General features: G+C 43.0%; 1 protein-coding gene and 1 pseudogene across 5 annotated transcripts; both read left to right on the forward strand.

The window, feature by feature from the left end:
* Positions 1 to 3,971: 3,971 nt before the first annotated feature.
* Positions 3,972 to 60,228, forward strand: LOC148012785 (DNA polymerase lambda-like). Of its 5 annotated transcripts, none has more exons than XM_087669027.1 (12): positions 3,972 to 4,295; positions 4,461 to 4,593; positions 21,042 to 21,191; positions 38,548 to 38,988; positions 39,078 to 39,233; positions 57,311 to 57,544; positions 57,646 to 57,734; positions 57,925 to 58,015; positions 58,102 to 58,179; positions 59,357 to 59,424; positions 59,557 to 59,669; positions 59,822 to 60,228. In XM_087669027.1, the coding sequence occupies exons 1-11, from the start codon at positions 4,108 to 4,110 to the stop codon at positions 59,657 to 59,659; spliced, it is 1,731 nt and encodes a 576-aa protein (XP_087525153.1). In that variant the 5' UTR covers positions 3,972 to 4,107; the 3' UTR covers positions 59,660 to 59,669; positions 59,822 to 60,228. The 5 variants fall into 5 exon arrangements, with proteins under 5 accessions (XP_087525153.1, XP_087525152.1, XP_087525155.1 ...); XM_087669026.1 differs by having other exon boundaries at positions 3,973 to 4,295; positions 4,494 to 4,593; positions 59,557 to 59,632; positions 59,822 to 60,225; XM_087669025.1 differs by having other exon boundaries at positions 3,974 to 4,295; positions 59,557 to 59,632; positions 59,822 to 60,225.
* Positions 60,229 to 70,875: 10,647 nt separating this feature from the next.
* Positions 70,876 to 72,089, forward strand: part of LOC148012786 (putative nucleoredoxin 2 pseudogene) — a 1,423-nt pseudogene continuing 209 nt past the window's right edge.

Below are 72,089 nucleotides of genomic sequence, written 5' to 3' on the forward strand. Positions count from 1 at the left end.
AGGGAAACGTTGGACTATAAACTATAAACGCATGAATTAAGCTTTAGGGCAGTTTGTTCCTTAGCATTAGATTGACGCTCCTGGTTCGCGAGGCCGTGAGGGTGTTTGTGTGTCATGAGCATGAGGTCCGGCTAGTGCTATAGTCAGTGCCGGCCCATTTCAGGTCCCATCACTCCAACTTGAGTGGATGGATTTTGTTTCCATAAATGTTTTGGAAGTGCATCTGTGACTTGATTTAAATTATGTTAAAGATCAATTTGTCGTTGTAAAGTAATGTTGGGAAGAGGCAATTCCATATTCACTTCATCTATATTGGAGGGTCTTGAGATCAAGCCTTTAGATAATCCTACAAGTTGAATCTTTTGTGTGAACATGTTTTTGGAAGTTTTAAATGCTGGTATAATATATTTTGCTTCTCTGCATGTGAATTGGAGGCTTGTGAATAAATTTCATGGCTTTTGCACAAGAACAAGTCTTGAAAATCCTCAAGTAGCCTTTGTAAGGATGGTTGTGCATGAATGAAGGTAAAGAATACCCCCCTTCTTAAATTTGAAAAATCGTCTACTTAAAGTTATAATAAAGCTTAGACTAACCTTTTAAGTTTAAAGCTTTAAAGCTTCATGTTTTTTAAATTGAAACATAGACAAATCGAAATGAAACAAATATGAATTGTTTGTCTGAAATTTGCATGATGGTAGGTGGATGGAAATTTTGGCCATCCATTTGATGGAAGTGGAGTTAGAGGAGAGAATGAAGTGGTTTTGAATGTGTTTGATCCCCTGGATTCAATTGATGGTTATTGATTATGCTCTCTCCCCTTATAAGGAAAAACCATTTTGCCCCGCATAGAGAGTGGTTTTCTCACAACCATGTGGTTTTTGGTTGGAATCGTGGTGGGAAAAGACATTTGTAAGGACCTTGGAATAAATAGCAATTGCAAACGGTACAACTTTAATGTAATTAAAGGATCTTTCATTCATAGGTGTCTTATGAGTTCCTAACAATATAATAATTCTATGCTATGAAGTGACAACCATAAAATTAATCCTATGCATAGAATGCCCTTCCTTAGAATATTTATTCCGCATAACTCCATCTAATCCTAATGAACTACTAATAACCACAAAACAAAATATATCAATATCCTTCCATCTATCCACTAGGCATAATGTGACTAGTATCACATGGAGTACTACACATAACAAGGCACAAATTATGTGACAAATAGATGAAATCCAAAAAAATAAAAAAAAACTTATTTTCATAGTAAATTCCTTTGTCCATATAAACAAAATATATAGAGAGAAAACACATCATTCCAAGTGCAATGCATACATGTTGCATGAAGTGCATGTGTTGAGCTTAGTATAAACTCCAAGAAGTGCTTTATCAAGATAGAAATGTGAAGAAGAACTCAAGCTCAATATCACATTTCCTTCCAAAGAAATCATATTTCCACTCAACATTCTAGTTCCACCTCCACATTGGGAAAGTGCACAATCTACCATTCATAACAATGTAATTTAACAATAGTGGAGTGATTCATAAGGGTGCATCAACCATGCAACTTTTCTATCTCTCTAAAAAATAACAAATATCAAATGAGTAGTTAGTTTGAAAACCACCCTTGTATTGCAAGGATTTCCACCATGAGAAGTAGCATTCCATGCGAGGAACACTCGGCCGTTTCTCAAAAGCTTTGCAAAAAGTTGCCATGAAGCAGTAAGTGAAGTTTTCGCTCAACAATCCATTTTTCCTCTTTTCCCTCTCTGTTTCTAATTTTTTTCTTCTCTCTCCCCCAATTCCCTATGCCTAATTTTCTCTCTCTATATATTTCTCTCTTTGCATTTTATTTTGGTTTATTTTCTCTCATCTCCTTGTTCTCTCTCTTGCTCTCTCTCTCTCTCTCTCTCTCTCTCTCTCTCTCCTTTTCCTCTCTTTCTCTCTCTCTCTCCCTCTCCCCGCCCCCCCTTTTTCTTCTCCCCTCCTCTCTCCTCTCTTTTCCTTCTCTCTCCCTCTCCTCTTTTTTCTTTCTTTCTTTCTTCTTCTTCTTCTTCTTCTTCTTCTTCTCTCTCTCTCTCTCTCTCTCAAATCTTATCTTTCCTCTCTCTATAATTCTCTCTCTATGTGTTCATATTCTCTCTTCTTCTTCTTCTCTCTATCTCTCTCTCTACTTTTCTTCTCTCCCCACTTTTCTTCTCTCTCTCTCTCTCTCTTCTTTTTTCTCCCCCTTCTCTCCTCTCTTTTCACTCTCTCTTTCTCTCCTCTTTTTTAATTTTCTTCTTCTATCTCTCTTTTAAATTTTATATTTTCTCTCTCTATAATTCTCTCTCTCTCTCTCTCAATTCCCCCTCTCTCTCCTCTCTCTTGTCTTCTTTATTTTCATATATATATATATATATATATCTCTATCTTTCTCTAGGTTTTTTGTTCTTTCTCTCTCTCTCTCTCTCTCCTCATTTTTCTTTTCCTCTCTCTTTTTCTCTCTCAATATTTTTTCTCTCGCTCTCTCTCTCTCTCTCTTTTCCCTTTATATTCTTTCCCCCTCTCTCCCTATTTCTTCTCTCTCTTAAATTATATATATATATATATATAAAGTAAAAAACTATATAAAAGGATTTAACTTAAAAAATAATTTTCTCTTTCGTTTTCTCTCTCTCTCTCTCTCTTAAATTTTATCTTTTCTCTCTATAATTTTCTTTCTATGTTCATATTCTCTCTTCTTCTTCTTCTTCTCACTTTTTTCCTTCTCTCGCTCTTTCTCTCTCTCTCTCTCTCTTAAATTTATATTTCCTCTCTCTATAATTCTCTCTCTCTCTCAAAATGCCAAAAACTATGTTTAAAAATTAAAATAGAAAGGGTTTTAAAAAATATTTAATTAAAAGAGGAAGAAAAAAAGGGAGAAAAGTTTAAATTAAAAAGTTCAATCTAATTGAGAGAGAGAGAGAGAGCGTATGTGTGTGTGTTTTGATTTAGAAAGGAGAAGAAAGAGACATTTGTGAAAAGTTCTATTTAATTAAAAAAGAAAGAGGGAAGAGAGAACCTAAACGTGAGAGAGAGGGGGGTTTAATTAAAAACGGGAGGGGAAAAAGAGAGGGAGAGATTACATGAGAGAGAGAGAGAGAGAGAGAGAGAGAGAGAGAGAGAGAGAGAGAGAGAGAGTGTGTGTGTGTGTGTGTGAATTTTAATTAAAAAGGGGAACCTGATTTGGGAAGCCTTGTGGAGGTTCGGGGCTTCTTGAACCTACAACCAAAATAATATAGTAGTATAGATATAGTAGTTTGGGAAGGGAAGTAGGTTCGGGAAGCCTTGTGGAGGTTCGGGGCTTCATGAACCTACAACCAAAATAATATAGTAGTATAGATATAGAATCCATATGCAATTAAACATATAATGGACTACTACATATGTTGGGGACTTCACTTGAATTATATACTTCTCATACATCAACACAAATAGCTTACTATCCATCATTTATCATGGTAAGCACCTTATTTTTTGTATCTTTAACGCATGTAATATAGGCTCTACCACTTACATGTCAATGGACACATGTGTATACATCCTCATTGCTTCACATGAGACCATGTTGTCCATGGAAAACTAAACATATAGGGGCAATAAAAGCTTGCAACATAAGAAACATTGAGATAAATACCTAAAATACTTGACAAATTAGGGATTGATAAAAGGGTAATGGCCTATTGCTAAGAGGAAATGGATGGGAGAAATAGTTTAACAAGCTATAATTATGTCATTTTCGGATGTGAAATGATTTGTGCCACTAGGAAAGTAGAACCTAGGGTTCAAACTCATGCAGCTGCAATACTCAACTCAGTCTCACGCCACTAGGTTAGGGTCCCATTGGCATAATCACGTCATTTTTGACCTAGCAATGCGGTCTAGGAACATTAGTGTTAATATCTTGTCCATTGGCATAGATCGAGGGCATTTTCTAAGGTGTAAGGGAAGGGCATTCCCTAATTTTGCACGATTATTTTTATTTTGATTTGATTATCATTTATTTTTGGGTAGAAGGAGTGTGGGAGAAGCTATCGACGAATATGGTAGTTGTAGGTTGGCTGGCGATGATTCTTCACTGCCGCCATGGATCCGAGCCCGCAGCTGGGGTGGCAGACGAATAACAATACCCATCAGTCCAGTGGCCTCAAGCGAAGCAGAAGCTGCACCGAACATGGATCCGTTCCGAATAATACTCCACAGTATCAACGCAGAAAGCCTTCTAAGAGTGACCTTTCAGCCCCGGATACATCGAAGGCTTCTGCTTCATCCAAGTAGGTCTCCTGCCTTTGCGATTCAGGCTTTTATCCTTTTGAATGCCGTGCTCAAGCTTGATAGCTTGATTCGACCTCAATTCTTTTGTATCAGTAGGTCAACTTGCATGTCTTAATTGTGAGATTTGTAGAGTGATGATCTCTTTTTGATGGTGGTCTGTGTAGTGGTAATCTCTCGAAACCCTTGAGTATTTACAGGGCCCGTCCATGTCCTGATGCAAACAAAAAAAACAGTGGTTTTTTTGAGGGAGTCACTGCGCTTTTCGTTCTTGGGGGTGTTAATCTGAAGCGGCTGCAGGTTTGTATTTTTGATATTCAGTAAATGAACATTACATAATTGACTTTAGTTCTCTAGAAATAACTTCAATTTTCCAGGATCTCAAGCTTATATGCTTTTATGGAAAGTTGTAATAGCTTTCATGTCTAAGATTGATCCTGCAATATTTTTCATGCCACCTGAAATTGGCTGTTCTGTCAAGTCGGACCCTGGGTCCACTTAAACAGTTTCTACTGATGTTTTCAAATGGCCATGGATTTACTTCTTGTCACAAAGCGGACAGACTCTGCAACAAAATTCAGGAGAGGGGCTTTTTTTTTGCAAGTAAAGTGTGGCTAATTATATTACTCAGAAGGTTGAATACAACGAAGTGCACATGCTCAACAGACCAGCTGGAGCTGATGCAAATCACAAATCCATCATGTATACAAGCCTCTCAAGGTAGTCTGGGGAGGATGGGGGCAAGAAGCCATGGCGGGGGGGGGGTTGGGGGGTTGTATCGCCATCTGTGGGGCTGCCCGCCTGCATCATGAAGAATAGATCATGGCCGCCTCGAGTGCGCAGAAAGTGAAAAAGAGAGTTCCTGATGGACTCAAGACTTGCCTTGCACCTAGTCCCATCAGCTGCGGAGGGAGTGGATGATGGAGGTCCAAAGCTCTGCCAAAGTTGCATATATTGAAAGGCACTCCCGGCCAAAAACCACTTGACAACGCGCCTTCCAAATGTGCCATCCTGTAAGATTGCCTTTGATCTCCCATACCTTTGAGCGCTTTGTTGTGGGCTCCATTACTTGGTAGATGGGTAAAGTCTCCAAGCCAACCATTGCACAAGACCCAGCCTCGATGAGAAAAATCGTATCCTGCATCCCGGCCTCTTACAAGAGGTGACAGCCCTGACTGACTGCTTGCTAGCAAAAAGCCCCCCATGAGATACATCCAAGGCTGGGTGCCACACGATGGAGAATACGGTAGGCTCCTCTCCACACGAGTTGTGCTACCTTGCAAGACCATAGGCAGTGCTTTGGAGTTTCCAAGTGCTGCTATGGGCAGTGCTTATAACCTCCATCCTACTGCATTTGGGCCAACCAACTCCCAACAGCCAGACCCCCATGTGCCAAAAGCCAAAGGAAATGTGACACCCTCCTCGGCCTCCAGCTGTCCCATAGGCGATGCCAGAAGGTCCAACGGAAGGCATTCGTGATGCTATGCTCTGTATCTTGGGGGTCTCTGAACTAGGGCCTTGCGAAGGCCCTGCTACACTCGAAGTAAACTGCGGAGAAAGGAAGATCTGGGTGGCGTGATCAGGGCAGTCGTGAAGATCTATCTCAAGGATGGCCTCCAACCCCTGCCAAGCCTCGGTCTACACTCTTGGAGACCCTCCTGCAAAAGAACCTTCCAGGTCTGCCCACTTGGTGTGAGACCATGGACCACTAGCTTGCCCAAAATGGCCAAGCTCTGGAACTCTGGGTCAATGATCCCAAGTCCTCCCTCAAACCGATGGTTGCCTACGCCACCTTGACCCGAGAGTCCTTGGAACCGTCTAAGCCAGCCCAAAGAAAATTCCGCACTAGGCGGCTAAGCTGAACTACATAAGATAAGGAGAAACACCAACAAGAGGTGATATACCAAGCTGTCGCTAGGAGAACCTGGTTGACTACCAGGGCTCGACCCGCTAAAGAAAGGTGGATAGTGCTCCAGTAGGTCAGCTTCTGCCTAATAGAGTCGAGAACTGGAAGAAACTATTGGGTAGGAGTGATGTCAAGCCCCATTTGGAACCCTTGATATTGGACGGTTTGTCCCTTGCTCACCCATCTGAACCCCAGGCGGACACCCCATCCGGATCTGTAAGAAAACCAACCACCTTTCGCCAATTGATTTTTGCTCTCCAACTGTAGTGCAAGATATCTCCAAAGCTAGTCTCACTCTCTCCAACATGAGCTCATCATCCTCTACATAAAGAGTGGTATCATTTGTATACTTTGAGTCTAGTAGCTCAGTAACTGTAGTGCAAGATATCTCCAAAGCTAGTCTCACTCTCTCCAACATGAGCTCATCATCCTCTACATAAAGAGTGGTATCATTTGTATACTTTGAGTCTAGTAGCTCAGTCTTTTCCCTCACTGGAAGTTGTAGGCCACATAGCCCGCTCACTCATGAGCGGAGGAAATAGGACATCGCCTCCGCAAAGAGTAGGAATAGATATGGGGCAAGAGGGCAACCTTGCCGGACAGATCTCTCTAGCCAAAACTCCTCTCCCCTCCTGCTACCAATGAGAACCTTGCTAGTGGCCGATTTGTAAAGTGCCGAAATCGCGCAGATCCATGCCTGGGGGAAACCCAGCCTTGCCATGGTGCCCTCTAAGAAGTCCCAGTCAACCTTGTCATAGGCCTTCTCGAAGTCCAGGACTATTGCCAATCCCTGACCACTGTGCTGATCCATGGCTGTAGGCGACAGCTCTCAGCTGCTGGCGATTGCTCCAAACTGTCCCAGACTACTGTTCAGCCTGTTGTCCATCATCTCCAGGGTCAGCCAGCCTGTGTTTTCAGCATTGCAGGCACACTCTCAGACACTGTTTCAGCTTGCTGTTTACAGCAGACTGTGCACAGTTTCCAGCCCCCGATCGGTGGTACAGTGTTGCGTTTACCAGTTTCCAGCCTCTAGACTGCTGCGTTTTGGTGACCAGCCTGCTGCCATTCACTATTCAGCACTCCTACACTCGGACTGGTGGTCACAGACTTGGGATCCATCTTCGGTGGATGTCACACTCCGACATTGCTCTGCCCTTGAGCACATTGTACACTCTTACATTCATTTACAGCATTCATTCACTTCAGAGTTGTGTTCTCTCTTTCCCTTCTTCTGTTTGTGTTTGAGTCTTTGTGTTTGAGTTTTGAGTTTTGCGTTTAAGGTTTGAGTTTTGCCCTTTGTGTTTGGGTCTGTGTCTTTGTGTTTTTGTCGTGGTTGTACACTTTGTGTGTCCTCAATGCAAACCCTAGCACTCTTCTTAACATGGTATCAGAGCCGGTGCTCTTGTAAAGAGTATCCTAGAGATATTGTTCAGAGCTAGTCTTTGTGGGAGGCATACAATATGACTCGTAACCGAATCACAATGTCCCAGACACCTTCTCCAGTTCCTATGATGTCTTATCAGGCTTCTCCATCATTGGAGGCCCTGAGACGGCATTATGGACTCGGTGAGGAGGGCGACACTCCACCTTCACTAGGCTTCACTAGCATGATAGAGGAGGACTTTGAGGAGTACTATCGCAACAAGTATGGTGATGTTTACACCCCTCCTACCAGTTTTGCTACCACATCCGGACCGGTTGGTGAGCCTGGCCACCTCTCTGATCATGGAGGACATACGGCATTCCGAACGTCTGGCGATCCATCTTCATCATCTCTGCCAGGTCCAATTTCAGGTTTCTACAATTCTTTTGTGTTGCATGAATCAAAATCCTCGCCTGTTTCTTCTTTTGAGGTATAGGATCCGGATGGCTTTGCGTATGTGAACTTCAATAGAGGGGGCTCATGAAGCATATGGAATTTAGGTACATCTACAGCTTCTGTTTCATTTGAGCATATCACACACACTTCTCACTTCCCTCCCATCCCACCCTCTTCTATATCACACCTTGATCATCTCTCATCATCTTTCCAAAATCTTGGATTACACTCCACATCTGCTTCACACACCGTAGGGGTTGGATCTTCCATCTCCACTCCTAGCACCTTTTTCTTCCCCACCCCATTCTCTATCTCTTTGCACCATGGTACTTCGTTAGGGGGAATGCCACCCTTTAACACACTGCCTCTCACCTTTCAGCAAATGAGCACACCCATAACTCCTGGGTCGACTGTGACGGGCATCCCCCTCACTATCCCCAGCTTCACATCTTCCATGACCACTCATACGTAGGGAACTCCATCCTCAGCTTATGGTGCGTCTTCACACTCTCCTTGGGTTACACCTATGCAGGGATTCCCATCTTTTGCTCCCCGTGTTTCCATCCCACCTCCTTGGGTTCCTCATGTGGCTACCATGCCCATGCCTAGTCAGCCCATCCCTACCTATGGATCCACCTTGCACACTACCCGCATGCCTGGTGGGCACTCTGGAGCCCATTCCCAAGTGTACTCCACTCTCCCATCCTACCCCCACTACACTTTTTCACACTATCCATCTCCGAGCACTACCACTCTTGTTGCAACGACCAAGAATGCCTTCACGGATAAGACACGTTTTAACGGGTCAAATTTCACTACTTGGTCGAATTTCATGCAACAAGTGCTTGAGTCTTAGGGTCTTTGGGACCTCGTCATTGGTGTAGAGCCTATGCCGGACTCTCGACTAGCTCACCCTGACTACATCCGTCAATGGAGAGTCCGCAATGCTACAGCCAATGTTGAGCTGATGCAGGGATTGCTTCTTGAGTTTCACTCTCAGTTGTAGCACTTCCCACTCACGTCAGAGCGTTGGAGTTACCTTCTTGACCGCTATGTGGCTCGTGATCGTACTCGGCACATCAATCTCGACTTTGAGCTTCAAGAGTTCTCTCTTAAGGAAGGAGATGATCTGAAAGTCAAGCTGGCTGACTATAGGCGGTTACTTGCCGAGTTCGCCACTACTGGCTCTCCAAAGTCAGATGACGATCAGGTTACATTCTTCTTGAATAAGTTGCCCGCAAAATACTTCAATTTCATTCAACACATCATCTCCCAATCTCGATTGCCAACCTTCTACTAGTTTGAGTGCCAGTTTTTGCGTTACACAAGGCTGCATGATCAAGTCCACAAGAAATCCTCATCACAGTCTTATTCAGAGCAAAGGGGGTTGGTTGCTTCTTCTTCAGGAGGGAAAACCACCAGTGGCAAGAACTCGCTAGTTGCAAAGGCAAGCCAATTAAAGGGTAACTCCTCTTCCTCTGATGGAACCAAAGAATCAAGACCTATCTGGCAACAACTCCCTAAGAAAAACTTGTTTTGCACACATTGCCAGAGAGCAGGCCATGTGGATGAGGAGTGTTGCTCCAAGGTCCAAGGTCTTCCACCTAAAAAGCCTTAGCAGACCGCTGCGACTTCACAATCAAGTGATGCTACACCTTCCACTGCTACCCCATCTACTCCTCCAGCCCCCACAGCGACTGTTGGACATGTGGCACCCGGACAGCCTCAGCGGCCATCCTTCTCTATTCCTGAAGGATTGGTTGATTGGTCTGCAGGTTCCAATCCCGTTGCACTTCATGCATCTATCTCACCTTCCTCCCCACCTCGTCAGGCGTTCCCTTGGCAGAGCCCTGCTATTGGACGTACGCGATGGTGGCCATCTTCTTAGACTAGCATGTCTCTAGGTCCTTTCGGATACCCTAGGTCAGTCTAGCATTCATTTTTCGCACTCTTAGAGTCGAGCCCATAGGATTTTTGTCTCTATATTTTAAGTCTTCCGCTGCATTTACTCACACACACATACACATTTGCATCTTTGCACTTGTTCCTTCAGTTAGCTTTTCATTTTAGTTTAGTTTTGTTTTTTGGAGCATCTCACTACTGATCTCTGTGATTGCAGACTTTGATCTCCTTTGCAGGTTTTGTTTTCTGTGTAGGGCTAACATGCAGGTTTGCCTAGTCCTACCTGGGCTGGAGACTTGGGATGTGCGCCGTTCCTTCATGGTTTCATCATCCTTGGAGTTTTGCTCTTCTACCAGCATGGAGGCTTCCCCTCTCGTGGTGGATCGTGCAGCATCTCTCTTGATGCTATCATGGCGGTGACTTCTACTAGCTCTTCCAGTTGGGATGCTTCCTCCTTCTCTTCATTCCTTATGGTTCTCGGCACCATACGAAGACCGACATCAAGCTCCTCTTCCTTCTTCGGCATCTACATTCAGGTTTAGAGGGGGTTCCTACCCTTCTTGGTATTCTACAGGCTTCAGCACTTTGTCTTCGACATCGGTTTCTTCCCCCCTGTTGTACCTTACTGTGCATTACATGATTTCATCATCTTTGTATTAGGGCGCTTGGGCAAGTGAATAATTTCCCCATGCGGGACACTGTCCAAGTGGCACCTACTGCATGAGCATTCTTCAGTATGCAGCATACTTTGCATCTCATTGTGCAGAGCACCACTTGAGCGGATTCTAAGCTATTTCCACCGGCGGCTGTTGTTACCACACCACCATCCTTCTTCATCACATGGATACCTCATCACCTACTTTTTCTCATCATCGATACCCTGAGTGGATGGGTTAGCTTGTACTGTTTTGTGATGTGTTGGGTGTATCCTCCCTACTCTCGTCTTCTGAATCACTATTCCTCAATCGGCCGCATCCCATAAAATTTACCACACTTATTCAAAAAAAAAAAACACATAAAATTTTCATGTAGTTCCATCCGTCTTTGTAGGGTTTGGTAGGCCACTGGGCAGCCGACGTGCACCCTTTGTCCAATGCCCTGTCCTCTCTGGGGTGACTACTTGGATTCCCTTGGTAAGATAACCATCGCCTCTATAGTCTTGGTAAGCCACTGGGCAGCCGACGTCGTGCACCCTTTGTCTGATGCCTTGGGTGCTTTGGGGTGGGATGCCTTGGGGTACATCAACATCACAATGGCTGGCCTAACCTTTCGGCTCAGTTTTGGGCCTGAGAGGGGGTGTTGAGCTAAAATATGCATTACTTGCTTATTAGCCTCTTAAACAGCCCTAAAACACACTAAAAATGCTCTTTTAGAGTAAAACCCTAAAACGGGGAGCGGTTCGAGAGAGTTCAATGGAAACCCTAAAACGGGGAGTGGTTTGAGAGAGTTTAGTGGAAACCGTAATTTTTGGGCTGCCCTTCCACATCTATAAATAGACAGGCTGCCCCCATTCAGCAATCATCCTTGTTTGCAGGTTACACCAGCCCACACACCCTCTGCTGCTATTGGCGCCCAGTTTCCAGCCTGCAGCCCACTTCCATTTGCTGTCCAGCCATCATCGACTGCAGCCACATCATCTTCAGCCTATCCATGGCTGTAGGCGACAGCTCTCAGCTGCTGGGCTCCAAATTGTCCCAGACTGCTGTTCAGCCTGCTATCCATCATCTCCAGGGTCAGCCAGCCTGCGTTTTCAGCATTGCAGGCCATGACACTCTCAGACACTGTTTCAGCCTGCTGTTTACAATAGACTATGCACAGTTTCCAGTCCCCCGATCAGTGGTACACTGCTGCATTTACCAGTTTCCAGCCTCCAGACTGCTGTGTTTTGGTGACTGACTTACCGCCATTCACTATTCAGCACTCCTACACTCGGACTGGTGGTCACAGACTTGGGATCCGTCTTCGGTGGACGTCACACTCTGACATTGCTCTGCCCTTGAGCACACTGTACACTCTTACATTCATTTACAGCATTCATTCACTTCAGAGTTGTGTTCTCTCTCTCCCTTCTTCTGTTTGTGTTTGAGTTTTTGTGTTTGAGTTTTGAGTTTTGCATTTAGGGTTTTGAGTTTTGCCCTCTGTGTCTGTGTCTGTCTTTGTGTTTCTGTCGCGGTCGTACACTGTGTCCCCTCAGTGCAAACCCTAGCACTCTTCTTAACAAGCATTGGGGAGTTGATCATGCACAGGGTGGCACAGGGGAGTTGGTCGTGCAAAGGGAAGTGCTGACAAGGGCGCTGGAGGCGGACATGGCTAGGCCGGCTGGCATATGTCTGGTAGGCGACTACTCAATAGGCGCTGCTAGAGGTAGCGCGGTTCTCCAAATACGGCTTGGATGACCAAAACCTCTTGCATGCATGAGAGGGGCGAGGGAAAGTCCGCAGTGGAAGAGCCGACATTCCAATAAGAAGAGATGACTAGAAATAGGTATAATGGTTATGTTCCTAAGATGTCTAATACATTCAAGGCGGTCATCCATGTGGCAGTAGACAAAAACGGGTCACCTATGCACCCAGGCTTCAACAAGCTCAAATGCTTGGGAAAGCCACAATTGTATTGTGATCGCTAAATAGTGGCCGATGCAATTTTGGAAATACCTCTTGTGCCCCCACACACCCCCTTTTTGGTGAAAAGACAGCTTTGATCAAAACTATCCTAGTGATTATCTTCAGCTGAGGCTGATTAAAACGAATGGAAAACCACCTCTAGTTGTTGTATGTCAATGTGGTCAAAGCATCAAATTTGCATGAAAGAGTGAACGATTTCAAGCTGTCCAAACATACCAAAGAGCTCAATATCTCGTCTATGTCAGAAATTGAGCAATTGGATGGTGAAAGAAAAAGAGCACCTCTCAAAATAGCTTTAGACATTTTTTGCCTCAAGATTTTGGATCTTAAACAACATGAAACAAGCTCAAACTCTTGAGAGAGAGATAGTGGGATCAAACTATGTGACACACCATATCACTTCAATGCATGCACCTGGGACATGAGGCATCTGCAAGGCTCCTACCAGGAGACTCCAGTTTTGGTAGCTGGCAATGGGTTTTTGTATCAATGGATTTGATTAAAGGAGAAGATCTGTGCCTTGTGTAGTGTATGATCTCATGTCTTCAAGGGCACAGATCTGCACTACAACTATCAGCCTTGCACACATAGTTGTGAACATGAAATGTTTATTCATCACTTTATAGATTTGTGGTAGTTTTGTTTTGGGAGTGTCACCATCAGCTGACCACTGGGCAAGTTGCTTAGTTTAAAGGCCTGCAATGTATCAATTGTACTGATTTTGTTAGAAATAAAAAAAGTATGTGCTTGAGTGGACACTTACCAGCTGCAAAACCAGTCAAACCGACTTAGTCACAAATCTAGGTTAATACACCATTTGTGATTGGATTTTTCTCTTGGCTGTCACCAAATGCTAAGCTTCTAGATACAAGAAAACCTCAATGTCTATATATCCAGGACAACATACCAAGAATTGAGGTCAAATGGCTCTCATATAAGTACGTGTGTACTTACACACAATGACAGAGTGCAGATGAGGATTTGACATATTCCATCAATTTTCAGTGAAATCTATTAATGTACGCCTCAGAAAGATCTTACTGAGGTAAGTACTCATCCAAAGCCCTATATAGACTTCAATGATACAACAAAGATATTTAAAAAGTGAGGGTAATACAAGGGCTGAGTGAACAGTCCATCAGGCGGTTTGCAATGCCAAAGTATATGTGACTCTGAATGGAAGAAGGTGCCAGAGTCCGAAGTGTGAAGAAAGGAAACTTTCATCCTCCTCTTCTTGCGCTCAGAGCTACCTTATAACCTCTCTTATTTGTGGTGGAGAGTGTGGACAATCTCTGTCCAAATCCTAAAGTCTTTAGAAGTATGTATGTCCTGTAAGTGTATGACATGACTGCATCTTGCAGTCTAGCGATACTACTAGCAATCAGTTGTCTCTTGTGACAATATTCACAGTCCACTCCTTTTTATGAAAAGTTTGCAGTGGGATAAATGTCAAGTACTAACTAGAAATGAGAAAGGAATGGCTCCCATGAAAATCCATGTGAACAAGCTTTGTAGGAAAAGTGGCTCTATGGATGGTCATTTGAGGCAATATCTCAAAATGTGCGTGTCTTGTGTCAGATCCTGGCCAAAGACATTAAATATGACCTTAGAAATGTCTTTTGGTGTCATGGGGGTAAGAGAATTCAGGCATGCTTGAATCCCTGCTATTGCAAAATGGTGAATTTGCAGCAGACCTGAAGCCATTTAGCCATCTATAGCAAACTTGACTTGCATGCAAAGGTTGAAGACTCAATTTGGAATAAAGGGGCAAATTGAGGACTCTTGTTGATGGTTTGGGGCAGACAATGGAAGCAACCTCAGATTTGATAGTACATTGGGCATCATAAAATGGGGTGCTCCTCTATCTCTGACTCTCGCTGACAGATCTGGTGTATATGTTCTTTTTGGGGTACGGATGTATATATGTTAGTCTTAATCTCTGACTTGTGTGAGGAGTTGCGTATCTGGCCAATAACACATGTAATCCCATGCAATATGTGAGTATCCATGTACCTTTGGTGTATAATAAAGCCATCCTCAATGGTGTGGAGAAAATGGTCTTGGTAGAAAGCCATCTTCGTCCCCATCTTATGTATTGGTGTCAGCAATGTCCTCTTGGTCTCTAGTTGAATTAGATCTTGTTTGATGATCCTGCCAATCTTTGAGTGGCTCAAAGTGACAGATGGTGCATCAAGGGAGTACTGAAAGGAAGGTAGCCTATCTGTGCTAAGACCATATAACTCAAACCATGATGTTATTTGGGCACACCAACATGATGTGTTGCCCTCTATAGCAAGCTGTCATGAGGACTCAAGGGCCAATCATGCATATTTGTGTTCGGGGAGCTCTCATAAGTTGTGTACGAATGAAACTGATCTAGTAAGAGCCTCTACCACAATCGGAGGAGCCCCCAATTCAGCTCTAATAATCTCATGTTGGACTGATGACTTACATTTGATCATCTTGGAGATCATGGATACCAATGGCCTTTCCATTGATCTCCATCCATCATATGTACAACTTGATCTCTTGCAGTGGTCAAGGCTCGGCCCCCAAATTTGTACTCCATACAACAGTGTGGATGTAACTATAGTATCAAATAGCCACAACTTAGTGCAAGGCTCTTGGAATTCTATGTGTGAGCACATCCTCTCTCGCCCTCCCAGTGTTGTTCAAGTCTCGTCTCTGCTGCCTCTCATGGAGAAAGTGGGCCCTATAACTAAGACCTCCAAATATGTATAAGAATCAACATACTCGACCAATTTCTGTCCATAGATAACACTTGGTGCTCATCTCTTGACCCACTGCAATGTAGTATTTAACACCATAACATTGGTCTTGTCAACATTAACTGAGAGTCCACTAGCTTGTGCATAGGAGTGTAGTGCATCTAGATGTCTCTGTAGTAGCCCTTGTGGGGAGTGAGTTATATTAGCACGATGTCAATTACACATAGTAAGAGGGCTTTCCAAGTATTGGCTAATAGGGCTCCTCTATTTCCTCCTCTGCAAATGTCAAAAATCTCATCGATGTATAATCCAAAAAGTGTTGGTGAGAGAGGTTATCCTTGCTTCACTCCAATGGTGTAATGAACATGGGCTAAGAGGCCCTCAGTTGTCTATACTAGGTCAACCACCTACTCCTATATTGCTAGAATACCCCAAGTGAGCTCCCTAGGTACTCCCATGTTGCATAATCTGTGCATCATCTTGGTGTTGGGTAATGTGCCAAAAGCTTTGCCAAAATCCATAAACCAATAGTAGATTTGTCTCCCATGAGCTCTACCCTCCTCAATAATGGCTTTAAGTGTGAGAATATAATCCAGTATCGAAAAAACCCCTCTTGAATTTAGACTATCCCTGTGCCCTAAGGCCTACTCTGCCTGCCCATTGATTCAATTCCTGCTCAAGGATGGAGACATATGACTTGGCCAATGTGTGGCCAGCCATGATGGTGTGATAGCTACTGGGTAAGGCAGGATCTCTTGACTTAAGGATGGGTACAATGGTATTAGTGTTCTAGCTCTCAAGAAAGCCTTCACACAAGGCTCTATTAAACATGTATGCCAAGAGTTTTGGCACATATCTCTAGCACATATCAGGCACTCAACTACCAGTCTATCATGATCTTGTGCCTTACTATGTGTAACTTGTCAATGGCCTCACATACCATGCTCTCTGTGGAGAAAGTAGCTAATTGTGGGCAAGATGTTAGTGGATCTAGGGGAGGGGGCTGATCTTGTATTATGTACAGGCTGGCTGCATATTCTCTCCTTGTGTCGGGGGATGTGAGAGGCATGGCCGGACAATGCTCTTTTAAAAGTCTCCACACCTCTTTAGAGTCATGGCTCAAGAATAGCTAGTATAAATCTCACTCCAATAACTAGGCAAGGAAAGTTCTCTTCTTCCACCATATGAGGCATCTAAAGAGTGTCCTTGTCTATTTGTGAGTAGTAGCTCCTAGTGCTATCTCCCACTATGTGCTCTAGTCTCCCAACAGCCCTCATACCAATTGTTCCAAGGTATCACCCCAAAAGGAGTTCGTTGTGTGGGCCATAAGGAAAAGTTGTGCTTGGTGCTATATGTAAAGCCTCACTGTCTCCCTAAAGTGTAGTATCTCGGATGTTTGAGAACTACATGAGAGGCATTATCCTATGTGTATCGAAGATCCACTTTGAATGAGAGGTAAGCATGGTCAACTGCAACTCCAATGGGATGCTACAATACTATGAGATCATGGATATGGGGTGAGGATTGGGTTTTTTTTGTTTGGGGGGGGGGGGGGGGTAGGCTAAAACATAGTCAACTATATTGGCCCCATGTTGGTGGGGGTAACATGTGAATGCTATTGATGAGGGAAATCTAGCTATGCCATTGGATATGGCTAATCTATGTGTCATACCCATCTCAATGAGGTAGTGCCTCTACTCTATGTATTTAGCCACGTCCTATGAGATATGCTTCATCCCCAAATTAGATAGGTCTAGCTCCTAGAAGATCCCATCTAATGTGTCAAAGAAGCATGCTTGGCAGCAAGTTGTTGGGCCATTAAAGCCCCCTAATAGAATGACATCATCCTCTCTAGAGAACGCTAGATCTCCTAATCCAAAACTGCATATCGTGATTGCCCCTTTGGAGTGGCATATCTAGATGTCAAGGGAGGGAAGTAGCATATGGCAATAATCAAGGAGCGTCCTCGCACATGTATATTTGACCTACTCATCTCAATGGACTACCTAGATTCATGAATAGAGCTCCTCCCTAAATAGCATTTTGGGGAGGGGGTGTAAAGAAATACCCTAACACAGAAACACAAATATAGGTGTATGACAAAGCTGAATAGAACATAGTGGGTTAGGGCAACACAGAGACAATGAACATAGTGAAGGTCATAAATGAATGAATCTATATAATATAATGCTCATGTAGCAAACATACTATGTAGTGAAGGAATATTGTACCCCGAACTCTCGTGTCTCGAGGAACAAGGTAGAGGTAATGAGCTGGAGAGTGTGTTGTACTCCTAATGGATCCCAAAATGTAGCAAGAAAACCTCCAAGATATTTCCAGCAGCAAACATAGTAGATGCTGTCAAACAAAGTAGTGAGGAGAGAGAGAACTGCAAAATGCAGCCTATAGAGGGTATAGGACTGCTTGGTGGCAATAGACAAGGCAAAACATAGTCTTCTGGTTGTCCAAAAAGGATAGGCAGCAGTAGTACACACCAAACGCACTAATAGCAGTCCATAGAGCAGTAGCTGCAGCAAACGTAGTCTATAGATAGGCCACCTAGTTGAAACACAGTCTTTGGGAGGATGACGACAGCTGGTAGTAGTAGCAACTAGGGGGTATAGGCAGTGTCAAAGGACTGGAAACAAGTGCTAGATGGATGGAGACAATGTAGGGCAGCCTCGGCTAAGATGTTCTCCGTGAAACAGGGTGTGGGCAGCAAAGCTAGAGCACCTAAAACGTGCAAAAACAAGATTATGCTGAATGGGAGGGCACGTTGTCTATTTTTAGAAAGTTTGGGGCCTCTCAAATTAGGATTTACATGTGGTACATTGAAGCCCTCTCGAACCGCTTCTGGTCTAAAAGAATTGTTAAAATTCATTAATTAGCTTAAGTTTTGGGGTTGTTTAATAAAAGTTGATGGGAATTTAGCTCAACACCCCTTCTCAAGCCCAAAACTAAAACTAGAAAGGGATTGTAAACAAGCCCAAGTCCTTTTCAATTTCTTTTTCACAAGGCGTCCCATCCCAAAGCAGCTAGGGCGTTGGGCAAAAGATGCATGTTGGCTACTAAGTGACCTACCAAGACTATAGAGGTGATGGTTATCTTACCAAGAGAAGCCAAGTGTTCACCCTGGAGAGGATAGAGCATTGGACAAAGGGTTCTCATCAGCTGTCTAGTGGCCTACTAAGTCTTGCAAAGGCGGATGGAAATTCAACATAATTTTTTTTTGGGGGCAAGGGGGGATTTTTTTTTTGTTTGTATATCGAAGGCCTTGACCCATAGGTGCCCAGGGAGCTCTATTGTGAATAGCATAGAGCATGCCATGTTCATGATGGTCCAGTTCCTACGATCTATGATGCCTTTCTAAGAGGGGGAGTCGGTAGAGGTAAGCTGGCGAGAGATGCCATGCTCTTGTAGAAAAAAACCTTGTGGGAGGTAAACTCGCCACCACTATCACTCCTCATGCATCCTTGATGACGACTCGTCATGTTATGAACCAGCCGCACGTAAGCAGAGAAGGTAAATGTGTCAGACTTATGCTAGAGAAAATACACCCACATGTATCTAGAATGATCATCCATTATAAAAAAGAAATACTGTGCACTGTTCAAGGTGGATATCGATCCACAAAGATGAATGTGAATCAATGTAAGAGGTGCCTTAGCTCTATGTGTGGATTGTTGAGGAAATGGGATACAATGCTGTTTCTTGAGTTGGCATGTTTTACAGATAACTCGAGATAGCTTTAGGCGAGGAAGGCCCTCAACTATTTGTTGATGTGACAACTCATAAAGAAAGTCATATGTGAGATGTCCTAAGTGAAAATGCCAGAGATGTTCAGTGTTTGTAGACTCTTGTGTAGTAGCTAAAGCTTGGAAGTGGTGAAACTCAAAGCCCTCAGTTGTCGGCTTGGAAAGAAATTGGGTCATGTGGTACAGGTCGCTAGGCTGTGCCTCACCCCTGCAATCACTAAATGAGTCTGAGAATCAAGGACCTCGATTGTGGTTTTGTAAAGCAGACTGCTTATGTTAATTGGCAAAAGTTGCTGAATGGATAATAAGTTTACCCCAAGTTGGGAGACATGTATACATAATCCAGTGTAGCATGATCCGGGTCTTGGTTGGTGGCAAAATTGATGCAACTGTAATCATGAATCTTGATTGAGGAGCTGTTTTAGACATGGACTATCCCGGCTGCAGGGGCTCAAGAGATGAAAATGCCGGAGACATGGGTTATATGATGAGTAGCTCCACTGTTCACAATCCAAGAGTAACTAAAGTACTTGCTTGTGACGAGTGGGCCTTTGCAACCACCTCATCAAGAGGCAATTCGCAGATGTGGATGAGACTCGCATACTCAAATGTCTTTGAGGAAATGGTGTGGGCACATGTAGAGCAATGTGACTTGTCCTCTAGTGTTCAAAATGATGTAGACTGCAATGGCTAACCGGTGGTAGCGTGGGTTTGGCCTTGCCACTGCCCATGTTGAGGGTTGCCACTACCCTACCTCCCCTACTAGGGGTTACTTGATTGGAGGGTGGGGGCTCGAAGTCTTGGATTTTGGTATTGTGTATCTTGCCTTTGATCGATTGCTGAGAATGAAGCTCAGGTAGTGAGCCTTGCATCAACTCGACACAATAGCGGAGGTGTTCCTAGCTTTCCATGAGCAGATGACCTTGTATAGGACAATTGTAGGATCAGGTTGGAGTTCGAACCAAGAACATGTCTCATTAGATTGGACCCAATAGTGAAGTTTGACCCGTTAAAACCACTCTTACCAATAAAGTCATGTTTAGCTGATGAGGAAGACGAACCATGAGTTGTTTGATAGGTGCGATAAGATGGATAATGAGGATAAGGAGATGGTTGAGGGGGGATAAGTAGGAAGAAGAGGAGGAGGTGGGTAGGCAGAAATAGGCTGGTATTCATTGATTGATGCGGAGGCACTAGAACATGAATGTTTCCATAGGGTGCTGGCGGAGGTAGAGACACCAGGACACATGAGCCTTGTACATAATGAGCTGGATAGACTAGGTAGGGACTAGATTCACAAACACAAGCATGTGATCAAGGAAGGGAAGTGGGTGAAACATTATGTAAAAGCCTGAGCTGTTCTTCAAAATGACAGGGTGCATGTATATAATATATGACTGGCTTCCATATGCTGAAACGGCAACAGACAATAGGCAGTAAAAAAAAAACCAATAAATGACTAAAGGGAAGTGCTCTCAATGTCACCCACTGATGGGCTCACAAGTAGAAGATGGCCATAATGCTAAGAGTTTCCTCCTCTACTGACATTTGGGCTCTCAATCATGTTCTCAGTAGGGGCTCTAGGAGCCATCAATTACATGTCTTCAATCAGTTCAGAGAGGCTGCACTTTAGCACTGTTCTTTTCCTTGTTTATTGCAGAAGCTTTCAACTTATATAACAGGAGTCTGGAGCTTTTGACTACCTATCTGTTGAGGAGTTGATAGATGTGGAATTTGCCATTGATTACCAGTAAGCCTGTGGAAGCTGCAGGTGCACAGATCAGAAATCTTGTGGCTGTGTTAAAAAACAGATGGCTGCCATCACAAATAGAGGTTGCTTGGGTTGTACCTGAAAGGAAGTAAAAGTTCACTGGTCCTAAAAGGAGCACTTTAGGTAGTATATAGCTTAACAATGCTTCCTTGCATTGCTCTTGATATTGTTATCTCTTAAATTCTCTAAAATTGCTTTTGCTCACCTTTACAAATATTCTTAGCAACACATCTGTCCTGCAGATATGGAAAGAGAGAGTTAAAGACCTTGGTGGATCTGTGGTTGAGTCGTGTGAAAATGTATGCCAACATTTGACACACATTTTTGCATCAAATGACAAATTTTTATCAAAGGAAGTCGCAATAAAGAATTTGCAGAACTGCAACAGTTTGGTAAGCTTCTTCGATGTATTATTATAACCTAAGATGTAGTCCTGTTTGAGATAACAAATGTTGAATTAGTCTCGTGATTCTTCTCCTAAATAGTGTCACATGATACGTGCTTTATGCTTGTGGAAATCTTATGGAGAAGTCCATGAAAACTGAGTACTCTTTGGGATATTACTCTTCCATTCTTAATGGCATGTCTATGAAACATGTACATCAAATAAAACAGCTTTTGAACTGTCTTCTCAAAGTATGATTAATTGTACTGAAGGGTTCGACCACATTACATACATTGTTGGCATGAGGTGAGGGCTTTGGATCTCTCTGCTGTGTCATGGAGTATGAGGACCAGTGACGTCTAGGGTTTTTCCTCCTGGAGCTCTAGAGGCATTGCACAACATTCCTATGAGACAAAATACCAGCTTGCCCAGAGAGACCCAAGCAGAGATTAGTGATGGATTTCTTCCACAGATAAGATACCATAGGCACTACGTGTAAACGCCCCGAACAACGTAGTATGCTTAACAATTATGATATTCGCTTGTTTTCGAGATTTAATATAAAAGAGAATGAACACTTAAAGCTGAAAATGAAAATTGCTCACAAAATTACAGCCATGAAAATGTAAAAGTAATGGAGACAAAATTGAGGGTTGAAGATGGGCAACCCCCCCTGAAGGAATGTATTTCTGCTCAACCCAAGTCCCTTAGGGAAGAGCTCAGTTACAATCAACCTGAGAGTGAGAAGAAGTAATTCTCACTCTCACAAGATCATGCAAAGATGTACAAACACACATGCATTATCTATTATGCAATGATAAGAACTGATTTCTTTACAATATGAGAGAAGAAAAAGGAAAATTCAGCCTTTCTCCATCGTTGATCAGCAGTACATGGATAGGGCTTACTTCTTGTAGCTAAAATGGAAGAAAGAGCTCGAGAAGGAGGTGCTGTAATGAATTTACAGGCTTGCTGACTTGTAAAAAAAAATAGTGATAGAAAAGGGAATATGGAGGAATTTGATAATGGAGAAGTGGGGGATGATGATGGGGATGGATGGGGCCAGTTTCTGGCTATCTGTGGGTGCTGTTCATGAGTTTATAGCAAAGAAAAATGATGATGAATGAAGAAAAACGAGCTCTTATTTATAGGAGAGGGGAGAGCTAGTACAAAAGGGGAAAGTGGAGTAGCACAAGACAAGTGTCCAGTCACATGTCATGAGATGTGACAAGTGGTGGGACACTTGGTGTCTTGACACTTGTCTCTTCTCTATGGCCTTCCTTTCTGGGTTGACTACTGTCAAGAATAGAAACAACCAAATTTAGTAAGCACAGTCAGAGTATAGAACTTACTATTTTTAGAATGACATCCCTATTTTTTAGGACTAGCATTTTTAGGCTAATTCGAGGCTCCTAAAATTTAGGGACCTCCTAAAATTTAGGGATCTCCTAAAATTTAGGGACCCCCCCAATATGGGTATCATATGAAAGCTTTTTCCGTGTACATCGCAAAAATGGTATCCGAATCTTCATGTGACTTTCCTATGCAAAGAAATGTGCATTTCAAGCTTTCAGCCCACACATGCACATTATACAAGCATTTCATGATCATGCCATCTTGTTGATTGTAACTGTCTGTTCTGGTGGATCTAGCCCACACTTCAAGGCATCAATCCTTTCTGTGTGTGAGTCTAACCCTGATATGCGTGAGTTCTAGTCACAGGCGCCCAATCGGGTCATATAGGTGGAAGTGTGAACTATCTTTTCTCTAACCCATCGCGTGGGTCCACCATAACCTGTGACCACTCATCAGTGGCCAGCTCCAATGCACTTTTCTTCATATCTAATTAGTGCAAAGGAAATAAATTTAATAAATCATTATATAGACAAATTAATGAAAAAGGATACAAATTCTGTTTCTATAGAGTTGTGACAGCCCTCTGGCTTTAATTCAGCTGTCCTCAGCTGAAAAGCTTCTTGATATTGCTGTAGAATATTTGGGTAATCCTTCATGAATTTTTCATCTACCCACTGTGCATCTGTTGTGGGTAGATTCTTGAATTTTAGTAAGAATTTTCGTGTCACAAGGCCACTTCTCGTGGTTCGATCCTTGAGAAACAAAATCTTTTCAGGTTCCAAGAGTTGCTCTATTTCTTCAACTTCTGGGGGATCTTCAGTAATGGGTTCCTTTGGTTCTGGTCCTATGTAAGGTTTTAGCAAACTTACATGAAAAGCATTGTGTATTTTCCAATGAGTAGGAAGCTCAAGTCGATAAGAAACTTCATTTATTTTCTCAATCACTTTGAAGGATCCAAAGTATCTACTGGAGAGCTTTGGAAAAGATGAATTTTGACCAGAACCTTGTTTGAGCCTGCTTTTATCAAACTTTAGCAAGACATATTGACCTTTTTCAAAAGCCAAATGTCTTCTTCGTTTATCTGCTTGCTTCTTTTGTCGCTCTTGGGCCACTTTGATAGTGGCTCGAACTTGATCCATTGTTGTTTTTAAATCTGAAGCAAACTCATCAGTAGCAAAAATCTTATCTTTAGTGCGAATAATTGGAGGAGGAATCACTTTACCCTGTATTATTTCATTTGGAGCTTTCCCTGTGGATGAGTGCACTGTATTGTTGTAAGCAAACTCCAATAATGGAAGATATTTCTCCCATTGTGACTTATGTTCACTAACATAAGCTTTCAACATATCCAAAAGAGTGAGATTCATCACCTCTGTTTGGCCGTCAGTTTGAGGATGAAAAGTTGAAGAGAACTTTAAAGTGGTTCCCAAATTCTCAAATAAAGCATGCCAAAAGTTACTTGTGAATTTGGAGTCTCTATCTGAAATGATCTCAGAAGGCATACCATGTAATCTGAAGATATGTTGAATGAAAAGTCTTGCAGCTTGTGCGGATTTCAATGTTTTATGACATGGAATAAAATGTGATTGTTTGCTGAATCTATCAATTATGACCCAAATCATATCATGACCTTGAGGTGTTCTTGAAATACCTGAGATGAAATCCATTGTGATAGATTCCCATGGATCTTTGGGCACTGGAAGAGGTTGTAACAATCCTGGAATCTTCTGCCTATCATATTTGGATTTTTGGCATACCAGACAAGCCTCAATGTAGTTATGTGTATCTTTTCGTAATGTTGGCCAATAAAAGTAGCGCTCAATTGCACTTAGAGTAGCTGCCCTCCCTCTATGCCCTGCATAAGGGGGTTCATGACTTTCTTTAAGCACCTTTTGTCGAACAGGAAGAGTGACACAAAGGCGATTGTTCATGAGAAGGTAACCGTCTTTGATGGAATAATCTGGATGAGAATCTCCTTGCTGTAAATTTGACCAAATTGCTGCAAAATCAGTATCTTCATCATAAGTATTCTTCGTCGTTTGAAAATCTTCATGATGAGCCACTGTAATAGTTGCAATGCGAGGCACTCTAGAAAGTGCATCAGCAACTACATTTTGTTTCCCTGGAGTGTACATAATTTGAAAATGAAACATAGACAATAAATTTTCCCATCTTGCATGTTTCTCCTGCAAATGCTTTTGAGTCTTGAAATACTTCAAGCTTTGATGATCGGTTTTAATAAGGAATTCATTGCCTAAAAGATAATGTTTCCATATCTTTAAAGCATGAACCACTGCTAAGAGCTCCTTTTCATAAATGTCATACCTTTTCTCCACATCATTTAGACGGCGGCTTTCAAAGGCTACTGCATGGCCTTCTTGATTTAGCACTGCACCAATACAATCACCGCAAGCATCTGCTTCCACCACAAATGGTTTTACTAGATCTGGAATGATAAGAACAGGTCCAGAAGTAAGAGCTGCTTTCAGCCTTGTGAAGGCTGCCTTCTCTTTTTCCTTCCATTGGAAAGAGATCTTCTTCTTTGTAAGGTCATGAAGTGGAGAAGCCATATGTGCAAAATGCTTGATGAAGCGGCGGTAATAAGAACATAAGCCAAGAAACGATCGCACCTCATGTACATCACGAAGATGAGGCCATTCTTGGATTATCCTGATCTTTTCAGGATCCATCTGAATCCCTTCAGAAGAGATGACATGCCCAAGGTAATTTATTTTATGCATGAAAAATTCACTCTTTTTACCATTTACCAAGAGTTGATTTTGTTGTAGTAATTGTAGAACAATTTCCAAGTGTTGATGATGCTCCTCTTCATTCTTGCTAAAGACAAGAATATCATCAAAGAAAGTACCGACATATTGTCGATGCTCTCTAAAGATGCGCTCCATCATTCGATTAAAGGTGGCTGGTGCATTGGTTAATCCGAAAGGAACCACCAAGAATTCTTAAAGACCGTATGAAGTGCGGAAAGCAGTTTTGTGTACATCTTGTGGTATTACCCTAATTTGATGATAACCACTCTTTAGATCAATGCGGCTGAAAACCTTTGAGCCTCCTAGACGATCCAAAATGTCGTCAATTCTAGGAATAGGAAACCGATTCTTCACAGTGATTTTGTTGAGGGCTCGATAATCAATGCACATCCTGAATGTGCCATCTTTCTTTTGAACAAGAAGAACTGGTGAACAAAATGGTGAGCTACTTGGTCTAATTAGCCCACGGTTGAGTAAGTCTTCGACTTGCTTTCTGATTTCTTCTTGTTGAGGACGGCTCTCACGATATGGTGCTATATTAGGAGGAGAACTGCCCGGGATAATATCAATATGATGGTCTTCTGGCCTTTCTGGGGGAAGCTGATAAGGAAGATCTTCCGAAAAACAATCTTTATACTTTTCCAAGAGCTGAAGTTGCTCTTGGTTTTCAGCATTCATATTATCTTTTACATCAGTGACATAAAGCAAACAACATTGAACACAATCCTTAATTGCTCTAGAGACTTGCATATGGCTTACCATAGGTATGGTGTCTCCAGAAACTCCAGCTTGGATCTCGTACTTCTTGCCTTTGTTGGTGAGTTCTACCTTCTTTTTCTGAGAGAAGATGGTTGAATCTACTCTATGATTCCAGGGCATGCCAAGAATCACATCGCAACCATCAAGGTCTCCGATACAGAAGGTATCTTCGTCACTGTAGCCTTGAATTTGAAACTTGAGCTTGCCAATGTAGGGTATCACAGTCTTCACTGTGTCACCTTCATCAACATTTAAAGCTTGGCGAACTTCTGCCGGTGTCCATCTCTTCATTCTTTAATCCAAGCTCTTTAGCTAATTGCAAGGAAATGATATTTTCATTCGCCCCAAGATCTATCAAGAATAGTGCTTGCTTACCTTGTAACTGTCCCCAAGATTTTAATAATTTGCGTGTCTCTGGAGTGTGAGTTGTGTTTGCAACTACATCACTGATAGCATTGATTTTCACTGGCGACTTAGGCTTGTTGTCAGAAACCTTGCTTTGTCCCTTGTTTGGACATTGCTTCGCTATGTGGCCTGTTTGTCCACATTTAAAGCACTTTCCTTCTTTCATGAAGCGTTGCTTTTCTTCTTCGGAAAGTTGCTTTGCTTGTGGGTATAGATTGGAGCGAAATTGAGGAGCATTAGGAGGTGCATAGGGCTTCATCTTCTTTTGATTTGATGGCTACTTTTGCGACTGTTTTTGTCCTTCATTTGGGGCTGAATACTCCTCATCATCAGGTACTCTCTTCTTATCATTCTTTTGGAACGATTTGTTGCCATTGTGCTCCATTTCCCATGTCTCAGCATGGTCAATGAGTTCCTTGAGACTAGAACAATGATAATGATTAAGAGCAGTACGAAGTTTAAAATGCAAACCTCCTTGAAACTTCCTAAGCTTTTCCGAACTGCTAATCTTCTTGAAATGTTGGACCTTCAAAAGTAGCTCCCAAAATCTCTTGGTATAGTCACCAAGTGACTCATTTTTCCTTTGCCAAAGCCGATCCCATTCCATTTTTACATCTCTTTTGAAATGAACAGGAAGAAATTGGCTTTGTATCAGGCGAACAAAGGACCGCCATGATTTTGGGGCAGCATGATCATATTCCAACCCCGTCCACCAAGTATGGGCTAAGTCGGTTAAATGTAAAGCTGCAAACTTAATCTTTTCTTTTTCTTTATACTTGTCACGACCATACAAAATTTGAAATTGACGAATAAACTTCAGAAGAAGATCAGGATTTCGGGAACTATCATACATACTGAACTTGATCTTCTTTTCAAGTTGAGATAGTGACTTAGTCTTCTTCTTCTTCTTATGCCTTCGTCCATTCTCGGATCTTGAGTTTGAAGATGATGAAGTGCTTGATGGGGATGGAGATGGAGACGAGGGTGAAGAATGTCGACGCCTTTGACGATGATGAGGTCTTCCACGAGAAGGGTGTGACTCTTCATTACTAGAAGAGGATCCATCAGAATAGGCGCCAGATGACTTTGAAGAAGAGGATGAGCTTCGATGCGATCTCTTTCTTTGTCTTGAAGTAGAATGGGACTGCCTCTTAGAAGTAGTTGGACTTCTTGATCCGCTCCTTTCATTGGTATGGCTTTGTCTCCTTGAAGTAGAGGGGCTTCTTTCCTTGAATTCTTTGGGATTCTCAACTTTTTCTAGTTTGAGAAGTTGCTCACGAATTTGCTGATTCTCCTCTCTAAGACTTTGAATGGCTTGAAGGATAGCACTCGATTGATCCATTGAGACTAAAGAAAAAAAAAAAAATGCTCAAGCACTCAATGCAAGGGCTGAAAACAAACAAACTTATAGTTGTAAGCAATACCAGTGGTGGTGGTGAGGACTGAGCCAAAGCTCTGATACCACTGTAAACGCCCCGAACAACGTAGTATGCTTAACAATTATGATATTCGCTTGTTTTCGAGATTTAATATAAAAGAGAATGAACACTTAAAGCTGAAAATGAAAATTGCTCACAAAATTACAGCCATGAAAATGTAAAAGTAATGGAGACAAAATTGAGGGTTGAAGATGGGCAACCCCCCCCGAAGGAATGTATTTCTGCTCAACCCAAGTCCCTTAGGGAAGAGCTCAGTTACAATCAACCTGAGAGTGAGAAGAAGTAATTCTCACTCTCACAAGATCATGCAAAGATGTACAAACACACATGCATTATCTATTATGCAATGATAAGAACTGATTTCTTTACAATATGAGAGAAGAAAAAGGGAAATTCAGCCTTTCTCCATCGTTGATCAGCAGTACATGGATAGGGCTTACTTCTTGTAGCTAAAATGGAAGAAAGAGCTCGAGAAGGAGGTGCTGTAATGAATTTACAAGCTTGCTGACTTGTAAAAAAAAACAGTGATAGAAGAGGGAATATGGAGGAATTTGATAATGGAGAAGTGGGGGATGATGATGGGGATGGATGGGGCCAGTTTCTGGCTATCTGTGGGTGCTGTTCATGAGTTTACAGCAAAGAAAAATGATGATGAATGAAGAAAAACGAGCTCTTATTTATAGGAGAGGGGAGAGCTAGTACAAAAGGGGAAAGTGGAGTAGCACAAGACAAGTGTCCAGCCACATGTCATGAGATGTGACAAGTGGTGGGACACTTGGAAACTTGTGTGACAAGTGTCTTGACACTTGTCTCTTCTCTATGGCCTTCCTTTTTGGGTTGAATACTGTCAAGAATAGAAACAACCAAATTTAGTAAGCACAGTCAGAGTACAAAACTTACTATTTTTAGAATGACATCCCTATTTTTTAGGACTAGCATTTTTAGGCTAATTCGAGGCTCCTAAAATTTAGGGACCTCCTAAAATTTAGGGATCTCCTAAAATTTAGGGACCCCCCCAATATGGGTATCATATGAAAGCTTTTTCCGTGTACATCACAAAAATGGTATCCAAATCTTCATGTGACTTTCCTATGCAAAGAAATGTGCATTTCAAGCTTTCAGCCCACACATGCACATTATACAAGCATTTCATGATCATGCCATCTTGTTGATTGTAACTGTCTGTTCTGGTGGATCTAGCCCACACTTCAAGGTATCAATCCTTTCTGTGTGCGAGTCTAACCCTGATATGCGTGAGTTCTAGTCACAGGCGCCCAATCGGGTCATATAGGTGGAAGTGTGAACTATCTTTTCTCTAACCCATCGCGTGGGTCCACCATAACCTGTGACCACTCATCAGTGGCCAACTCCAATGCACTTTTCTTTATATCTAATTAGTGCAAAGGAAATAAATTTAATAAATCATTATATAGACAAATTAATGAAAAAGGATACAAATTCTGTTTCTATAGAGTTGTGACACTACGAGAGAGTGAACACAGAGAGAAGAGTGAGAGAGAGAGAAAAGGAGACAATGTAAATGCAGAAAATCTGCGGTGTAGTATGCTGTATAAGAGTGCAGAAATACAGAGAGGGGGCAAAGGAAATATTTGCGTATGTCTCCGACTTGATGACCTCGATCTCCGTCAGCCCGAGCACAGTCTGTCTCAGCCAACATATCTCAAGATTAGAATCTGAAATCACTGAATAATGAATGATTGGAGTGTGCCACCAACTGGCTATAGCCAAAAAGAATAGCAATCATAGCAGCAGGTCGGCTGCATTAAATGTAGCCGACTGCACATAAAATACTGCAGAATCTGTCCGACTGCAGCAAACTGGGACTCCTGTACCTGTTGTGCCATGTGGCACCTGTACCTCGATTGTTGACGACTGTCCAGGAAATGACACTGTCTAACACCCCCTCTCAGATCTTGGATGGGTCAAAAGACTGAGGGATCTGGAATGTTGCCGAAGAAGAGCCTGGAGAAGCGCCTTCGTAAACAAATCTGCAAGATTATCCTCCGTCTTACAATACTCCACATCAATGGTCCCATCTAGAAGTTTCTCCCGAATGAAGTGACACTGGATCTCAATGTGCCTCGTCCGGGCATGGAATACGGGATTCTGTATGAAGGCAATGCAACTCTCATTGTCGCACCGCAGAACAATAGGACAAGTTTGGGCGCAGCCAAGCTCCTCCAACAATCTCCGAAGCCACACAACCTCACATGTGGTGGAAGACGTAGCCCGATACTCCGCCTCAGTAGAAGAAAGGGCTACCATGGGCTGCTTCTTGCTACTCCAAGAGATAACATATGTGCCCAAGATAAAACAGTAGCCTGTAGTAGACCGTCGGTGGTCCACATCTCTAGCCCAATCCGAGTCACTTCAATCTGCAAGAACCAGATCGGAAGCATCTGCACTTGTGGGATAAGAAATCCCTAAGTCAGAGGTCCCCCTCAAATATCGAAGAATCCTCAGGGCAGCTTGCCAATGTACCTGTTTGGGTTCCGTCATGAACCCTACTAAAAGACCCACAGTAAAACAAAGATCAACATGAGTGTTGAGAAGCCAAATCAAGGATCCAATTAATTGACGGTAGCTTGAAGCATCCATCACTAGAGAATCTAAGTGTGACGTGGCTGGCCTTCCAATTCGGATCCATAGGAGTAGTAATGGGCCGACAAGTCTCCATCTCAAAAGTCACCAAGAGCTCCTGAATGTACCTTTGCTGAGAGATGAAAATCCCCCTTTGAGACTGATAAATCTTGTGACCCAAGAAGAAATGAAGAAGCCCCAAATCCGTCATCCCGAATGCCTGATATAAAGCTGTCTTGGTCTCTCAGGCCTTCTGTGCATGATCCCCTGTCAAAATCAAATCATCAACATACAACACAAGCTGCGGATCGGCCTTGGAGCGCGGATATCCCAACTTCGACTGAAGAAACGAGTCAATCTTCTCGTTCCATGCACGCGGAGCCTGCTTGAGGCCATACAAGGCCTTCTTCAACCTATAAACTTTCCCATCCGAGGATCCAAAGCCAGGAGGTTGCTCAACATAGATCTCCTCCTGCAATTCACTATTCAAAAAGGCCGACTTTATATCCAATTGATAAACAGGCCATCTTCTATGACCAGCCAAGGCAAGAACAGCTCGAATAGTGGCCATACGAGCAGTGGGGGAAAAAGTATCATGGAAATCAATACCCGGGCGCTGAGCAAAACCTTTAGCAACAAGGCGAGCCTTGTGCTTGTCCAAAGAACCATCGCTAAGATACTTGGTCTTGAAGACCCCCTTGACACCAATCACCTTCTTGTGAGAGGGACGAGGCACAAGAGACCAAGTGCCATTCCTCTCAATAGCCTCCAACTTGGCTTCCATGGCCTTCCGCCAATGATCAGACTGCAAAGCCTCCTTCACTGAAGTGGGCTCTCGATCCTGCATAACACGGGTGAGTAAACAATAGTTGGAGCAGAAAAGCTCCGAAGAATGTGCCTGATTCCTCCGTGATCTCCGCGGTCCATCCTGCGGTTCCCACTCCTTAAGGACCCCCTCAATCCCTGATCTCGGAGTGTATCACGGGCCCAACGAGGAGGACGAATCTTGCCCCGTCGCTCTCCATCTGCTGAAGCCTCAGGAACATCCACCGACGGAAGCTCCTCGAGGGTGGTCAGTGGAAGAGAAGACTCTAAATCCGAAGAAGAATCTCCATCAAGAGGCTCTGGCTTCAAGGAAACTGTCTTGGGAGGCCAACTCTCCCCTGGATCTCCAAGGACGGGGTGCTCCTCACCCCTCTCTGTGACCGGTACTTCCACGAACCGCACATCTGGGCTCGTGTAGACATCTCGCTTAACGGGATCAAACAAACGATAACATTGGGATTGGGAGCTATAGCCAACAAAAACCTGTCGTCGGGAAGCCGCCTCGAACTTATCACGCTGCGTGTTCGGAATGTGCATATAAGCTTCACACCCAAAGATCCTGAAATAAGAGACATCAGGCTTAGTCCCGAAGTAAGCTTCAAAAGGTGTTATCCTGTCAATGGCCGAAGTGGGAGATCGATTAAGGATGTGAACTGCAGTAGCCACTGCCTCGGTCCACAAAAACTGAGGTGTCTGTCGGTGCTCCATCATGGTGCGTGCCATCTCGATCACACTTCAGTTCTTCCGCTCCAAAATGCCATTCTCTTAGGGAGTGTTGGTGTTAGCAAACTCCTGGTGAATGCCCCTATCTGCAAAAAAATGAGCAAACTCATTAGACATACATTCACCTCCCATGTCTGAATGCAAGGTCTTCAGTCTCGCTGGCCAAAACGGTTCTCCTAAAAAAGAAGCCAATCCTTGAAATGAGAGAAAGCCTTCGACTTCAAAGTCAAGAAATTGGCCCAAATCATCCTATTGTAGTCATCTACGATCAACATGAAGTACAAGCTTCCCTTCAGGGACTTGGTCCTCATCGGGCCATAAAGATACGTAGATACGAGCTCCGTGGGGGAAGTAGACCTCCTAGAAGCTTTGTTGGGAATCGCATCCCGATGCAGTTTCCCACAAATGCAGGAGACACATGGCTGATGGCTCACCACCATGTCCGGCAAGCCTCGGACAAACGACCCTTGTGACGCCTTCCGCAGGTACACGAAGTTCAGGTGGCCAAACTGAGCATGCCATAGCTCGGACTGTGTCTGAGAAGTAATAAAAAGAGAAGAGCAAGCTAAAGAAGACTTCAATTTGTAGATTCCATTCTTCTCATACCCTGCAGAGAGAACCTTCCTCGATCCACGATCAAGGACTCGAACAGTATCACTGTCAAACTCCACCAAGAGGCCAAGAGCACAAATCTTATGAACCGAAAGTAAATGATACCCTAATCCTGGCATATGCAACACCTTAGAGGTGTGGGGTACCACCACGTCCATCTAGAATAAGCTGCATCTTACCCCGCGCAGCAATAGACACAGAAGAGCCATCTCCAATGAGAATTTACCCATGCGAAAGTCGCAAATGGGCAACACCAACGGAAGGAGTCTCGTGCCGTGAGGCACCACTGTCCACAATCCACTCTCGAGCCTAGGGAGTTGTCATCGCAGCATTAGAAGTTGTCGGTGTAGAGTCCTCAATGACTGCTAAGTGAAGAAAAGTAGCTAATGAGGGTGCAGCCACCGCTCTAGAGTCCTTCGTGTCCTTCTTCTTGGTATCCTTCTTGTCTTTGTCGGGGCGATCCTTCTTCTAGTGACTGGTTTTTCCACAAATATGGCAAGTTGATTCCTTCTCCTTGTCCTTCTTGGATTTGTTGTCCTCCTTGGTCCTTCCCCTTCTTCTGAGAGGCTTGACCAACCAATGCCTCCGATTTGAAAGCATTTTGTCCCTTCAATTGTTTCTCCTGGTCTAAGACCATAGGAACCAACTCTTCCCACCGAAGAGTCGACTCCCGCCCTGAAGCAATAAGAGCGGAATAAAAAGTACCGAATCGTAGCGGCAACTGGGATAGTAAAGTGATCACCATGTCTTCGGAGGAAATAGGCTTCCCCGCATTATGAACTTGCATCTGAAGCTACCGAAGCTTGTTGATGTGTTCTCGAAGCGAAGAAGACTTATTCACAGACAAAGTCCGCATCTGCACCTCCAAAGAAACCCTCTTCATTAGGGTCATCCGGTTGTACATCTGATCGAGCTCCAGCCATATCTCACGAGCCACCGTTAAGTGCTCAATGTGAGCTATCACGGCTGTGGTGCAAGACAGAAACAGAAAATATCGAATCCTAGCATTCAATTTCTCCCAATGAGATTGGGCCTTGGTCAACTCTGCACGAGCATTGGAAGAGAGTTTGGACTCATCCCTCACCGAGGGCCTGTTAATCTCCTCCATCACCAGTTCCGCCAAAACATAAGACTCTAAAATGGCCAACATCATCACCCGCCAGATGCGGTAATTGTCACCATCAAGCTTTTGATCTGTTGAAAGAGCCGGTAGGACAGGTACCTTTCTGTCCATGATCGCCTGAAACTCCAAATTAGTCTCTGTAGACATGTTAACCTGCAATACCTGCACAAACGCAAAAGCAGCCCCCTCTGACTATGAAAATGCAGCCTTCTAGGACTGATTCCTCCACTGCCCAAACCTTCTTTACTTGCCAGAGGCGATGAAAAGGTAAAATCTGCAATGGAAGGCCTCAAACGCAGCCTTCCTCCCCTTCGAACAGCAATAACCTGCAGCAAATTTACCGATTAGACTCCTTTCCCGCACGCCCATGCTTGCTTCAGCCATGATCCGATGCGCAGCCTTCCCGCTCGCCCTCGAAACCTGGAAACGCAGCCTTGTGTCGCGCTGAAATCTCCTCTTCAAATAGGTTCAGCCCTTAGTCAGTCCATCTTCACGGCTCTGATACCATGTCAGAGTGCAGCGATGCGGAAGCGTAGGACAAAGACTGAGAGAGAGTGAACACAGAGAGAAGAGAGAGAGAGAACACAGAGAGTGAACACAGAGAGAAGAGAGAGAGAGAAAAGGAGACAGTGTAAACGCAGAAAATCTGTGGTGTAGTATGCTGTATAAGAGTGCAGAAATACAGAGAGGGGGCAGAGGAAATATCTGCGTATGTCTCCGACTTGATGACCTCGATCTCCATCAGCCCGAGCATAGTCTGTCTCAGCCAACAGATCTCAAGATCAGAATCTGAAATCACTGAATAATGAATGATTGGAGTGTGCCACCAACTGGCTATAAATAGCCAAAAAGAATAGCAATCACAGCAGCAGGTCGGCTGCATTAAATGCAGCCGACTGCACATAAAATACTGCAGAATCTGTCCGACTGCAGCAAACTGGGACGCCTGTACCTGCTGTGCCACGTGGCACCTGTACCTGCCTGCTGTCCGACTGCTGACGACTGTCCAGGAAATGACACTGTATAACAGCTAGATACCTTGTACATACAGTTTTTAGACTTAGAGATCTTTAGATGTTAGCCTTATACTAGGATGTATTTTTCTTTTACTTCATGATGAGATGACATTCGACATAGATGTACAACCGGATGTTGGCTTTGTCTCACAGGCCACATTTGCCTTTTGCAGATGTTAATATCACACACACACACACACACACACGCACACAAAATCAACAACCCCACCCCCCACAAAAGAGTAACTATTTACTGGTTTGATCTGTAATTTTATCACCCACTTGGCTCTAGCCCCCTCTTTATGTGCATTGATTGGCTTGAGCCCCATACTTTGTTGACCACTAAAATTAAATACTTGTATTAACGGAAAATTATCATGCATTTTAGCCTAATTATACTCCACAAAAGCAGCCCCAAAAAGAAGTGTTTATGAACAAAGGTATTTATTTGGGACAACAGGAGAACTGCCCAAAAGTCCCCTATCAAGGGACATGTGGGCATCGTTCAGTCATCCTGCATTCTTGCTTTTTCAGCCATCAGCCACTCATCACTCCTTCAGTCTTCCACACATGCATTAGGAGCTGTCACTATCTGAAGCAGTTGCTACCCTGCTGTTGGAGGTGCTGCCTGGCATGTTTGCTTCCCTTTAGAGCTGCTGCCCTTGGTCTGCTGGAGCTGTCACCATCAGCATGTAGGTCATTGTCTGCTGTCCTACAGTGCTGCCCTGCTGATCTCCCGTCGCTTGTCTTTGGAGCAGTGCAACCTATGGTTTTCATCCTATAGCCAGCATATTTGCTGCCAAGAAGCCTTGATAGATGACATGATCATTTTCTTGATCATCTGATGTCTGTGAAGCAGCAAGCTGCTATCCAGCCAGCATACCTTGCGTTTTGCTGCCTAGAGTCTTCACTAGCATCCTATTGCTGAGAAGATTGCTTTTCGCTCCCTCAATTGCTGCCCATGTTATCAGCCTACGTGATGGATTGCTGCTGTTGCTGCATTTTGGGATCTGTCTTGAATATGACATTGATTGCTGCTGTTACATGATGAATATGACATAAAGAAACACAAAAGTTTGACAATGCGATAAACACAGTATTAATGAGTGCTCCAATAAAGATGGAGATGTATAGTGATGAAGATGATACAAGGTACCTTGGACCTCCGTAGGGCAGAGGTGAGCTAAAAGTCCCCCTAGGATCCAAACTGCACATGTGACACAGGCTACTTGAAAGAAGATATCTATATTGCCTCTATAGACTTGGTGGGTTAATTGGCTAGTTGATGTGCACCCGTTGACCAATGCCCTATCTAGTTTGGGGTGGGATCTTTCAGTTATGAAAAGAGGGTAGAGGTGACTTACGTACCATCTTAGACACAATCCTTTTTGGGCCGGAGAGGGGATGTTGAGCCACTAATATTAGGGTTTGCACTCGATCATAATCATTTTTTATTAACCTCTAACGTACAATATGTAAACCTCTCGAAGCCATAGAACACAAGTAAGCAATGTGTTGACAACATCAATGAAACAAATTTTGTACCTTGTCAAAATTTGCATAGCCACATACATGTTAACTCCTCAATCCTCGAGATTCATGTGGTCTCCTTGAAAACAGCGCAAAAAAACAATTAATGCTAAACTATAAAAAATAAATGGCATATTTTTTATAGTAGGACGAACCCTCTATAAATAGGAGTCTGTGTTGGTGCATCCCCAATCCCTCACTCTACACCAACCAGCCTTGAGCTCTCTCCCTCAAAGTACTGCCCCCACCCCTTCCTGGAGGACATCACCAGTTCATGGAGGCTTCACCAAGTGCCTATCTGCTGTCCACAGCATCTTCTACATAGGGGACCTGATTTGAAGGGTTCCGTTTAAGTTCTGCTTTCACTCAACAAACAGGCCACCCAGCTGCTCATGAGCCTTTCTCACATAGGTGACTTGTTTCTGGCCATTTGCCATAGTCTTCTCCATCAGATAAACCTGCATTTTCTGCTGTATCAGGCTGCCAGCATCGTAGCTCACTCCTGCAGCAGTCGCCCTCATCACCAGCCTTGCATTTTGTTTCTGAATGTCATCTACCTTCTGAGATTGCTGCATTTTACTAGTAGGCAGACCACCCGCCTTCATTATGAAATTTTTGATTTTGGTTGTGATTACAAAGAATGCCCAGTAATTCATCATAGCTGGTCATTGAGAATCTTGATAAGAACAACTGCTAAGCTTGGAAGTTTAGGATTATTCATTTCTTGATTAGAAAGGTCTATGGAAGTAAATAACAGAAGAAGAGAAGGAACCATGGCTCCCACTGAATGGAATTGTAAAATCTTGTAAGGTTCTGTATTGGGTATCTATTGCAATGGCTGATAATATGATTGGGCATTGAGGCTAACTCGCTGGAGAAGGTATGGGATATGGAGCCCCCCATAGATCTCCAACCTGCCCATATGACATCACAAAAGCCATGCAAGCATAAAGAGAAACATAGTGAGATGTACATTAGATTCACCTTCAAGCCATAGAGCCAAAAAAGCTCACCCTCAAGGTTGGGAGCCAAGCCTCTATTGCAAGAGTTGGCAATGGGCCAAGGCTTTACCACAAGAGTTGGCATACCACCAACACACCAATAGAGGTGTGTAGGTAAAGTGCCAAGGGTCTGGAGTCCAAGTGTGGTGATCACTTGATAAAGTGCACAAATGAGCCATAGGTCTTTTTATAAAAGTTAACCACCCTAACCTTAAAGTGCCCTAAGTGTGTTTACACTACAAGGCCCTTTAGCTGTCGTAACTTTTAGGGCATGTTCACACCTAGTGATCCCTAGTGACCAAATGGTTAGTGTCAATGGTGAATGATGTGGGTGCCCATCCCATGATGCCGAAGGATGTAACATAACAAACATAGTGGAGAAGATTTTGATCATCAGTGTGCTGCTATCTTTTTATCTCAAAGGTTAAAACAAAGTGGATCAGGAGAGGGCAGATGCACATATTATCTTTAAGCATGATCAAGGAGGTTTCCAACAATTGCCCTTATTTTTAATAAAGCTTGAGAGCTTGAGCTGCAAGCTTCATCAAACGATCCATTGTTTTGTTACGTCCAACATTGGCCATTGACCATGGACCATTTCTGGTAAATGAACATCCATACTTGGGGCCCTTCTTTTTGTCATCCTCGGAGTATCAATACCAATGGATAGACCAAAGTTTCAAGATGTCTCCTCTCTTCACTTAGCCAATACAAGTTCTGGAAAACACCCAACAACTGCAACTAGCCTTTGGTCTCTCATCTGTTTCTTGGTCCTCAGCTAACACAATTTTACAAAGATATCTCAAACCTACAAACATAATGATCAATGTCTAGACAATCTTTAAACATCATTTGCTTAGTTTCCATAATCAGTTCTGATGTTCCTCTTCTGTTTGAAGTGTATTCTCCTGTCTATTATCATTTGTTTTCAAAAATCGATCTTTCCTTCCAAGTGTTTTATATATGGAACCCTGTCCTAACTATCTTCTGTCTTTGTAAAGTTGGTTGTACTAAAGGCTCTTATCAAGCTTGCTGAAGATTTATTAGAAACTTTGGGTGATTTCTTGTAGACATTTTTTTGTACTTATTTGATAGAATGTACAAAGAGTTTCCATCAAGCTTGCTGAAAATTTATCAGAAGAATGGGTGATTGCTTGTGGAAACGTTGTTGTACTCATTTGGTAGGATGTGTTGTTTGACAGATGTTTTTAAAGTACGAGTGGATTGAGCATTCATTGAAAGAAGGCAGACTACTTCCATGTGAGCTGTACTATCTTGAATATGCATGTACACATTGGCCTCGTTGTAAGATTGTTGCTATGTCAGACAACTCTGCAGTTCAATTGACTGCAGCCATGACATCTGAGGAAATGAAAAAGGATCACATTTGCAAGGAAATTGAGAGTTCACATGCAATAACTAAGACACATGGCCTGCAGAATGAGATGGATAGTTTTGAGGCTGACTTAGATCTAGATGGTGAAAATAGCCATACACAGGGTGACTTCAAAGCTCATGAAAAGATTGAGGAGATGCAAGAACGCCCTTCCTTAAACAATCATATTACGAGATTTCTTAGGGAAATGTGGGACATTTATGAGTCTGTTCTTGGAGATGAATGGAGGGCTCTAACTTATCGAAAGGTTAGTTCTTGCTTAGAAAGATCAATTAGGCTGAATCTTTTTGTTTTTATAGAGAGACAGGACCAAAAAACTAATGTTTTTTAATGCAGGCAGCAATTAACCTTGAGAGGCTACCATTTCAAATATCAAAGCCTGAGGAATTACAGAACTTGCGAGGAATAGGAAAGTCCATGGTTGAGAAGGTTAAGGAGATATTGGCCACAGGAAGACTTCAGAAGCTTGATGCTTTGAATGCTGATCCCAAGGTAGAATAACTGAACTTAAGCTAATGTCAAAATTGTTTGATATGGCTGTCATACCCAATGTTCAAGTGCTTTTGACAATTTTCAATGAGCTATTATGATCACTTCAGAAGCTAATACTATCCACATGAAAGATTGCTGTGCTCTTTTATACTCTTTCCTGAAGGTATTACAACCTGCCAGACTGGCTATTTACTGAGCTCTTGTATTAGACTTCTTATTCTGATGTATCCTCATAGTTCTATATATATAGGGTTTATCTTGTACTTCTCCATCTGGAAGTTCTATTCTGATGTATCCTGGTAGTTGTACTTCTCCATCTGGAAGCCCTCTTGCTTTAGGAACTTGCTTGTTTTTTCAAAATTGCTTTAAAAAACTCCTCTGCAAATATAATCTTGTGCAGTTTTCTTCCAATTTTGACTTCAAAAATTTTGGCTTTAAATTTTTCTTCAAATTTTGACTTAAAAAACCCCTCTTGATGAACTCACATGCTATACTTACATATTTTAAGTTAAACACCCTAAGTCTATTTATTGCTTGTGAGCTTAGGTTCACTATAACATCTCTTGTTTTACTGCATGGGGGCATTGAGAAGAAGCCTCTTGCTTATTACTAGATTCTTCTCTTTTTCTTTTGGGAGGGTGTTTTTTCGGCCGGGGGGGGTTGGCGCAGGGAAAGAAAGTTATACTAATGTCTACAAAAGGCCAAATTGGCCTTGAGACCAAAATGTTACATTTGAAAGTAGGGAAATTTCCAAAGTCCCAAAATAGTTGTCATCTAATTCTATGACTAACTAAATGGATAATAAACAATACATAGCTGATGAAAACAATGTGTAAACCAGATACAATGTGGAACTACTTTGAGGGTACTCTCATCCTGAGATTCTCTCTCATGGGTCTATCTAGCATAGAGAGGCTGAAGTGGCAAGATATGGTTCCCCGATGGCGATGTAGTATCCTTTGTATTTGTAGATAATGCCTCCTACGGGGGCATGGACCAACTGGGCATGACGATGGGCTTTGCATCTCTTGGTGGCTGTTTCTAGGGTGACTCAGGGTGGGGTCACTAGTTGGTCTGATGGGGCTTTGTGGTAGGAGTGGTCAATGCTTTTTGTAGAACTCTATGAGTATACATTGGTGTGTCTCTCCATGTGCCTACTTCTGAGTCTGTAAGAGGTGCTCTCTATGTTGGTGCAGCTCCAGTAAGAAGAGCTCGAGACATCTTTGATCTGGAAAGTCCATCATCTTGGATAATGCCCCAAATCCCTCTCTAAATAGGCAATGGAAGCATCCTTTGATCTCATGATATACTGGGCATCTGCATATGTAGTGCTCCTTTGTCTCTGGCTTGAACTCACAGAGCTGGCAAATCTTGTCCTCCAGGAGGAGGGAGTGTACGTCGTATCTGCTTGTCTCAATCCATAGTTTGTGTGAGGATGTATGGAGCTGTCGAATGGCTCATGGTACACCACGAGACAAGTGTGTATCCATGTTATCTTGGACGGATAACAAAGCCATCAGGAGGTATGTGTAGAAGATGCTTTTAGAAGAAAGCCATCTTCATCCCTAGATCCTTAGTAGGTGTCAGCCATGTGCTGGCTGTGTATAGTTGTCACAACTCTATAGAAACAGAATTTGTATCCTTTTTCATTAATTTGTCTATATAATGATTTATTAAATTTATTTCCTTTGCACTAATTAGATATAAAGAAAAATGCATTGGAGCTGGCCACTGATGAGTGGTCACAGGTTATGGTGGACCCACGTGGTGGGTTAGAGAAAAGATAGTTCACACTTCCACCTATATGACCCGATTGGGCGCCTGTGACTAGAACTTACGCATATCAGGGTTAGACTCGCACACAGAAAGGATTGATGCCTTGAAGTGTGGGCTAGATCCACCAGAACAGACAGTTACAATCAACAAGATGGCATGATCATGAAATGCTTGTATAATGTGCATGTGTGGGCTGAAAGCTTGAAATACACATTTCTTTGCATAGGAAAGTCACATGAAGATTCGGATACCATTTTTACGATGTACACGGAAAAAGCTTTCATATGATACCCATATTGGGGGGGTCCCTAAATTTTAGGAGATCCCTAAATTTTAGGAGGTCCCTAAATTTTAGGAGCCTCGAATTAGCCTAAAAATGCTAGTCCTAAAAAATAGGGATGTCATTCTAAAAATAGTAAGTTCTGTACTCTGACTGTGCTTACTAAATTTGGTTGTTTCTATTCTTGACAGTATTCAACCCAGAAAGGAAGGCCATAGAGAAGACACAAGTGTCAAGACACTTGTCACACAAGTTTCCAAGTGTCCCACCACTTGTCACATCTCATGACATGTGGCTGGACACTTGTCTTGTGCTACTTTTCCCTTTTGTACTAGCTCTCCCCTCTCCTATAAATAAGAGCTCGTTTTTCTTCATTCATCATCATTTTTCTTTGCTGTAAACTCATGAACAGCACCCACAGATAGCCAGAAACTGGCCCCATCCATCCCCATCATCATCCCCCACTTCTCCATTATCAAATTCCTCCATATTCCCTCTTCTATCACTCTTTTTTTTACAAGACAGCAAGCCTGTAAATTCATTACAGCACCTCCTTCTCGAGCTATTTCTTCCATTTTAGCTACAAGAAGTAAGCCCTATCCATGTACTGCTGATCAACGATGGAGAAAGGCTGAATTTCCCTTTTTCTTCTCTCATATTGTAAAGAAATCAGTTCTTATCATTGCATAATAGATAATGCATGTGTGTTTGTACATCTTTGCATGATCTTGTGAGAGTGAGAATTACTTCTTCTCACTCTCAGGTTGATTGTAACTGAGCTCTTCCCTAAGGGACTTGGGTTGAGCAGAAATACATTCCTTCGGGGGGGGGGTTGCCCATCTTCAACCCTCAATTTTGTCTCCATTACTTTTACATTTTCATGGCTGTAATTTTGTGAGCAATTTTCATTTTCAGCTTTAAGTGTTCATTCTCTTTTATATTAAATCTCGAAAACAAGCGAATATCATAATTGTTAAGCATACTACGTTGTTCGGGGCGTTTACAGTGGTATCAGAGCTTTGGCTCGGTCCTCACCCCCAACACTGGTAGTGCTTACAACTATAAGTTTGTTTGTTTTCAGCCCTTGCATTGAGTGCTTGAGCATATATTTTTTTTCTTTAGTCTCAATGGATCAATCGAGTGCTATCCTTCAAGCCATTCAAAGTCTTAGAGAGGAGAATCAGCAAATTCGTGAGCAACTTCTCAAACTAGAAAAGTTGAGAATCCCAAAGAATTCAAGGAAAGAAGCCCCTCTACTTCAAGGAGACAAAGCCATACCAATGAAAGGAGCCGATCAAGAAGTCCAACTACTTTTAAGAGGCAGTCCCATTCTACTTCAAGACAAAGAAAGAGATCGTGTCGAAGCTCATCCTCTTCTTCAAAGTCATCTGGCGCCTATTCTGATGGATCCTCTTCTAGTAATGAAGAGTCACACCCTTCTCGTGGAAGACCTCATCATCGTCAAAGGCGTCGACATTCTTCACCCTCGTCTCCATCTCCATCCCCATCAAGCACTTCATCATCTTCAACCTCAAGATCCGAGCATGGACGAAGGCATAAGAAGAAGAAGAAGACTAAGTCACTATCTCAACTTGAAAAGAAGATCAAGTTCAGTATTCTCAGGGAACTCATTGACCATGCTGAGACATGGGAAATGGAGCACAATGGCAACAAATCATTCCAAAAGAATGATAAGAAGAGAGTAGCTGATGATGAGGAGTATTCAGCCCCAAATGAAGGACAAAAACAGTCACAAAAGCAGCCATCAAATCAAAAGAAGATGAAGCCCTATGCACCTCCTAATGCTCCTCAATTTCGCTCCAATCTATACCCACAAGCAAAGCAACTTTCCGAAGAAGAAAAGCAACGCTTCATGAAAGAAGGAAAGTGCTTTAAATGTGGACAAACAGGCCACATAGCGAAGCAATGTCCAAACAAGGGACAAAGCAAGGTTTCTGACAACAAGCCTAAGTCGCCAGTGAAAATCAATGCTATCAGTGATGTAGTTGCAAACACAACTCACACTCCAGAGACGCGCAAATTATTAAAAGCTTGGGGACAGTTACAAGGTAAGCAAGCACTATTCTTGATAGATCTTGGGGCGAATGAAAATATCATTTCCTTGCAATTAGCTAAAGAGCTTGGATTAAAGAATGAAGAGATGGACACTCCGGCAGAAGTTCACCAAGCTTTAAATGCTGATGAAGGTGACACAGTGAAGACTGTGATACCCTACATTGGCAAGCTCAAGTTTCAAATTCAAGGCTACAGTGACGAAGATACCTTCTGTATCGGAGACCTTGATGGTTGCGATGTGATTCTTGGCATGCCTTGGAATCATAGAGTAGATTCAACCATCTTCTCTCAGAAAAAGAAGGTAGAACTCACCAACAAAGGCAAGAAGTACGAGATCCAAGCTGGAGTTTCTGGAGACACCATACCCATGGTAAGCCATATGCAAGTCTCTAGAGCAATTAAGGATTGTGTTCAATGTTGTCTGCTTTATGTCACTGATGTAAAAGATAATATGAATGCTGAAAACCAAGAGCAACTTCAGCTCTTGGAAAAGTATAAAGATTGTTTTTCGGAAGATCTTCCTTATCAGCTTCCCCCAGAAAGGCCAGAAGACCATCATATTGATATTATCCCGGGCAGTTCTCCTCCTAATATAGCACCATACCGTGTGAGCCGTCCTCAACAAGAAGAAATCAGAAAGCAAGTCGAAGACCTACTCAACCGTGGGCTAATTAGGCCAAGTAGCTCACCATTTTGTTCACCAGTTCTTCTTGTTCAAAAGAAAGATGGCACATTCAGGATGTGCATTGATTATCGAGCCCTCAACAAAATCACTGTGAAGAATCGGTTTCCTATTCCTCGAATTGACGACATTTTGGATCGTCTAGGAGGCTCAAAGGTTTTCAGCCGCATTGATCTAAAGAGTGGTTATCATCAAATTAGGGTAATACCACAAGATGTACACAAAACTACTTTCCGCACTTCATACGGTCTTTATGAATTCTTGGTGGTTCCTTTCGGATTAACCAATGCACCAGCCACCTTTAATCGAATGATGGAGCGCATCTTTAGAGAGCATCGACAATATGTCGGTACTTTCTTTGATGATATTCTTGTCTTTAGCAAAAATGAAGAGGAGCATCATCAACACTTGGAAATTGTTCTACAATTACTACAACAAAATCAACTCTTGGTAAATGGTAAAAAGAGTGAATTTTTCATGCATAAAATAAATTACCTTGGGCATGTCATCTCTTCTGAAGGGATTCAGATGGATCCTGAAAAGATCAGGATAATCCAAGAATGGCCTCATCTTCGTGATGTACATGAGGTGCGATCATTTTTTGGCTTATGTTCTTATTACCGCCGCTTCATCAAGCATTTTGCACATATGGCTTCTCCACTTCATGACCTTACAAAGAAGAAGATCTCTTTCCAATGGAAGGAAAAAGAGAAGGCTGCCTTCACAAGGCTGAAAGCAGCTCTTACTTCTGGACCTGTTCTTATCATTCCAGATCTGGTAAAACCATTTGTGGTGGAAGCAGATGCTTGCGGTGATTGTATTGGTGCAGTGCTAAATCAAGAAGGCCATGCCGTAGCCTTTGAAAGCCGCCGTCTAAATGATGTGGAGAAAAGGTATGACATTTATGAAAAGGAGCTCTTAGCAGTGGTTCATGCTTTAAAGATATGGAAACATTATCTTTTAGGCAATGAATTCCTTATTAAAACCGATCATCAAAGCTTGAAGTATTTCAAGACTCAAAAGCATTTGCAGGAGAAACATGCAAGATAGGAAAATTTCTTGTCTATGTTTCATTTTCAAATTATGTACACTCCAGGGAAACAAAATGTAGTTGCTGATGCACTTTCTAGAGTGCCTCGCATTGCAACTATTACAGTGGCTCATCATGAAGATTTTCAAATGATGAAGAATACTTATGATGAAGATACTGATTTTGCAGCAATTTGGTCAAATTTACAGCAAGGAGATTCTCATCCAGATTATTCCATCAAAGACGGTTACCTTCTCATGAACAATCGCCTTTGTGTCACTCTTCCTGTTCGACAAAAGGTGCTTAAAGAAAGTCATGAACCCCCTTATGCAGGGCATAGAGGGAGGGCAGCCACTCTAAGTGCAATTGAGCGCTACTTTTATTGGCCAACATTACGAAAAGATACACATAACTTCATTGAGGCTTGTCTGGTATGCCAAAAATCCAAATATGATAGGCAGAAGATTCCAGGATTGTTACAACCTCTTCCAGTGCCCAAAGATCCATGGGAATCTATCACAATGGATTTCATCTCAGGTATTCCAAGAACACCTCAAGGTCATGATATGATTTGGGTCATAATTGATAGATTCAGCAAACAATCACATTTTATTCCATGTCATAAAACATTGAAATCCGCACAAGCTGCAAGACTTTTCATTCAACATATCTTCAGATTACATGGTATGCCTTCTGAGATCATTTCAGATAGAGACTTTAAATTCACAAGTAACTTTTGGCATGCTTTATTTGAGAATTTGGGAACCACTTTAAAGTTCTCTTCAGCTTTTCATCCTCAAACTGACGGCCAAACAGAGGTGATGAATCTCACTCTTTTGGATATGTTGAAAGCTTATGTTAGTGAACATAAGTCACAATGGGAGAAATATCTTCCATTATTGGAGTTTGCTTACAACAATACAGTGCACTCATCCACAGGGAAAGCTCCAAATGAAATAGTACAGGGTAAAGTGATTCCTCCTCCAATTATTCGCACTAAAGATAAGATTTTTGCTGCTGATGAGTTTGCTTCAGATTTAAAAACAACAATGGATCAAGTTCGAGCCACTATCAAAGTGGCCCAAGAGCGACAAAAGAAGCAAGCAGATAAACGAAGAAGACATTTGGCTTTTGAAAAAGGTCAATATGTCTTGCTAAAGTTTGATAAAAGCAGGCTCAAACAAGGTTCTGGTCAAAATTCATCTTTTCCAAAGCTCTCCAGTAGATACTTTGGACCCTTCAAAGTGATTGAGAAAATAAATGAAGTTTCTTATCGACTTGAGCTTCCTACTCATTGGAAAATACACAATGCTTTTCATGTAAGTTTGCTAAAACCTTACATAGGACCAGAACCAAAGGAACCCATTACTGAAGATCCCCCAGAAGTTGAAGAAACAGAGCAACTCTTGGAACCTGAAAAGATTTTGTTTCTCAAGGATCGAACCACGAGAAGTGGCCTTGTGACATGAAAATTCTTACTAAAATTCAAGAATCTACCCACAACAGATGCACAGTGGGTAGATGAAAAATTCATGAAGGATTACCCAAATATTCTCCAGCAATATCAAGAAGCTTTTCAGCTGAGGACAGCTGAATAAAAGCCAGAGGGCTGTCACAACTCTATAGAAACAGAATTTGTATCCTTTTTCATTAATTTGTCTATATAATGATTTATTAAATTTATTTCCTTTGCACTAATTAGATATAAAGAAAAGTGCATTGGAGCTGGCCACTGATGAGTGGTCACAGGTTATGGTGGACCCACGCGGTGGGTTAGAGAAAAGATAGTTCACACTTCCACCTATATGACCCGATTAGGCGCCTGTGACTAGAACTCACGCATATCAGGGTTAGACTCACACACAGAAAGGATTGATGCCTTGAAGTGTGGGCTAGATCCACCAGAACAGACAGTTACAATCAACAAGATGGCATGATCATGAAATGCTTGTATAATGTGCATGTGTGGGCTGAAAGCTTGAAATGCACATTTCTTTGCATAGGAAAGTCACATGAAGATTCGGATACCATTTTTGCGATGTACACGGAAAAAGCTTTTATATGATACCCATATTGGGGGGGTCCCTAAATTTTAGGAGATCCCTAAATTTTAGGAGGTCCCTAAATTTTAGGAGCCTCGAATTAGCCTAAAAATGCTAGTTCTAAAAAATAGGGATGTCATTCTAAAAATAGTAAGTTCTGTACTCTGACTGTGCTTACTAAATTTGGTTGTTTCTATTCTTGACAGTATTCAACCCAGAAAGGAAGGCCATAGAGAAGACACAAGTGTCAAGACACTTGTCACACAAGTTTCCAAGTGTCCCACCACTTGTCACATCTCATGACATGTGGCTGGACACTTGTCTTGTGCTACTCCACTTTCCCCTTTTGTACTAGCTCTCCCCTCTCCTATAAATAAGAGCTCGTTTTTCTTCATTCATCATCATTTTTCTTTGCTGTAAACTCATGAACAGCACCCACAGATAGCCAGAAACTGGCCCCATCCATCCCCATCATCATCCCCCACTTCTCCATTATCAAATTCCTCCATATTCCCTCTTCTATCACTCTTTTTTTTACAAGACAGCAAGCCTGTAAATTCATTACAGCACCTCCTTCTCGAGCTCTTTCTTCCATTTTAGCTACAAGAAGTAAGCCCTATCCATGTACTGCTGATCAACGATGGAGAAAGGCTGAATTTCCCTTTTTCTTCTCTCATATTGTAAAGAAATCAGTTCTTATCATTGCATAATAGATAATGCATGTGTGTTTGTACATCTTTGCATGATCTTGTGAGAGTGAGAATTACTTCTTCTCACTCTCAGGTTGATTGTAACTGAGCTCTTCCCTAAGGGACTTGGGTTGAGCAGAAATACATTCCTTCGGGGGGGGTTGCCCATCTTCAACCCTCAATTTTGTCTCCATTACTTTTACATTTTCATGGCTGTAATTTTGTGAGCAATTTTCATTTTCAGCTTTAAGTGTTCATTCTCTTTTATATTAAATCTCGAAAACAAGCGAATATCATAATTGTTAAGCATACTACGTTGTTCGGGGCGTTTACAATAGTTGAATAATGTCCATCCTAATGATGCGGTTCAGCTCCTCTCGACGGAGTTCCAAGTGAGGGCAATCCAAGCCGTACTATAGAGGTGGGAGGTGATCCATGTGTAATCCATGTGGCCATAACCATGCCTCTGTCTGAGCATACTAACACTCAGTATCCCCTTGCAGTGCTAGCTATCTAGAAGACTCTAGTGTGAGTTGGGAGTATCTTTGTCTCGGCAAGTTCTAGAGGCTATGTAGGAAAATCACTATTTGGAAAAGGATCTTTGCCACCACCATGGGTGGTGCTTCCATCTCTCCTTTGATGATCTCATGTAGTACAGAGGGCTTACTTCAAATCATGCATGAAATTATTAGTATTAATGGTCTCTCCATGTGCTCCCATCCCTCATATATCTCCTCTCTCTTGGATAGTGGTTGATCTTGTGTGGCTCTCCTCATATGATAGAGGCTTGATCTCCATATGGGGACGCAATATAGAAGTGCTAGTCTGTCCAAAGTATCTAAGAGCTAGAGCTTCATCTGGGATTTCTAAAACCATATCTGTGTGCATTGGCTCTCCATCAACCCTAGGGCCAAATAGCCTTGTGTCAATCTATCCTTTGCTGCCCTTCTCAAAGTAAATCTTGGTCCGAAAACTGTAATCTCCAAGTAGACATATTAGGTGGACTGAAAGGGTGTGAACATATCTCTAGCATGTGATAGATGCTCTGCTACTAGTCCATCATTGTCTTGGGCTTGGCCATTTTGGAGTCTATCAATGGTGTCTTGAACCCTCAGGCTGTACTGAAGAAGGTGGATGACATGGGTCTTTCCTCTGATGGTTGAGGTAGAGAGGCTTGTTTGGTTATATGATATAGTGAGGTGGCAAATGTATGCCACATATTTGGAGAAGTAATGGGTGTATGGACTTGGGGCTCCTAGAATGTCTTCCATGCCTCCTTGCTGTCCTACCCCAAGAATAGCTGGTAGAATTCATGCTCCAATTTGGATAGCCCTCCTTTTCCACTGGACTAGGAGATGAAAGACTGAGCATGTCTGGCTGTGTGTATAGGTCCCTCATGCTTTGCCTTGCTAGAGATGAAGATGGGTTTCCTTGCACTCCTCGTCATACCAACTGTTTTGTGGGTCATTCTTGCTTGGAGGGGTGGAATGGGGACATGCGTGGGGAATGTACATGGTAGTTGAGGTGTGAAATGCTCTGCCAAGCTCTGCTGTAAACTCCTCAAGGGGTGTGTGAGGATCCATCTCGTGCAGGCTCCACTAGATATGATTTGAGGAGGCAATCACTGTCAATCTGGTGAAGTGAGATCTAGGGAATCTCTTGTGGCTGCTCACTGGAGGGATCACATCATGTCTGCAGGTGATGGTAAATTGTAGGTCAGCATGGTCGTCTACAACTGCCAATGAATGAGGGGAGACTTTGAAAGATTGAATGTCGAGGATGAGAGATAAGGGCCCTAAAAATAGTCCACCGTGCTCACTCCTAGTCTCTGTATAGATCCTCCAGAGGGGCCTCCTCAAGTACATCTTTTTTTTCAAGTAAAATGTGGCTGATTATATTACTCAAAAAAACTGATTACAACAGAGTGCTCATGCTCAACAAACTAGCTGGAGCTGATGCAAAGTCACCAATACATCATGTATACAAGCCTCTCACGGCGGTCTAGGGGGGATGGGGGCAAGAAGCCGTTTGGGGGGGGGGGGGGTATATCGCCAAATGGGGCTGCCTGCCTGCATCACAAAGAACAGACCCTGCCCGCCCCAAGTACGCATGAAGTGACCACGAAGCTCTTGACAAGCCCTGGAATTGCCCTGCACCTGATCCCATCGGCCGCGGAGGGAGTGGATGATGGAGGTCCAGAGCTCTGCTAAAGTTGCATCTGCTGAAAGTCTCTCTCCGCCGAAAACCTCCTAGCACCGCGCCTTCCATATATGCCATCCAGTAAGACTCCCTATGATCTCCCAAACCTCTGAGCGGTTTGCTGTGGGCTCTAGTACCTGGCGGATGGGTAGAGCCTCCAGACCGACCACTGTGCACGACCCTGCCTCGATCATGAATATCGTGTCCTACATCCCAACCTCATACAAAAGGTGACGGCCCTAGCTGATTGCCTGCCAACAGAAAGCTCGCCATGAGATACACCCAAGGTTGGGTGCTATACGTCGAAGGATACGGCATTCTCCTCTCCACACGAGTTGCGCATCCTCACATGACCAAAGGCAGTGCTTTGGGGTTTCCAAAGGCTGTTGGGTGCAGCGTTTACAGCCTCCCTCCTTCTGCATCTGGGCAAGCCAACTTCCCACCGCCAAACCTCCATGTGCCACCAGCCATAAGAAGTACGACACCCTCCTCGGCCTCCAGCTATCCCATAGGCTGCGCCAGAAGGTCCATCAGAAGGGCTTCGTGATGCTGTGCTCCGCCCAGTGCCTACTGCGTGATGGCGCCCAGTCCATATCCTCCTGCATCAGTACATGTCTGCCAATCCTGACAGTGTACTCTAGGAACCTGGGTGGCTTTTTGGCGACCACAGAGGCCGGCCAAAGCCACTCTCATGGATCCCACTCTAGCTCATCAAGTGGTCTGCCCTCCCAAAGCCAAAGGTGCCACTCCCTGAGCTCCTTCCAGAAAAAATAGGGGTCCAGTCGCCATGTCTTCCCCTGAAGACCCACCACCCGAATCCTCCTCCACGAAAGGGTGGCAATCCCCTCATCCTGCTGCCCTCTGTCAAGGGCCAGACGTCCCCCCTTCTAAACGGCGAAGAAAGTCCTCTGCGGGGCGCCACCCACTCTACCTGCCACCTGAAGGGGGATGCCTGCTGGTGAAAACCTAGCTGCCCATACCTCCCCGGGCTCTATCGGCTCTCGTATCGGGGGAGCAAGCCATTCCGGAGGTATTGCTGCGTCTATCTCTCTTCTCCTCAACACCACTCCTCTCTGGCAGCCTGACACTCACTGCAACACCTCCTCGTCCGCCATCTTGTACACCTCTCGCCATGTCCTGATGGTACGAGCCGGGCCGGCCTCCCACCCAGCCCACTGTATGTGGGGGCGCTCACCTATCTGTGCCCCTTCCCGATATTTAACCTAGAGGTTCCAGATCATCGGCTAACGGTCTATTTCCTCGTGGCAACCTGGGGGGTTCTGGCTTAGGGCCTTACGGAGGCCCTGCCACACTCGGAGTAGGCTATGAAGGAAAGGTGATCTGGGGGGGGTGATCTGGGCTGACGTGAAGATCCATCTCAGGGATGGCCTCCACTCACCGCCAAGCCTCGGTTTGCAATCCTGAAGGCCCTCCTGCAATAAGACCTTCCAGGTCTGCCTGTCTGGTGTGAGACCGCACACAACTAGCTTTCCCAAGAGGGCCATACTCTGGTACTCTGGGTCTATGATCCCAAGCCCTCCCTCTGACCTATGTCGTATGATGGTCGCCCACGCAACCTTGGGCCTGGAATCCCTGGAGCCATCAGACTCAGACCAAAGGAAATTCCGCACTAGGCGGCGAAGCTGCACTACGCACGATGAGGAGAAGCACCAACACGAGGCGATGCACCAGGCCGTCGCTAGGAGGACCTGGTTAACCACGAGGGCTCGACCGGCTAGTGAGAGGAGAACCGTGCTCCAATAGGTCAGTTTCCTCCGAATAGAATCAAGGACAGGAAGAAACTGTTGGGCAGGAGTGATGTCGAGTCCCACCTGAACCCTAGGTATCGGACGGTCTGCCCTTTGCTCACCCATCTAAATCCCAGGTGGACACCCCACTCCGTGCTGGAGTCCGGGTCTATGAGGAAACCAACCGACTTTCGCTAGTTGATTTTCGCTCCCGTTGCAACGCAGAACACATCAAGAGCTAGCCTCATTCTCTCCAGCATCAACTCATCGTCCTCTATATAGAGGCCTGTGTCATCTGCGTACTTTGAGTCTAACAACTCAGTCTCCTCTCTCACTGGAAGTTGGAGGCTGTGTAATCCGCTCACACGTGACCTGAGGAAGTGAGACATCGCCTCTGTGAAGAGTAGGAATAGGTATGGGGTCAGGCAGCAGCCTTGTCAAACCGATCTCTCCAGCCGAAACTCCTCCCCTTGCCTTCTGCCTATGGAAACCCTGCCGGTGGCCGATCTGTACAGGCCGGAGACCCCACAAATCCAAGTGTGGGGGAATCCCAACTTCACCATGGTGTCCTCTTGGAAATCCCAATCTACCCTGTCATAAGCTTTCTCGAAATCCAAGAGTAGTACTGCCAATCTCTGCCCACTTTGCTGAGCCCACTCTGTCGCCTCAAAGAAGGTAAATACATTGTCTAGGATGCTCCTATCGTGGACAAAGCCTGTCTGTGTATCATGAATGATATCTGGAAGCACAGGGCGTAATCGCCTACCAATCATCTTTGCCAGTGCCTTATAGGCCACTGACAATAAGGTGATCGGTCTCCACTGGGAGAGCTCCAACCGGTCTCCCCCTTTGGGGAGAAGACTGATAAGGCTTGCCGAGAGACTCCCTGGCATTTGTCCTGAGGTGAAGATCTCCTGGAAAGCCCTCAGTAGGGGCTCCTTCACCACTCTCAGTAGGTAGTGAAGAAGGCCTTAGAGAGGCCATTCTCCCCCGGGCATTTCTGCCCATCCTGTGTATGGAAAGCCTCCTCTAGTTCCTTCTTTGTGAAGGGGGCTAGGAGGGAGTGTCCCACTCCTCTGTGACGAGGGACGGGATGTGATCCCATACTTGCTGTCTACATCTTTGTCCTCTAGCTGAAGCTATCTCCTGCTGGAAAAGGCGCCTTTAATAGCCGGTGGCAATCTCCATCACCTCATCTGGGCTATCTCCCGTGGTGCGGGGCTGGTGCACCTGGAAGAACTCCCTGCACATCGTGTCCCCCTTCCGCGCCCAAAAGGTTGCTGAGGTGCGGAAAGAGAACTCCGAGCACCTATCCTCTAGGCTAGCAATGGCTGCACGCGCGCGCACCTCGTATTCGTGGAGGGTGGGATCCCCTGGTGCCTCCTGCAATAATCTCAACGTGGCTACAAGGTCCCGCCGGAGTGCTCTCTCCTCCTCCCAACACTACTGCCTGGCCTGTATGGCTGCCTCTTGGCAGATTTTGCTTGACTCGGCTAGGACCTCTGCAACCTCCTCTACTATCCGGTCCCTCCTGTCCCACTCTCTGGTCCAAATCTGCTCTATCTGTCTCGTCACCTCCTCCCTTCTATAGATTGAGTCAGGAATCCGACAGGATTGTGTATCTAGGGAATCTATTGCGTGCCCTAATCTCCGTAGGGGCATAGACATTGAGGACTCCAATACACGAGTCCCCAATATCCAGTCTGATCCATAGAACCCTTCCTGCCACTATCGTCCCGTGGTCTCGTACACAGGTGGTGAGCTACTCGGAAGTACCTTCCCAATCCGCTGAGCCTGGGTGAGGGTGAGCTTGTGCTCTTGCAGAAGCAAGATGTCTATCCGTCCAGCAAGGGCAGGCTGCAACTCCTGCTGAATAATCAACTTTCTGGAACCACGTGCCCCACTGTAGTGGAGACGGTTCACATTCCAGGATGCAAGGTGTAAGCTCATGGGGAAACCTGTGATTGACCGAACAGGCATCTGTTTAGTGTAGATGCTGCAGATGAGGAGGAGGGACTATGAGACATGCAAGTGCGCTTTGCAGCGGGTCTGGATGGTGAACTCCAACCCCCCATGGTGGCCCTCGGCCAGACCATAGGGGTGATAGATGCTCCAGGTAGTACTATCAATGCATCTATCAGCCATGCTGAAAATCGCGACTCTGTACACTGGTAAAAGCGGGCTGCCTGTGCCGGGGGCCACTCGATCACGTCCCTTAGAGCTCTCCATTGTGGAGGGGCTCGAAAGATAATGCTCAAGTGTGGGACCTCGGCACTAGTCCACCAGTTAATGTCCATCATGCAACCTAGCCACTGTTGTGCAAACAGTGCTAATCCTTCATCTCCCATCCACTGGGAGATGTGATCCGCCACTTGACTCTTCAACTCCTCCTCAATCTGTGTAGTCGTCCACTCCTCTGAGTGAGAGGACTGAAGAAAAAAGGCGTAGTTTGGTCCATCCGGTGGTGCTAGTAGGTGGACCTAGCCCCTCCTTGACTTACGAACCACGAAGATCCCCACCTCTAGAGGTAGTGGGAACTCTCCGCGCTCCGCAACTCGCAGGTAGGACCATGTGCCACTGTGGAAGAACTCTTGTGGCAACAGCTGTGCCTGTCTCGGGAAAGTGTGGCGAGTGGTAGGGGCGGATGAGCTGGTGGCTGTGTGGGGTGGGACGGGCGGGTGGAGAATATGGGGGGACTGCGGTCCTGTCGGGTGGGACGGGCAGGGGGGGCTGTGGAGTGCTCTGCCGAGAGGGGGTCGCTCGCCCGCCAACACTCTGCTGACGAGGTTGGGTCTGAGGAGCTGGCTACGCCTCCGCTTGCCGTCTCCCTCTCTGTCGTCTCTGGACCCGTGTGAAACTGTCGGCATCCACCTGTGGACCTGTGGACCTGTGGGCAGAGCCGCCTTGGCTCTGAAACGCGTACAAACTGCTGCTTGATGCCCAAAGTCGTGGCAGCGCACGCACTGCCCTGGTTGCCCAATCACAAGGACCTGCTACCTAAAGGAGTGCCCGCCTGCCTCAATCTCTAGGAACTGTGGGATATTCTTGACCTCTTTCACTGCCACCCGTACCTTTGGGACTCCTGCTGTTGTCATTGCATCCGCGAAAGACGCAGGAAGGACAATGCCGAAGAGCTGTCCAAAGTCTTCCACCAACTGGCGATACTCAATCACCAGGCCGGGGAAAAGAAGGGTGACCAGGTGCCAAAGAAACCTGTTGTGGAGTGCAAACGCCTCCACAGTAAAGCCACTGTACCAAGGGACCATGTATATAACCCCCTTCGTGGATGCATATGGTGAACTGGCGAGTAGCTTGCGAGCTGCGTCTGTTGAGCTGAGCTGGACCATGAAGATCCCTTGGCCCAATAGGACCATCTCCATGATCTGCGCTATGCCGATGCACAGCGTGGAGTGAAGCCAGTCCCGAAGCCGGGCCCTGGCTGGGGAATGTCCTACTACCTGACCATAAATTGTTGTTTCCATTAGCTCTAGCTCTTTAGCTCGGACGGCTAAGAGCTGCTCCTTAGAGAGGACTACGCGCAAGGTGTTTGACTGGGGGGCACTCGCTGAGTGCGCCGGCGTCTGACCTTAGGTTTCCATTGCGTGTCCCTTCTAGGAGAACCTACCTATCACGCTGCTGTGCTACTGGAGGGGGAGTTGCTGCAGGGGGAGGGAGCAACTGGAGGGGGGGGGGGGGGGGGGGGGTGTTGATGGCGAATGGGGGGATTTCTGTTTTCGATGGTGGTGGTGTGACAGTCTGACAAAGGGCCAGGCCTCCGGGCAGGACAGTATGTGGGGGGCGGGGGGGTGGAGGGAGGAAAAGATAGGCGGGGGCGGGGGCGGCGGCCAGGGGAGAAAAAAACGGGGATGGGATGGGCGGGACAGGCCTCCTAACAAAGGGCCAGGCCTCCGGCCAGGACAGCATGTGGGGGTGGAGGGAGGAAAAGATAGGCGGGGGCGGGGGCGGGGGCGGGGGCAGGGGCGGCGGCCAGGGGAGAAAAAACGGGGATGGGACGGGCGGGACAGGTGCAGGTGGGCGCAGGCGGAGGGGGCAGGGGTGGGCGCAGGCGGCAGGGCGGGCGCAGGCAGCGCGGAAGGCGCAGGCGGTGGCGCAGGGAGCTGGCGATGGGGCCCTGGCGAAGGCGAGGGGGATGGGGCGCAGGCGATAACGAGGGGGGGTGGCGATGGTCCTGGCGATGGCCAGGGGGGGTGACGCTGGCGATGGCGCTGATCCGGCGGGACACGACGATCAGACGGGTCGGGTGGGGTAGCTTACGTGACGTGACGGGGTTGAGCCGCGAAAGGGTAGCAGCCTCAAGTACATCTGGATGCTTGCTTATGTGGAAAGCATGTGAGAGCATCGGATCTTGGCCATCTAACCAAGCCGTTAAGAATGGCTAATCTGTATGCGCCTCCGAAGGCTAGGAGGTGGTTGCCATACTCTGTGCGCTCTGCTGTGTCTTGTGACGTCTAGCTAAGCACCATCTCCTCTGGTGCTATCTCTCTGTACATGTGGTCCTCTCTCTCATTACTTGATAAAATATCAACTCAAAACCAAGTGCAATATGACATGTAAGAGCTATGCACACTGCTGAGAATATAGTGAAGATTTTGTTTGGGGTCCTAGGCCTTTTCACACATTTAAGAATCATTGAAAGATAAGAAATTTTTGAGCCTCAGGATCCTTGATAGCTATACTGAAAAGCCTAAGTTCCCCCTACTAAGTGGATCCTGTTGTTTTCTTTCATTTTTGGGAATTTTGGGTAGAGATCAAGTAAATTCTTACCCTTCAGGTCTATAGAGTTGCTTGCCTTACAAGAATGCTACAAGTTTCCAGTTTTTCTTTCTCTAAGGAGTAAAATGCAACCTTCAGCACCATCAGCAGTGATACTGGTACCACTGGTTTCAAATGACACCGTGTATAAGACAGTGCTTTATCAGTTGGCTTAATAGACACAGATTCTCATAGATTTCATCCCATAAAAAGGTACAAAACCATATGCTCTTTGCATGGGCAAAGTTATCCAGACCAGTTGGCAATATTTGGTTTGTTACAAGATAAATATCACTTTGTCCTTTTGCGCCTTTCTTCTGTAGTTTTTCCTAAAGGTTTCTGCTTAGATTTTCTCCCATTTTTGTTCCATCAAGAATTTGTCAGGGCTGGTGCAATAATTTCCCTTCCCATTTACTCTCACATGTTTTTGCCTTATTCACCTCCTCTTGACCTGTTTAATCCTCTCCTGCTAAATATTACCTATCCCTTTATTGTTTGGACGGAATATTGTTCTTGTTGATATGACATTACTCTTCTTTCCCTCCCTCTTATGGGAAGAGTATAGCCAAGCTTTGTTCTTATTGCTAGCCTGTCTTTCTTTGTTTTGGCAGACTCTTGCCCATGCTTTGGCTCTTCTTCTTACACGAGTGCTTGACTTTGGGTTATGTAATGATTGGGTTCGCTAAAGAACAGTTTCAATCAGTGAGTATTTTTTCTGTAACTTGCTATGCAAATAGCATTGCACAGGTTAAATAAATTCATGCCATAATGTGTACATGCAGGTGAAAGTGCTAAAAGAATTTGCATCAGTGTGGGGTATAGGGCCCAAACTTGCACAGAAACTGTATCAAGCAGGTCATCGAACCATTGATGACCTGTCTAGAGACCCATCCTTGTCTCGTACAGCACAAATAGGTGTTTTGTACCATAAAGATCTGATTGTGCGGATACCACACAATGAAGTCAAGGAAGCAGAAGAATATGTGCAGATGGTGGCTGAAGAGATTTGTCCCGGGGTACTAGCCACAATATTCCTCCTTTTGTAACTGACATCTACCAAAGGATATACTTCATTCACTGTGGGTTTGCTGTTCTTGAAAATGTGTCATTTTTGCAGGTAAGCATACAAGTGGTTGGCTCATATAGGAGGGGAAAATCCACATGTGGTGATATTGATATTTTGGCTACTCATCAGGATGGCTTTAGGTATGTACTAGAATATGAACAAATGCCTACATGGCTCAGAAAGCACCTTCCAACTTTTTTAAAGAGCCTGTGAGGTTGGAAAGTGAACATGTGTATATTGTCATGTTACACTTCTTTTGTAGGAAAATAATGTGTAAAATCTATGCTTGCCTACTTTAAGAAAGTATTGACATGACTTATGGTCTTAAAGTCATGCAGGCCTGTTGGTGAAACTAGTAGGGAAGTTAAAATTTACTGGCTTCATTGTTGATGGCCTACACTGCAGCGATCATAGCTCTGAGGTCCTTCAGATGTTTGATTTCAAATCTTATGAAAGATTATTTTTTATTCCCTCTTAACCCCTCCTTAACCCACCTTGCATTATCAGGGTATAAGGAAGGTTGATACATTCATGGGTGTTTGTCGATTAGCAGAGAAGAAGCTGTACCGCCGTCTGGATATCAAGGTATGATCTGAATCAGCCAATGCTACTTCTGGTGTGTTTTAAGGGCTTGGGATATTCACAATGATACCTGTCAGAAACAGGAATCTAACACCCTCTTTGAACCTGTGGAGGACCAAAGTTTTATTAAACTATAAGAGCCTTGGTTTAATTTGTGAAAATTTATGTGTTTCTATTTCTTTATCTTGGATGTATTGGGAAATTCTGGAATTCCCTCATCATATGTTTTGTTCTGCAACTTGCTATGCCTTCCAAAATGTGTAGATAAGGGTGCGATACAGGGCTCACATGGCTTCAGGCACACATGTTGCACACTTCCATTCCAGTTGTAGTATACAATGATACTTTTCACCTTCTCCGTTGTCTCCAGTCTTAGGGCTTGTCAATTGTCATAAAGTGTACACATGTACACTCTTCCACGAAGCCTATTAAATAGACAGAACTCCATCATCCAGATGTGTGATTGGACTAGTTAAATGGGTGGAATAGTCCCGACCTGATCTGCAGCCCACCAGTTGCCGTACATACAACATGGTGTAGATCTACCTCCAGTGTCGTTTTGCCATCGCTCCAGCTTTGCTAGACCTTCTCTTGCGTTATTTCAAGACGTTGAAAGAAAGGGTAATAATCTGGCACATCAAGTTGTTAGCAGTATGGTCCTCTTTTCAGTATCTGTTCTATACCCAGTGAATGGTGCTTTGATTGGACAGGAACGGGTAGTTTGGCTCATCAAGTTGCTTATAGATGGAGCTGAAGCCCATACATGGTCATTTCTAGCACCATTTTTCTTGTTTAGTCCTCTGACCCTGTCACATATTGTTGTCTAGTAATGGCAGCATTGCTTTTTAACAGGCTGATGCAAGTGCTTGTACATGAATCATCTGGATATCGAGCCCATATATGGATATTCCTAGCACCCGTTTTCCTTGTTTAGTCCTCTGACCCTGACACCACATTGTTGTTTCATAATGGAAGAATTGCTTTTGAAAACTGTTGAGCCCCGTCTCTTCCCCCCACAACCTCCTAAGGGGAATGCATGCTCGTTAGATGAAAAGAAAGGGGAATGCATGCTGGAGTGAGGACCACTATCAGTTGGGTCTTTGTCTTCCTTACCAATGCCAATTGGATGATTTCTGTTTCTTATTTGTGGCGTTAAAGGTTACTTGTTCTCCGTTTACAGGTTTATCCAAAGGAATGTTATGCATTTGCTTTGATATATTTCACCGGGAATGATGTTCTCAATAGAAAGTAAGGCCCATTTCAGTAAAAGTTTATGCTTGTTTTTATAACAAACGCCTGTCCTGGTGTCTCTCTCTTTCTGCTCTGCTATGTTTGCCTTGGACATCTGCACACATATTGTATTTTCATACTTTCTGGCAGGATTAGATATGCAGCTCAAAGGAAAGGGTATAAGCTGAATGATCAGGGCTTGTTCCTGAGGATTGGAGGAAAAAATGTGAGCTCAAGTTCATTCTCAACTTAGGCCATGGCAGGTTCATGTTTAAGTCGTTTAATGTGTTGGCATGCATTAATATTAGCAGGTAGGGCCAGTAATAGCAGATGAAATTTTGGCTTCAGAACAAACTTGATCTCTACTAGACTTTCATCAATATACTATGCTTAAGTGTATCCTATTTGAAAGCAGGGTGTAGCAACTACAACTTCCATAGCTTGTGAGACTGAAGAGGAAGTTTTTAATAAAATTGGGTTCCCATATTATGAGCCCCATGATCGAGATCTATGAGGAACTGTGCGCTTGTCAGGATCAATTCTCATGGAAATGTTGTACATTCAGGTGCAGCATAAAATCGGCATACTCAATCACATAAGGGTGGATGCCTTGTATAATAGAAGTAAAGCAGCTACTAGTTGGTTGATGCCCGCAAGGGTTACTCTACATCATTACTCACCATACTAAATTGTACCTCATAAATTCATTATGGTCTAATATATTCATTACTCACCATACTAAATTGTACCTCATGAATTCATTATGGTCTAATATATTCATGTAATCACATCTTGTGGTTCATCCCTTTTACACACCTTTCTCTAGATATAATCTCATAATCATTTTAGTGGAGGAGCACCTTTTAACACTACATTGAAGCCTCCACCTTTTTGTCACTAGGTGTACATTTTAATGTCGTTTTGGACCTAATGACTAACTTGTTTTATCAATGATGGGCTTTGGGAGCCATAGTTTCTCAATCATATAGAGCAAAAGATAAACCAACCCTTGGAATATAGGGACATTTGTCCTACCACTCCATACATGCATTGATAAAGAATCTTGGGATGGATAATTTGGATCCTAAGCTATGGCCTTGTAACCCATCATTTTATAGTTGTATTAAGGATGCAGCATGCGAAGCAAATCTCCATTGCATTGGCTTTGAAGGATATGCTTCACAAGCCCTTGATTCACAGAGTTAGGCATATTCCTAGCATAATAGCATTTTTCAACCAAATCGTGCAAGTCATTTTTGCAAGTGTCGTAGAAACATTGAAAATTCTCTTATGGGAAGGCCCTTGTGATTTTCCTTCTTCTAATATAGCACATATCAATCAACTTGAATAAGTCATTTTTGCAAATGTTGTAGAAATGCCATAGAAACATTGAAATTTTTTAATAGGAAGATGCCTAAGGCTTTTCCTTTTTCAATCTTGAATATCATATATAGTGCATCGAGTGCAAAAGGCATGTGTAGTAACATGTTAACTCCACATGAAGGCAAACATCAATCGAACCCAAAAAATTACTCAATACTTAATGGAATGGCATGTTTGGTGCCAACAATTAAGGCCTAGTGTTACCTAAAAGTTTATTGGTAAGTGACCTTCAACATCTTCATAGACACAATTATCTCTATCATTTAAAGCTTCAAAGTAGAATTCAGTCAAAGCATCCCCCATTCCAATTTTCCTTTATCTAGACTTTGAGAACTTCAACTCTATAAGTCTTTTGGCTTAAAATGAATCTCAATTTGTTGGTGTAAAAGAGAGAAAGCAAGCAAAGTGGAATTTCAACACTTTGATGCACTATGGACATCCTTTGTCTTATAATTTGCCCTCCTCTTTCTAGAAGGCAAAGAGACAAAGCACACAAAGTGCAATATTAAAATTTTGTTGCACTATGGGACATCTGTTTGCTTATAGTTTGCCCTTTTGCTATGATGCTTCAATAATGACATTAATTGAAGCATCCCATCTTGACACTAGAGTTAACTAAGGAGAAAATAGCATTGAACTAAACCCTCAAGTTGTCTCGGAAGGGTCACTCACAAATATGTAACCATATCACGTGTGTTTGAAATAAGAGCTTTTAAATATCATTTTTAGATATTTTTTACATACACAAGGGTGCCATATAAAGGGTTGTTTATAAATTGAATATTAAAGGGGTGTGTTTTATTTTTGAGAAATTTTCACATGCACATGATATATAGAGTTTACATATAGTGAACTTCCTAAGCAAGTAGTTGCTTTGCATGACTTCATAGACACCATGATCACACTTGGAAGATGATTGTATTGCACTCATAAAGGGTAGTATATGGGATACACTAGAGTTCACAAGTAATGAATGAATGATTGAGGATGAGAAACCCTAAATATATAGCACAAAATAATGTCGTAAATGTGACCAGATCGGCCATCATTAGATGTTAGTCGACCAATAATAAATGCTAGAAATGCCACACTAATGACATATAAAAACTGCCAGATGGCCAACCCACCAAACTCATGCACAAGTTGACTTAACTGCTAATACCCTCTCTTAGATCATGGGTGATTTGATACAATACAATGAGACAATGATAAGGACTCATAATAGGCCATACAACAAAGACCACCAAAATAGAATCATGGATACCTAAGTAGTGGGTGCGCAAGCCACCACCAAGGTGTCTTGGGGACAACATGATGTCAATGCCAATTATATTAGAACCTGAAAATAGAGAAGAATCATGATAGTTCTCTATGTCTATCAATGTCTCGTAGTAGCATGCATGACCATCCTATCAAAAATGCCCTCAAACATATGTGACCATGGATTTCCCACCTTCAATGAAACTGCCAAACTCTCCTCTCCCTCATGTGAGCTTGCCAAGCCTGCCCTTTATCAAGAAACAACCCATCATGAACTTAGATGTCAATCCTAGCTCAGAGATGTCCCTCTCTGGAAGTGTGTACCTATATGCATGTATAGATGAGGCTTACTTGCCCCACCTCACTACCCTCTCACACTCCCTCTTCAACATTAGAGAGTCGTGAGGGATAACCACATCACCTACACTAGAAAGCAATAGGAGGGGATGTTAAGCCCTTCCTGCAATTGGAAGTAGATGACCCCTTTTGCATCATGGCCTTGGCCTTGGGAAAATGATCTAAATCAGAGTTGGAGGAAGAGGATGACTTAGTAGAGGAGTCCCTATCTTGATTCTTCTTCTTCTTTATCTTTTGTGTGAAGCTACTAACTCCTTACAATCCTTGCAGAAATGTTACTTCTTGAGCCTTTGACTTGTTCTTCCTGTCTCCCTTCTCAAAAGCGGAAAAAGTATCATCATGGCCACCATGCCAAGATGAAATCCACCCTTGAAACCACCACAAAGATGCCTCATGCTTAAGCAGCATCGAGGATATATGTAAAGCTCATTGGCATTGATGACATATAGGCATGTAAAGCATTAGCCACTCCATCAAACTCTAGAGGAAGCCTTGTAGAGCACAATCCCCATAAAAAGGGCAAACTCCATGTGATGAAGTTGATCCTTTACTTGGGTAACTTGAAGCAAGAATGACTAAATAATATCCTTTGATTTGAACTTCATCTACTGGAGTAGGCCATAGAGGGGTAACTATATGCACAATTGAGGGAACCTCATACAACATATAAAGCTTTACCCATATCACAGAAACGGTCCTGTAGGAGGTGATCACAGAAAGAAATTCTTTAGAGATACCGCAAAGAAGAGCAGAATAGGCATAGGTATCATTGGAATCCCATGTAAGCTTATCTTCCTCATAGTTGTCTTGGTCCCAATTAACAAGAAGAGCAGTGGGAGGTTGAGGATGCTCAAGGTCTCCAAAAACAACGTACTATAATTGCTTTTGCACAAACTATACTTTTATAACAACACTCCATGTTAAGTAATTAGGTTCGTGAAGTTTGTCATCATTAGAATAGCAGGGGAGGAGCCATGGGAGACCATAGGATGAGAAGATAAAGGAAAGAAGTGGAATAGAAGGAGAGCACAACCAAAACATAGCATAGTTTGCACTAAACAGAGTTCACATAGTGTAAAGACAACTGATCACAAAATAATAGCTGTGAGAGGACAAAAGCTCATTAAACACAGCCAAAAGGGGAAGATTATATCCAACAAAACTTAAAAATATAGTCATCTAGCTTGTAGGTGTAATAAATGTTAAAAATGTAGTTAGTTGGAATCAAAGTGCAAAAAAAAGCATTAAATGCAATCATACCACAATAAAATAATGCAGAAATGCAAAAGCAGACTGCTATAGACAAAACATAGGTACCAGATGTTTGAAAACAACGGGTTGATTTTGAGCAGTGACAAGTCACCAAGTTAGAGCTGATAGAAGAAGATTAGCAATTAGTAGAGGAGTGATGGAAGACCGCTAACAATAGAAAACAACAACAGGAGTGTAGATCCTTAAATATGATAGCATGTCAGAAGTAAATGCAACAATAGAAACAAATAAGAGTGTGGAAATAAACTACTGAACACAAGGTACAAGAGAAGGAAAGACAAAACATGAGAACACTACAAAGGAGAACTCAAAGATCCCCTTGAATCCCATCCATAGTTGTCTATTGACTCTAGCTATTGGTGACTAGTTTTTGCCTCTCCTAATAGCTATATTTACAGTTTAAGCAAGTCACCATACTATCCAGCCGCTTCCAATTCATATTGTAGCTTGTGTTTACGACAGTGCAAGGCTAGTTAGCATCATCTTCACCATTCTCTATTGTCACCCAACTTCTTAGAAAGCCTCCAATGATTAGCTACCATAATCTTCAAGCAATTACATTTTTTGTTTACCAATTCGGAACCCAGAGGCTACTGCATTTTGGTTTTTCCAATTTGTTGTCCTTTACTTTTAGAATCAACTCAGCTTTGATTGGTTGTTACAACACATAGGATCCTTCTTAGGTTTCCATTATGTTAGCTTTATTTATCCTCATGTGTGAACACACATTATTGTGTGTAAAAGTGTGTGTTGAGATGTGAACACCTTTTACACCACTTAGCATTGAATAAGGGTGAAAGGTGTAGGTGGATACCTCAAGCTATATATTCAAGCTTTCATACCACATATCTTACATATCAATATCAATCGATCTTTCAAATTGGGAATACTTGCAAGACGGCTTACCAAAACAACTCTCCCAATACATGATTGATGCTTTCTATTATTTAGGAGAAAGGATGGCCCCTTCTCTATTAATTCTTGGAATTGGAAATCTATTCCGAATTGTAATTTTGTTGAGGGCCCTGTGTCCACACATATGCGCTAAGATCCATCTTTCTTCTGCACAAATATGGGTGACCCAAATCAATTTTTTTTGTTTGCACTTATATCTACCCTTGATAAAAGCCACTTATATCTATCCGTAACTTGATCGATGCTGAGGAACTACATGCTTTTTCTATTTTTGTGCTATAGTGTGTCCCATTCTCTTAGGAAGACATAATCAAAGACCAAGGCATAGAGGGCATAACTCGATGCCTCCCAAAGGACCATAAAAGGAACTTGAATAACCTATCTATTCTACTTCCAAGCCTGTTTACAAAACAAAAAAATAGAGTAGCAAGATTATACCAAGAGAGGAATCGGTTTAATATCCACAAGTTTACTAGGCCAACTAAGAGGAATATAATGCCATTTCTACAATTTGAGAGCCAATGTACCATAAAAGGTCTCCAGCTTTTGCCTCATATTAGTTCAAATGAAAACCTTATATACTTGAGAAGTATATTTATCTCTATACCTTTAAACGAAATGTCCTTTAGACATGGAAGGCCATCGTAAAAATGTAGAGCCCGAGTGGAAGCATATAAGTGAAAGCAAGAGCAAAGTAAGAGCTATAGCGGATGAACCAAGAGAGTAAGAAAGAGAGACACCATATGTGGGAACTCCAACAGTCACAATGTGTGACTGGCATTCCCTTATTCAAATGCCACTAAAAGAATAAAGAATGAAGTGATAGTGATGGGCGCCCGCCATCTGTAGTGTACATATGTGTGGATATTGACAATGTAATGAATACATGAGTAGTTAGGCATGGGCACCTTTACCCCTAATAATCTCCTACTTAAAGCTGAATGTACCCTTACTGGTGAGAAGAGAACAAGAAAAAAGTGACAAAGTACAATAGTATATAAAGTACAATAGAATGAGAGGAAAGATGTCATCTCATCTAATGCTCATTAGCTTCCTAGCTTCCTAAGAAAGACCAAACATTCCTCTGAGAGACTTTTAGTGAGTAGATCTATAGGATTTTGATTAGTTGAGATCTTAACAAGCTCAATGGACTTATCCTCAATGGCCTCTTGGATAAAATGGCAACACACTTCAATATGCTTTGTCTTCACGTGGAAGACCGAATTCTTGGCCAACTAAATAACACTCATAGAATCTAAATGTAGTGTAGGGACCATATCAATAATATCAAGTTACGCTGCCAGACGGCCTAGCCAGAGAGCCTCCTTGCAAGTATTAATGGTTGTAACATACTCTACCTCTGTAGTGGATAGAGATGTGTATTTTTGCACCATGGACATACAAGAAACAACACCTCTAGCAAAGGTGAAGACATAGCCAGATGTGGACTTCCTACTATCTATATATCATGTATAATCAAAGCATACGAACTTTACTTAAGTTTAGGAAGGAGACATGGTAGATCCTCTTCAAGAGGCCATGGTATGGATCGTGCTGGTAGTAACCAATAAAATAAGTTAGATAAACAATTTAGTAAGATGCAAGTTTTAGAAGGCTATGATAATTCTCTAGATATAGGGAGAGCTCTAGAGGAAGAGATGGATGGCAAAATATAGGTCATAGCAATTTTAGCATTTTTTGTCATTACTATGGAAGAACAAGTCAAATTGTAGCCCATTGTTATGATAAGAAGGATGTATTCATAGTGGTAAATTACAGTAAGGGAATTATGAATTGTCTTCAAGACATAATTGTAAAGGAGTGAGTTAGGAGAAAGAGAAAGAAGAGAGAGACTGTTGTAGAAGAGAGACAAGGTGAGTGTAAAGGAGAGAAAAATAGAAAAGAGGTATGAGAAGCCATGGAAGCTGAGAGAGAGAATATACAAGATGAAGAGACTTTTGTATTAACTAATGATGAAAAATAAAAGTTCTTTACACTTTATATACTAGACACAGTGTAGCTAGTATTTTTTCCACATTATTATTATTTAGATGATTTTCAACCTCTTATATTCTATCCCTACCTAAATTGTTTTATCCCCAAAAACAAAATTGTGACTTGTTACGATGTATGGGATATAAGAAAAACAGAGTACTACTCTATTTTAGTCATTAGAAGGTATGAATCAGTGGAGTAATCCAATATTTTTGAATAAATAAAGGAGCTATGATTAAGTACATTGTATGTATATAAGTGGAGAATGAGAAAATTTAAAAAAAACATGAATATTTGGCCAAATAAGTGTTGTAGACATGGAACAACATGCTATCTACTACAGGACCTTGCTATAGTAAAGCTAAAGTAACTTTTGGTAGGAAGCTCTGATTGCGGTATACTATACATCTTTTTGAATGCTTTCAACTCATGTATGTTGTTTTTGCTGACCATAGTACATGATAAAATCTCCTTTAAAATAGAGAGCTATCTACAATTTATCTAAGCTAGAACATAGCCATAAAAACGACTAGTCTTAGGCCAAGATTACTTCCTTAACATAAGGAAACTTCTCCACAACTAAAACTGTCTCCAAGAAGCTTCTTTCAATGGTAATCCTTACCATTTGATCAAATATTCTTTGATCATTTTTAAATCTAAGTTTCTTGTCTCACTAGCCAATAACCTCTCCAAGCACATATTGAATGATATCCTCCTTATCCATGGGTGGAAGCTCCTCTATATAATCCATAGTAGATCCAATAAAGAGCTTTAAGCAACTCACATGGAAGACATTGTGAATTCTAGTAGATGAAGGAAGTAATTGTAAAAGGTGAAACTCCTATAATGAAATTAAAAGGTGAAACTCCTATAATGAAGTAATCCATACAAAATCTTAAAAGGTGAAACTCCTATAATGAAATTAGTAGAGTTATTGTAGGCAAACTTAGTCAAGAATGACTATGAATCCCATGCATTCTGTACATCATGGCAAAAATGTTCAAAGTCTCCAACCACCTATTAACCCTCTCTATACATTAGGGGAGTTTTGAGATCTCGAAGATGCCTTTTAAGATGGAGAGAGAGTGCTCTAGACCAATAAGAGCAAAGCCACTACAACAAACGTTCCATTTATGAAAATGTAAAAAATAATTTTATAAATAGACATGGATACAATATTATTATGAAATTTTATTATGAATATTTATATTTATCATCTCGTAATTGTGATTATGATATCCTTTACATTTATAACATAGGGTCTTAGTCACTTTGCATTAATGACATATCTGGGATTGTATGATAATGACAATTGAAACTAAATTCAAATTGCCCAAAAGCTTAGTGCTCATCTTTTTTAACGTTCTTGTTTTGTTGTTCTTGACTCTTTCCTTCTTTGGTAGTTGCTTATTGCTCTCTCTCTCTTCTCTTTGCCATGGATACAGAAATTCAATCTTCAACAAGGTGCCCAAGCTCTGAAATCAGATCCATATCTGTGTTTAATTCATTTCAAATAGATGGAAGATAGATTCCTACCACTATTAGCAAAGGTAGCTGGATTACCATGCAATAAGAAAAACAAAGGAAGAGACAGAGATGTAAGAGCTCCTATAGCTCTGCTTGGAAGGGTAGGATCAAATATTTCAGACTTGGAGTAAATGGGAAAGGCATAAAAGAGGTTTTATTACAACACGTATTTATAGAGGGTTGCATTTGAAACCTAGAGCTTCAAGTCTTCCATTGCATAGATCGAATTGTAAGTACTTTGTTCTCAATGCTTTTCTTTTATTAAACCTGGTATTAGGTTTTATTGTAAAAATTTTATTTTTATTTGCAGATGTCTATTCTTCTAATCTTGAGGAATGGAAGCCCATCGAGTCTATTATTGGTATTTGTGATATTATGCATGGTTTGATTTGAGAAAAAAAGTACAAAGGTAGGAGAAAAACATAGCTTATAAAGAATGAAATGTTTTTTATGACCATTCTTATATTATTCATATGCATAGTGGCTAATGGAGAGCAATATCCTCGCTTCCTTTGCCTGATTTCACAAGCCTTAGGTGGTCTTTACCAAGTCCAATCACTAGTGAGAGCTATAGATATAATATTTTCTAAGATATAAAAAACATTAAAACTTAATATCTCAAGTAGGCTAAGCAAGATTACTTTGTTTTGTAAGAGAGGGAAAATAAAATAACAAGAATAAAATACTAGCTACACTAGTCAATATAAAAGGTGTAAGGGACTTGATTTTTGTAACATCATTATCATAATACAAGTCTCCTTTATCTTCTCTCTTTCCCAACTTTCATGGCTGCCTTCTCTCTCCTCGTAACTCTCTTTCTCTCTCTTCTGCACCTCATCTTCTCTCTCTTTTCTTTTTTCCTCTCCAATCCACTCCTTGAGAAGTGGTATCAGAGCTTCTCAGGTTCTTGATCCAGTTAGTCATATTTTGTTTAATTTTTCCCTTTTCAGCCACACAAATCCAAGAACTTTAGGTACACAAATACAGACATGGCAGGCCAATAGACATTTCCAAGAAGAAGACAGGCAGCATTGAAGATTGGAAGACCAATAGACATTTCCAAGAAGAAGAAGATAGGTAGCATTGAAGACAGGGTAGCAAGCCTGGAGCAGGCAGAAGACCTTGCAATTTTGTGCGAAGCTCATCCTACAGGATCACTGGCAAAATAGAAGGATGGAAGAAGCTTGTGAGGGTGTTCCATGTGGAGGGGATCAACCCTAGGAGGAAATCGCAGAAAAGAAGGACCCTTTCTAGTCGCTACAAGCTCGAAGGATCTAAATGCAGGAGTCTCTTCCATGCAGGCTTTCTCCTTGTGTTCTCCTTCTCCTTCTTCTGTATTTCTCCACTGATGTTCATCATCAATGCTTTCATAGTCATACTCTGACATGGATCAAGAGCCTCCAGGGCAGTCAATTTGGTATCCATTGTTGCGACGCTCTCCTAATCAATCTGTATAATGACATTTGCAGTGGAATCCGAGGAACGATTGTTTTTCTGAATTATATCACGATGATGACGATGATGAAGGATGATCCTTCTTGTCCTTCTCCTCCCTTTCGAGCTCCTTCTTTTGATTCTGCTTCTTCTTACAAGACAAAGCCCTTCCTCCACAAGTAAGGTGTTTTGGCTCTTGTCTCCTTGTTGCACTGCACACAAAGCGTCGGCATTGCTTGGGCAACGTTACTGTTAATAGCGACATACAACCATGTGCACCTGAAAACACAGTTGGCCTTAAGATGATGCAGAAGAACTAGAAAACAGGTGCGCTAGAGAGCTCCACTTGAGATGTACACATACTTCACACATGCTCAAGGCTTTCCTCCAAGCTTCTGCATCCATTTGTCAAAAATTTTGGACTATCTGAACTCACGATACCTCAATCATAAAAAGAGGGGGATGCCCTGTGTGCTCTGCGTGGTGTTCTCCCACCAGACCCTGGGCTATGCTACAGCCCATCCCACACAGCTTTGCGCCTAAATGCAAATCCTTGTAAGTGAATCTCATCATCCTGTGGTGCGATGAGCCTGGAGTGTTCTTACTACTCCTGAAAAATGGAAAAACACTGCATGAAAGCAAGGCTTCTTCAAGTTTTAGGAATACAAAAACAGACAATGGGATTGGAGTAGGAATGCAAGATTCAGGGTCTACAGATGCGCATTCAGCCTGTCTTCCAGTAGAAGATGCAAGATAGCCCATTGTAGTGGGGGCTTCGAATGAGGCCAGGAGAGTTAGCTAATTTTGAAGATGTGAAAGATCACTCTGCATGTGAAAGTAGAATTGGAAATCATGATGTGCCATTACCTGGGGGGTAGAATGGAAATACATGTTCTTTAGTGGTAGACATTAAGTTACTAAACTTAGGCAAGGATGCTCCAAATGCAGATGAATGGTGCATCTTGTCAGAGCTAAATAACTTTGTAGTTCCAACTATGCAATTGTGCCATGTCAGTAGGTGTTGCAATGGACATGTAAAAGGCAATTCTGCGCCTAACAGCATGGAAATGAATGGTGAGAAATCAAACGCCATCTCAATAAAATCCCCAGATTGCATTTGTTGCCATCGAAAGAACCATTCGATGAATTAAGTAGATAGGAATGTGGGAACTCTAGCATCAAGAGTTGTCTCGAAATGAATGGTAATCATGTCAATGATCAGGAGGTTAAAGATAGTGCTCAAGAGGTTGTGATTGCATCTTGTCTACCAGAGTCGGGAGTGTGTTTTACAATAGAAAGTTTCATATGGGCTTCCATGCAGAGAAAATGGAAAAACACTCCGCAGAGGTGTTCCCTTTCAATGATGAGCAGATCGATGCTCTACATAAGGCTGCAAAGGAAAGATTGGAGAATTAGAATCTACAAATCCTTTTGGTCCGTGATGAATGGGATTATGTGATTGGAAAGAAGGGAGAACATGTCAAAGTTGCAGATCTAGAAGGAAAAATTGTTGCATTATATTTTTCAGCACATTGATGCCCACCGTGTCAAAGATTCACACCAGTGTTGGCATCCATTTATAATTAGTTGAAGGAAAAGAATAAGAAATTTGAGGTTGTGTTTATCTCATCTGATGAAGAACAAGAATCTTTTGAAAACTACTTCAATGACATGCCATTGCTTGCTATGCCATACAGCGATTCGAAAATGATAGAAGTACTTAGTCAATGGTTTGAAGTTGAAGGCATACCTACTTTGATAATATTGGATAAGCAAGGAAAGACTATGTAGAGTGAGGGCATGGAGCTTCTTTACAAGTATGGAATTGAAGCATATCCTTTTACTACTGAAAGACTTAAAGAGTTGAAGCGAGAAGAAGATGCCAAGCGTGTGGTCCAAACCCTTGAGTCACTTATTCTTGCTAAAGAAAGGGATTATGTGCTTTCAAAGTATGGAGAGGTCAAAGTTGCCTCCTTGGTAGGCAAGACAATGGGCCTCTACTTTTCACCTCATTGGTGCCCTCCTTGTCAGAGGTTCACCCCTAAGTTGAAAATTGTTTATGATGAATTGAAGAGCCGTGGTGAGGATTTTGAGATCGTATTTCTATCTAGTGAACGTGGAATCTTTTAAAGAGTACTTTGATGGAACGCCATGGCTTGCTCTACCTTTCAATGATAGCTCCATTAGAAGTCTTTCTCAGTATTTTGATGTGAAAGAGATTCCGCAATTGGTGTTTGTTGGTCCACATGGAAATATGGTAACTACTGATGGTCGAGGGTTGGTTAGCTTGTATGGAGCAGATGCTTTCCCTTTCATAGATGATGCTGTTGCAGAGGCATAGGAATGCATCAATGCAAAAGCAAAAAGTCTTGCCAAAGAGATTGTTCCCATACAGCATGAGCATCCCCTCAAATTAACTGAAAGTGCATATGAAGAAGGGCTGTATTTTTGTGATGATTGTGGTGAACAGGGATCTAGATGGGTGTACCATTGCAGGGATTGTGGTTTTTATTTGCATCCAGATTATGTGGCAAATAGGG

This window comes from Lygodium microphyllum, chromosome 27, assembly GCF_053477565.2.
Source record: "Lygodium microphyllum isolate KBCC chromosome 27, Lygodium_microphyllum_v1.1.10, whole genome shotgun sequence".
Taxonomy (NCBI): Eukaryota; Viridiplantae; Streptophyta; class Polypodiopsida; order Schizaeales; family Lygodiaceae; genus Lygodium; species Lygodium microphyllum.

What these genes read in the sequence shown, in the direction of transcription:
- LOC148012785 (XM_087669025.1), top strand. Translation starts at nt 4,108, where the DNA reads ATGGATCCGAGCCCGCAGCTGGGGTGGCAGACGAATAACAATACCCAT. An exon ending in AAGGCTTCTGCTTCATCCAA is followed by an intron (nt 4,296 to 4,460) that starts GTAGGTCTCCTG and finishes TGGTCTGTGTAG; the next exon opens with TGGTAATCTCTCGAAACCCT. An exon ending in ACTCATCAGGATGGCTTTAG is followed by an intron (nt 57,735 to 57,924) that starts GTATGTACTAGA and finishes ATGGTCTTAAAG; the next exon opens with TCATGCAGGCCTGTTGGTGA.